The 72089-nt window shown below is 44.8% G+C and overlaps 3 protein-coding genes across 4 annotated transcripts; 1 reads left to right on the forward strand and 2 right to left on the reverse strand.

Annotated features, from left to right (window-relative positions):
* The first annotated feature begins 9680 nt into the window (after positions 1 to 9680).
* On the forward strand, positions 9681 to 41286 carry grik5 (glutamate receptor, ionotropic, kainate 5). The gene is given in 20 exon segments (XM_080005710.1): positions 9681 to 9807; positions 10619 to 10783; positions 12584 to 12681; positions 13611 to 13776; positions 18654 to 18832; positions 20931 to 20984; positions 21723 to 21881; positions 22647 to 22799; positions 25496 to 25600; positions 28837 to 28944; positions 30746 to 30949; positions 32405 to 32518; positions 33235 to 33344; positions 33556 to 33729; positions 34430 to 34553; positions 34559 to 34594; positions 36121 to 36346; positions 37077 to 37205; positions 38410 to 38531; positions 40146 to 41286. Coding segments are annotated over 20 exon segments (3171 nt in total). The 5' UTR covers positions 9681 to 9695; the 3' UTR covers positions 40779 to 41286.
* A 4158-nt stretch (positions 41287 to 45444) lies between these two features.
* Positions 45445 to 52980, reverse strand: LOC307233825 (nectin-3-like protein). 2 transcript variants are annotated; one of them, XM_080005258.1, is made up of 6 exons: positions 52932 to 52980; positions 49532 to 49873; positions 48401 to 48500; positions 48094 to 48128; positions 47954 to 48009; positions 45445 to 47183 (listed from the first exon to the last, which is right to left on the reverse strand). In XM_080005258.1, exons 1-6 carry the CDS (start codon positions 52975 to 52977, stop codon positions 47037 to 47039), a joined length of 726 nt encoding a protein of 241 aa, XP_079861384.1. In that variant the 5' UTR covers positions 52978 to 52980; the 3' UTR covers positions 45445 to 47036. The 2 variants fall into 2 exon arrangements, with proteins under 2 accessions (XP_079861384.1, XP_079861385.1); XM_080005259.1 differs by lacking the exon at positions 47954 to 48009.
* Positions 52981 to 55902: 2922 nt separating this feature from the next.
* Positions 55903 to 58001, reverse strand: LOC307233445 (cell adhesion molecule CEACAM6-like; the record flags this gene model as incomplete). The annotated part of the gene is made up of 5 exons (XM_080004778.1): positions 55903 to 55982; positions 56136 to 56384; positions 56501 to 56776; positions 56913 to 57233; positions 57833 to 58001. 5 exons carry the CDS (start codon positions 57999 to 58001, stop codon positions 55903 to 55905), a joined length of 1095 nt encoding a protein of 364 aa, XP_079860904.1.
* Between the last annotated feature and the right edge of the window lie 14088 nt (positions 58002 to 72089).

Raw genomic sequence — 72089 nt, forward strand, 5'->3', positions numbered from 1 at the left:
ACACATACAGTATATCCCCCCCTCGCTTCCTGCTCCTCCTGTCTCCCTCCCCTTCTCTCCCCCTCTCTCTCTCTCTCTCTCTCTCTCTCCCTCTCTCTCTCCCAGTCACCCTCTATAACCCTCATTATTGTGATGACCAATTTTATTTACTCGTGGAAGACATCATTACCCAACATTTTGGGCGGACAGGCAACATGTCCGGACAAACCGAGAAATCATTTTAAAACAATAAATATTTCTCTATGAAATGCGGAGCAATGTCCCGGGGTTAGGAATAAAAAAGTAATAATTAAAGCAGTTGCATGCGTAATTTGATGTGAATAATACCTATTACAACCAGCCTGTCGAAGCTCAGCGAAGCTCATAACAATTCAGATTATATAAATTATCTTTGGGCAATCTAAAAAAAGCCATAACAATCATTACATAATAAGGAGTTTAATCTCAGTCTAATCTAATCGAGAAATCGGCAACGATATTAAAACTGGAAACATCAGCCGACAGGACTCAGCTCTGTATGTTCTTTCTCCCTGCGCTGGCAATGCAAGAGTTCAGTCCAACCAAAATCTCAGCATTCAAGATTGTTTATTGGTTACGCGCAACCATACAAGTGCAGGGCAGTGAAAGGTTATTTAAAAAGTTAAAAAATGCACTCTGCCACCTCTGGTTTGCGGGTTAGAGTGAGGAGGTAACGAAGGAGGAATCACAAGACGTTGGCCCGAGGCCGGCGCTGGATCCACGTCCCTTGTTGCCGTCAAACTGAACCACAATGAAAAAGAAATGCCGCAGGGTTTCTCATTTTATGATCCCGGCATTTCTCTGACCTTTATCTTAAATGAATGACACTATTTTGGACTGTTTCAATAAAACATTTCTCCATCGATTGAGAATAATCAATCATGTAACCCAACCATAAGGACAGCGTAGTTGCCCTCTGACTCACATTCGGCGTTAATGGGAAAACATAAAAACATATGGTGCCGACGATAACTTTTTACTGTGGATAGTTTGGATTTAGCATGACAATTTGACATTTTTCCATGATTATGGTTTAGGTTCTTATTTCACGTGCGCAATTTAGCGCAAATTAAACAAAAAAATTAAGATAAAATTGTCCAAATTTTACACCTCCAGCTTAATTATGAGTCCGACGCGGCGCTGACGTATGGGAGGTTGTTGTCGCCCATTGACTCATATGCGGCATTACTCAACAAACGTCACTTAATTTCCTGACACCGTTCCAGCTCTCTTTACGCAGGCGTGATTGACGCATCCAGCCATACGTGTGAAAAATAATTCGCGACAAACAGTAGCAACAACAAAAAACAGCCGCTGTCACACAAAGCGATGTGAACTTTAAGAAGCTGATTGTTTGCATAAATGAGACATCATTTTTTGAAGGGTCTGAAGAAGAGTCTTTTGTGTGGTAAATTCCATCGATAATTAACACAGTGTTCTAACGGCAGATGCTGTCAATTATCGACATAATAGCTGATGGGGTGGGATATTGACGTGAGAAATCATATGTTTAAAAAGTTATATTATTATTTTAGGAACAAAACTATTTTCGCCCAATCAAGTCCTTTTCATGGATCTGGTGTTTTAAAATGAGTAAATGGAGCAAAACATCTGATGGAGAAGCATCATGTAAAAAAAAAATCAGAAATTCTCAGGTCATGTTAATTAATGGCGGACTATTAATTACTATTTATTCAGGTCCCACCTTGTGTTTTATGTTAATATTTTTATCAAAATGTTGCTTTACGTATTTATTTATTTACTTTTTTTGCTTATTTATTCACATCTTTCACTCATTTAAATCACGTGTTTATTTATTCAATTTTGACATTACCGTCACAGTCAAATTCCTTGCATGTGTGAGGTCACTTGATCCACATTCTTTATTTATCCTAATCATAGCAGTGTTCTTCATGAGAAGAAGGATGTTGTCCCTGCAGCCCATGCTTGCAGAGGTTTGAGCTTTGGAGAGAGAGAGATAGAGAGAGAGAGAGAGAGAGAGAGAGAGAGAGTTGGGTTTTGAAATCATTTTATGGAGAAAGAGAGGGGGAGAGAGTGTGTGAGCGAGAGAGAGTTGAGTTTTAAAAACCTTTTATAGAGGGAGGGGGGTAAAAAGAGAGAGAGAGAGAGAGAGAGAGAGAGAGAGAGAGGGAGAGAGAGAGGTGAAAGTCAGAGGGAACAGTCTGAAAACAAACCAAACTGCAGCAAATGAACACAGATGACAGAGAAACCCGGAGTGTGGAGAGCAGCTCGCTCACTCCTTCTTCTCTCTCTTCTGTTGTTTGTCTCGCTGCATGCCTCCATCCGTCTCCTTTTCTCTCTCTCTCTCTCTCTCTCTCTCTCTCTCTCTCTCTCTCACTCTCGCCCCCTCTTTTTCCTGTCAGTCGCTCCCCATTAGGCCAAATAGTGTGACGACTTGTCTTCGGCCGAGTTGACCAATTTTAGATTTAGTGGTGGGTGACAGAATTATACAACCTTTTGAGTGGACACGCAATGTAACCTAGTCATACGCACGCACGCACGGACGCACGTACACACACACACACACACACACACACACACACACACACGCTGTTTGTAGACCTGTCCCTTGGCACGTAGAATAAAAACATTTCTCTCGGTTTTTTCTCTTGAAAAGGTGCGCCAAGCAAACATATGCATTTAAACACACAAACACACACACACACACACACACACACACACACACACGCACACACCGACCCCCCCCCCCCCCCCCGCCCCTCTGCACACATATGCACAAACACACACACACACCCCTCGCCCCCCTGCACACATACAGTACACACAAACACACACACACACACAACCAGGGGGCTCTGACTCCCCAGCCTCTCGTTTACCTGTTCAATCGCTTGCTCCCTATCTGACTCCCTCACACAACACGCCACTCCCTCCTCCTCCTCCTCCTCCTCCTCATCCTCCACTCTGTTGCCACGGCAGCAAACCTGACAATGGGAGAGACACAAAAAGAAAGAGCGTGCGAGAGGGGGAGAGAGAGCTTTAGAGAGAGAGAAAGGGAAAGAGAGGGATCAAATGCCATCTGAGTCATTTAGTCCACAACCTGTGGTGTGTGTGTGTGTGTGTGTGTGTGTGTGTGTGTGTGTGTGTGTGTGTGTGTGTGTGTGTGTGTGTGTGTGTGCGTGTGTGCATTTGTGCGTGTGTCTGTGCGTGTGTGTGTGTGGGGGGGGGGGGGGTGTTGAAGTGGGAGTGCTATGTGGAGTTGTTTTATCAGTTCATCAGAGCCACAGCAGAGCTGTAGCAAACACAGGAGCTTCGTCCGTCTTGCCGCATATAGCGAGGGTGATGTCAGTGCCGTTTTCTGTTCTTTGTCTTTTCAAGGCCACATTCACATGCACTGTACATTCCTGTTTCAAAAATTTTGAGCGATTGTATACTGTATTCCAACAAACAGCTGCCATTGGATTCATGTTGACAGAAACCGAAAGAAATCCCGTCATTTCAAGGTTGAACCTGCATCCCTGCATCGGTCCTGGTGTTATCGTTCCGTCGGGGAGCGGCATGAGGACCGCTTTGTCCAGGGAGTGAGAATTCACATGCAATGTGAAGTGAAGTTCGCCTGACAGCTACCGCTGACTTTGAATTTGGATCCCGTGCGTTCCCCCTCGACTTTCTCTCCCTCTCTCTGTACCTCTGTGTAATGATATCACTCCTGCGTTTCAAAGGCTTTGTCACGGAATGCAAATGTTAGCTCTCCAAACAGGCCAGGGGGCAAATGAGTTCAAGGAGAAGCCTCCTAATTGTGATTAAACTGCTCTGCTTACATAAGCTGCTCGGCCGCAACAAGTGGGACCGGCGTCGGCAGCCGGTGACACCCAACGCAACGTCTTTCTTAACCAGGGCACCCGGCGGCCCGCACGCGCTGAGCTTTACCCCGCTGCACCCAGTGCACACACACGATGCATGCAGGCATGCACTGATGCAACCATGCCGCTGGCACGCAACCGCAGACAACGCGCGGATGAGGGTCCCTCAACATAGGCACGCACACACACACGCAGACCCACGCACACACATACGCACACACATACACACACACACGCACGCACACACACACACACACACACACACACACACACACACACACACACACACACACACACACACACATACAATGACAAAGATATGAACCGAAGGCTTGTCTGCACATGCAAGTGAATGCTCGTGGGAGCACACACACACACACACACACACAAATGGCGGAAAGTAGTCTAAGAAGAACCTCTGTGTGTGTCTGTGCGTGTATGGGTGTGTGTGTGTTTCTGTGCGGGTATGTGTGAGTGTGTGTGTGTGGGTGTGTGTGTGTGTGTGTGTGTGTTTGTGCGCATGCTTGGGTGGCTCCCCAAGCAGCTGATGCTTTTGACTGAGAGCGTTTTTTTAGACTATGAAAACTTGTGTCCATGAACAGACTGAAAGGTACAGAACTTTGGGGTTAAAGCGAGAGAGTAGAGGAAACAGACATCAAGGGGCGGACGGGCAGAAAAACTGTGACTGGAGAAGAGTCAGGGGAGCAGAGCCGAGTGTATATGTGTAAATACAGAGGAGGGAGAGAGAGAGGTGGGAGAGAGGGAGGGGGGGTGAGGCCAGCAAGGTAGAAAATGAGAGATCAGAGCGTCTGTCTTCCAGCTCAGGGAGGAACCGACCGAGAACCAGAGCAGACGCCGCGGGAGCAATGGCTTCGGAGCCATAGAGGAAAAGCACGGGTTTGGAATTAGGCGGTATCGTTTACTTCTCAGTGCTGCAGATATATTTTTATTCAAGGTTTTATTTCCCATCTGGCAAAAATAATTCAACCCTTTACTGCACATTTTTATGTACAAAAGTCCCAACTTCTGCCGTTACGTAGCAACCTGTTGAAACAGTGGAATGAAAATGTATGAATACATCTACAGTATTTCACTCAAAATGTCAGGTCGCGCGTAATCCAAAGTCAAACATGCTCAAAGAATAAATATTGCACTGCGTGTGAAGGGCGAACGCAGCAACTGAATGCCAAGTGAGTGAGCTGCAAGAAATGAAAACGGAAGAGTTTGGTGTTGAGACGAGGAGGAGAAGAGAGATGGAGAGGAAGAAGGAGCTCATCTGTGATCTGGCACGCGGTGGAAGGTGCTGAGTCAGGACAAGCGACAAAAACCCCACGCACATACGCGCGCACACACACACACACGCGCGCTACAAAGAAATTAAAATGATTTAAAAAGATCCCACTGTAAATTTCTGCTCCTAACTGTATTTCTTGCGAACATATCACTTTTATAAACACACACACACACACACACACACACACACACACACACACACACACACACACAAACACACACACACACTGGCATGGATTCCCACACGTGCATATGAAAGCGTCCTTGCTGTGTCAGGAAGTTATTTTGGGGGGGGGGGGGGGGTTGTTGGTGGCTGGGGGCGGGGTGGTCGACGAGCGATCTGAATATCCCCCGACCGCATTCATTTCCCCCGTCAGCAGCAGCCCCCGTCAGCACCGACAGGCGCACCTTGGCCAACAATGGCGATTAAGTGTGAGCGGAATGAGCAGGAAGGCGGCGTGACGCCCGCGGTGGCTATGCCGCCGCAGCCGTCTTAGATCCGCAGTCATCGAAGCCGTTCCACTTGCAAATTCAATTACGGGAATGATTCATCCCTCCATTATGACAACTGTCACATTTTCGTGTGTCTCACAATGAGACAAAAAAGGGGAAAAACAAATGATTTGCAAGGTGCCCCCCATCCCCCCATCCCCCCAACCGTCCATACGACTGCATCTCTCCAGCCCGGTGCTGTTTTATCTCTCCTCTTCTCTCCCTCCCTCCAATCTCTCATCCTCCTTCCCTCACTTACACTCTCCTCTGCTCTCCATCTCTGCCAGGGGGTGTGGGGGCGAGAAGATAGCGGTTCCTCGTTTTCTCCTCACCCCCACTCACTCCCCGCACACCCCTCCACCCCCAACCCACACACACACACACACACACACACACACAGACACACACACACACACACTCCCCCGTTCCCTCGAGATAATTAAGATCTTTGATTTTACGCTTTTCCCTTTCCTAATAGGCACTGCAGACGCTGCGAGCATCACGCCAACTCTCCTGCACACACAAACACACACACACACACACGCACACAAACAGCAGTGACACACACACACACACACATTGGCTCAGGTGCATGCAAATGTGCTTATAAACCAGAATGAATGTATGCACCAAACAGGTACCACTGAATCTTTTAACTGTACAGCAGCACTCGTGTCTGCCTGTATCTCTGTGTTTTATATATAATCTCTTGCATTCTATCTCTTTCGCACGCGCACGCGCACACAGACACACACACACACACACACACAAAAGAGTGAGTGTCGCGAGGATATTTATGCATTTTACTTTTAGTGGGTTCCATGGTGGTGCCAGCATGCAGTCAGACTTAAAGCAGCCTGCAGAATGAAGGAGCGCAAGGGCTACAAGAACCCCCCTCCACACACACACACACACACACACACACACACACACACACACACACACACACACACACACACACACACACACACACACACACACACGCACACAAACACACACACACACCAGCTCCCTGCAGACTGGCACCCGGCTGGTTCATCGACTCAGCCATGTAGTACAGCAAGAGAACACATACGGCGTCCAGACACACAGCTCTCTGAATTAAACACTGCAACAGTCTCTCTCTCTCTCTCTCTCTCTCTCTATCTCTCTCTCTGCCTCTCTCTGCCTCCCCCCCCTGTCTCCCTTTCCATTGCTCTAATTGTCTTACAACAACTTTTTATCCTTCCACCTGTCATATTCCACCTCTCTCCCTTTCTCCCTCTCTCCCTCGCTCTCCCTATTTGTCTCATTTCCCCATTCTCTCTCGACCCCCCTTCTGTTGTATTCTCTCATTCTCCCTCTCTCTCTCTGTCCCTCTCTGTTTTCCTCTGTCTGTCGCGCTCTCTATCTTTTTTTTTTGCCGAGCGACACTTTCCAATCTCCTCTCTCTATATTCAATTTTGGAATTTTATTTCCTCATTGTCCCCAGCCAGTCCTCTGCTGCCTTTTCCTCTATTACAGTTTTTCACCCCTGCACCCCTCCACCCTTCTTTACACCCCCAACCCTCCCTTCTCCCTCTCTCCCTCTCTCTCTCTCCTCAGACCCAGAGACAGATAGAGGTAGATGCGGTAATCTTCTTCCTCCACCCTGTCAATAGCTCTCAATAACAATGAAATGGAAGCGGCTCCATCCAATCACTGATGAAGCCATGGCCCCGGTCACCGTCTTATTGGTTATTATGGCGATCTGCTCGCTGGTAATAGCCAATCACAGGGCTTGTGTGGAATGCAGAGCTCCCGTGACAGGCTCCCCATTGTTTTGATTGACTACACCTGAGGGCCCGACACTTCAGCTGGCCTCGATCAATATACCATCACACTCACATAGGCCACCACATGCCCACACATACACATACAGGTGAACTGTAAGATGAGAGGGAGATGGTGGCAATGGTAGGGCGACAGAATGCAGCAGCAGGAGCCAGGGACTCAGTGCAGGATTCAGCACAATGGAGCAAACAGTGTCTGTGTGTGATGCTGCGGTGATATCATTATGAGAATAAAATAATCAGCCCTGGCATAATCACCTCTGTTCTGGCTGCAACGTGGCTAATGACAGGGAAACTGTGCCCTGGCCAGCATGGTGCATGCTATTAGAATTTCAGAAGCACACACACACACACACACACACACACACACACACACACACACACACACACACACATATATGTTTTGTGTTATGACACACAGAATGCCTCTTTTCTCATGGCTCTGAAGTGACAGTAATGAGGGCGTTTCGGACGGTTTTCTCCGCGCTCTTTGTATCGCCAACAGCAACACACACACACACACACACACACACACACACACACACGGATCTGTGCAAATTGGTGTGCAAACTTTGATGATGATAAATAACAGAATGATGAACCAAAACAAAAGAACAGATGAAGAAAGGCAAGAGTGGAGATGGGAAGTGTCTGAAGTGTCCTTGAGCAAGACACTTGACCTCTAATGGCTGGTGATGGCTGCGTCCATCCGGGTGGGAATAATTATAAGTCGTTTTGGAGGAAAGTGTCTGCCAAATGATGACGTTAAAAAACAGATGGAAAGAAGTGACAGGAATGGGAGAAAAGGGAGATTCTGGATCACAGGAAACATTTGGTGGGCAAAAGCTTTTGAGTTCTCTGATGTTTAAAACGTTTAAACCCTGACAGGATGTGTCGGCTGCGGGTTACTGGAGGGATGAACGAGAAATTGACATTAAAAAAAACAACAACACGAAGGCTCAAACCTCAAAGATGAAGACAAACACATAATCCATTACTCGGTTCTACTCCCCACCCTTTTTCAAGGTCAAAGGTCATCTCCACTGCCCTAACTCTCCCGGTTCAGGGCCATTGGGTGGGGACCATTCTAAGGTCAACCGTCTGAACCGCCTCCGTCGGGAGTCTCCGTGATCACATAACTTCCCCGTCTCTCCCCCCGTCTGCCTCACGCACCCTCCCTCCACCCCTCCACCATCATCACCCTCCCTCTTTTCCTCCTTTCATCGCGCCATCCTCCTACACTGCCTTGTCACACTGACAGCGAGGGGTGTCACTCTTCGTTGGGTCGGGGGAAGGGGTGAGGGTGCTTAGCCTCACTAGAGCCAAGCTGAGCTCTCTGCTGGCATGCTTTTGTGTGTGTGTGCGTGCGTGCGTGCGTGCCTGTGTGTCTGTATGGATCGTACATGTGAGCCTATGGTACAAAAGCATATATATATATATGTGTGTGTGACTGGTAGTGTGTGTCTGTCGTGCTGTGATGGTGTCTTCAAGCTGCCTCCGGAGAACTCTCGGAGTCCTGGAGTCTTGTCACTTCTAAACGCTGGCGTTCCACAGCGGAGATGCTTTTGTTTGTTATTCTACAGACTGTATGCATGTACGAGGTGGGGGGTGGGGCTCCAAGATGTGACAGTGAACATCTTCACAGCTAGGTATGAAAGTGGCTTTTTTAAATTTACTGAATTTGCATGTGTGTGTGTGTGTGTGTGTGGGTTTGTGTGTGTGTGTGTGTGTGTGTGTGGGTGAGAGAGAGAATGTTGAGAGCGCTGTGAAAGGCTGCCAAGGTATGTTAGTGTTCGCTGAGTTTGAAGTCCTTGTAAGTGCATTTTACTGCTTAAACGCAGGTGTTTTCTTACACCAAATGACAGTACAATGTAAAAGTGAAAGGAATAAATTGCTACATAAGAAAAGGTCGACAATTATTTGCTTTTAAATGTACTTAAAAGTAAAAGTACTTGTCCAAATCCAGTGCCCTGATGTAACAGAGCCTATAATATATCATAATTTACATTACAATTTTTTTTTACAAAGAAGTTGTATAGGTGGAGTCGTAGTAATTTATTAATTTAGGATATGGACCTAATGAACCATTGATGAGCAATCCTAAATCGGCACAGATTTCGATGTCTATAAATATACCTATGTACATTGATTGTACACTAACTGCAGTGTGTCCTCCGATACTATAGGTGGCGGTACAGGTAGCCAGCAGACCGTTCTCCATGAGGAGCAGTAGAAGATGCCGGCTCTGCCAGCGCTGCTGCTGTCGATACACTTCCTCTCCTTCCTGCTAGCCACCATGGCTCCACGCTCCCTCAGCCAGGCCCCCCTGCTCTCCGCCGTCCGAATGGGTGAGTGCCACCCCCTCATATATATGTATTTGTATTTACAGTTATAGTAACTGGCGCTGCACCTCACTTCCATCCCAATCCCAACTATCTCCGCCCGGACCTCAGCCCTACGATTCTCTGTTTGTCAGCAGCTCCAGACTTACTTCCCTGTTACTCCATCATCCCAGACGCACACTCTCACCCACACATGTGCTGAGTGTGGCTAACGTCACTGAGAAATGGCCCGACGCTCCTCACCCCTTGGCCTGCCGCCGCCTCCCTCCTCGCCTGCTCTTCCCCGTCCCTCCTCTCATTTCTTACCCTGATCGAAAACTGTTCCGCCATTTTGGTCCTTCTCATCACTTTCCACTTGATGATCCTCCTTGATCTCGATCTCCAACTCCATCTCCACCTTTATCTTGATGTCAATCGCTACATCTGTCTATCCCCGTCCCGACCGCGATCTTCACCGCAATCTCTATCTCCATCTCTACGTCTACCTCTACCTCGATCTCTAGCTCTGTTTCAATCTCTGTCCTTATCCCTATTTCTACCTTAATCTCCATCTCTACCCCTACGTCTGTCTCTCTCCATCTCCATGTCAGTGTCTACTTCTACCTCTACCTCTACCTCGATCCCTATCTCAATATCAATCTCTACCTCTATCTCTACATGTATCTCGATTTCTACCTCTACCTTGATCTCTATCTGTATTGCTATCTCTACCTCTACCTCTATCTCTATCTCGATCTCTACCTCTATATCTTCCTCTACCTCTACCTCCATCTCTAACTCTTCCTACACCCCTCTCTATCCGTCTCTGCACGTGTAGCGGCGATCCTGGATGACCAGTCAGTGTGTGGGCGTGGGGAGAGGCTGGCTCTGGCCCTGGCCAGGGAGAACATCAACAGTGTGATGGAGGGGCCGTCCAGAGCTCGTGTGGAGGTGGACATCTACGAGCTGCAGAAAGACTCTCAGTACGACACCACCGACACCAGTGAGTGCGGCCGGCAGATACTGTGACGGACGGGTAGACGATAAAACAGGAGTATAGTCCTCCATGCAAGCAGAAAGCAATGCAGACAAGGAGGAAACAATGTCTAATTCGCGCAGAACAGTAATGGGCATATAATAATAACAATGTACAATACCTATGTACTTGAGTGCGCCTGAGTGCACTACTAGCAATTGTGTGAAAATAAATACTCTTTAGCCCGTGTCCAAATAACAGAAAAGAGCCAAATAACAGTAAAGATCAAATTGCCCTCATGTCTGATGTAGCGCTACATAATACTCTGGTGACACGCAGAGGTGGAAGTGAACGCTGGCAGTGGACGGCAACAAAACAAAGCCTGGTGAAGACAGCCACGGAGGAGACAGTAGCTCCCTGCTCCCGTCTTACAAGGGCACTGACCCTGCCACAAGCTACTGGCAAATGTCCGTATGTGCATGAGAATCATTGTGCACATACTGTATGTGCATGCTTGGGTTGTGAGTGTGTGTCAGTGTGTGTCCTTGACCGGTGGACAAGAGACAGGCTTGTTCGCCAGCAGGGATTTTCCGGTCCCCCGGATCAGAGAGCTCATCATCTTACAACTCTGGCTGCCCAAGTCATGTCGGCGTGCAACCACACACACACACACACACACACACACACACACACACACACACACACACACACACACACACACACACACACACACACACACACACACACACACACACACAGAATTTACTCAAGTTATCAGCCTTTTTTTTAAATGTAAGGGTATATCCTATGCGTTTGGCCGCTAACCAAAACATTTTAATAACCGATAAGATGGCGCCCCTTTGAAGCATCTGGAAAATCTCTGAATTCCCCTCAGGGTTTAGTCTCTTTCCTGTGAAGACGCCTTGATTGATAATTAATGAATGAACAAGAATAAAATTTCAAGGTCAGAATTTAAAAAAAGAAAAAAAGGGAGAGGACATAATAGCCAACTGAGGGACAAGCGACGGCTATGGAAAGACAGGTGAATAAATGCAGGAAAGATCCGGAGTTGCTCTAAAATTAACAAGATGATGTGCAGTGGATATTTAGATGTAGAATGCAGATATTTGTATGTGCAAAATAGATATTATAAAGGTACAATTAAAATATGCAGATAAATATTCTGATAATATGTCACATTTGTTGATGCTGAAGTGTAGAATGTAAAACAGCACTTCTACACCACAGCATTTGGCAGTGAGCTGTGGGTCCAAGCCAATGGCAGATGGCAGAATTTTAACACATCCTCTGACTGTGATTGGCAGCTCAACATGTTCGGACATCGGGGTTATTGATCGCTGACACACATTTACCTACTGATTCCGTGTACCAAATTGGAGGCCAGTTTGGCATTTTGGACCCAGCTACAGTACAGACTCACCCCATAAAATAGTGCTAATAGTTCTTAACAGAACTTAATTTACAAGCCTGTTGCGCTGCCTTTCCCCCCCTGGGATCCTTTAATGAAATAGAGACAAACATGTAATTTAACACCTGGATCCAGGGTTAATAGTTGTGTCTGCATGTGGTTGTGAATATTATAGTTGCTGTTATTGTTTGTGGCATAGCTGAGATATCCCTGAATTGACCCCGTACGCGCTTACAACGGAAACTATTATGACGTTAATGTTGTTTTTTTTAAGGCTGGTGTTATGCTTCCGGAGATGTACTGCACATGTGATCAATAACAAAATAATGTAATGATATGAATTCTCTCACCGACTCTGAACATTTGGTATTCATGTTTCCTGTATTTGCTTTTCCCAGTGTGTCAGATTCTCCCCAAAGGCGTGGTCTCCGTGATAGGCCCCGCCTCCAGCCCGGCCTCCGGCTCCACCGTCAGTCATATTTGTGGGGAAAAGGAGGTGAGTGAGTGAGGATATGCACGTGCATGTGCACATGCGAGCATTCCTGGACATGGTGTGTATTCATGCACTCCACCCCCCACCACCCCCATCACCACCACCACCACCAAAAGCCCATGTTCAGTGCATCCTGCGTGTTCCCAGTCTCTTCTTGTGTAATGACCTGTCATGCATCTCCTCCATCTGTTTTTCAGCTTTCTTCCCGTGGCCTTTTATCTCCACACTCTCATTGTTCTCTGCTCCTCGCATCTCTCCTTTCACACCCACCACCACCACCACCACCACCACCACCACCACCATCACCACCACCACCACCACCACTCTCTTCTCCTTGAATGGATCTTTCATATTTACCATTCTTGTCATGTGTGTTTGTGAGGTGGTTAATAATACTCATTTGCTTTCTATCTCTTCTTCTGAATCATTTCCCCACCTTTCTTTCTACTCCTTTTTTTCTTCATAATTTCCTGCCATAACCTTCCTCTTGTCTCCTCTACTACTCCCACTACTCCTCTTCTTCTCCTTCCTCCCCTCCCCTCCCCTACCCTCCCCTCCCCTCTCCTCTCCTCTCCTCTCCTCTCCTTTTCTCCACTCCTCACCTCTCCTCCTCCTCTCCACTTCCCCCCTTCCCTCCCTTCTCCTCCTCCCCTCTCCTCCCCTCTCCTCCCCTCTCCTTCCCTCTCTTATCCCCTCCTTCCCCCCTCCTTCTCCCATCTCCTCTCCTTTTCTCCCATCCTCTTGTCCTCCTCCCCCCCTCCCCTCTTCCCTCCCCTTGTTTCCTTTCATTGCCTCATCTTTCCTCTTCTCCTCTCCTCTCCATCACCTTGGCTCTCTTCTTCCTCTTCACCTCTACTTCTCCCCTCCTTCTCCTCTCCTCTCCTCTCCTCTCTTCACCTCTCCTCTCCTCCTCCCTCCTCTCCTCCCCTCAGATCCCTCATGTGAAGATAGGTCCAGAGGAGACTCCTCGCTTGCCGTACTTGCGCTTTGCCTCGGTGACTCTGTATCCCAGCAACGAGGACCTGAGTCTGGCCATCGGCGCCATCCTGCGCTCCTTCAGCTACCCCTCCGCCAGCCTCGTGTGCGCCAAGGCCGAGTGTAAGTTATTACAAGAACATATAATATATTGAAAAGACATTATGACACGGCTCTGTGGAACCTCGACTCTGATTTGTCACTAAGGCCAATCACGGTCAGTTATTTCTGAATAAAGACGCCTCCGCCTTCTTTCACGTCCCTTGTATCACTCCACACTGGTACACTGCCTACATGCCAGTGTACCAGCGGTCACTCTACATTGAAAACTACATTTAAAGACTTATGCGGGTGTGCCCAATTTCACATGAATAAATATGCAGGACATACTAATATGCAGGACATACTAAAACAAAATAAAAAAAATTAAATAAATAAGATAAAATAAAACTAGGTATTCTAGTGATAACATTTCAAATCAATATTTTGTGTCAGTGGATCGTTTTATTTCGTGAGTAGCCGTGTAATAAGTGGGATATTGTGCGGCTCGCCGGACGGACACACCCCTGTGCATCTTGCACCCGCTCCGGCGCCGCTCCCTTCCCTGGTTCTCTGTAGTTTAAAACATGTTAAAACATACGTGTGTGTGTGTGTGTGTGTGTGTGTGTGTGTGTGTGTGTGTGTGTGTGTGTGTGTGTGTGTGTGCGTGCGCGTGTGCGTGTGTGTGCACAAATCTCTCTGTGGGAGTGTTGTCCGATTCACACATCTCCCTGCGGATGTGACTGTTTTGCACCGCGAGACGCTCGCTCTAACAGCCGGGTCTCGGAGTTCACCCGACCGCTGTGTTCACAACATGGCCGCCACCACCACCGCCACCGCCACCTACCTTATTTATTACTCACAGTTCTGCCCTGGCTCTCCACCGACTTCTGATTCACACGGCTAATAATTCAAGCCAGGAGGAGTAAATACTCAAGTTGGAAAAACTCTCTCCAACGTGCCAGCCAACTACTTAAGGGTACACTCGCCTTAATTTGCCAGGCACTCAGAGAGCTTTGAAAGTCACAGGTGCTTCTCTGCTCTGACTTGGCTGTTGCCTGCTATGTTGAAAGGTTTGTTATATGTGCTGGAATATTAATCCGTGCCCGGGTGAGAGTTCCAGCACATGAAATGGACAGTGGGAATGTGCGAGCGGCTCCTCGGAGGGAGACATTGTAATTAGCCATTCCGTGCCGTTAAGCAAATTCAACAAACAGGACGTGAGGGAGAAGAAAAGGAAGGACGCTCTCAGTCGTCAATCCCTTTGTACATTTCTCATTCGTTTGTGTGACAAATGACGATGTCGTGCAAAAATTTCACCGCGGATACGGAAACACGAGATGTGGAAACAGTGCCGTTTGTTCACCAGTGTGTGTGAATGTGGGCATCTATCTATCTGTCTGTATGCCTGCCTGTCTGCCCATCAGCCTGTCCGTCCATCCGTCCCTTTTGTGGAAGGGGTATACTGTATTCATATAAACCGGCATCTGTATGCATTTATCGATGAGATGATCCAGGCGCTTGCAGTACACGAGCCCCCTGCGGTTCTGCAGGACGGCTGCAGGACGCACCTGCTCCCAAGTCCGTTTGTCTCATTGAACAGGGGGGCTTTGTGACAAGATCACACATTTTACACTTTTTTGATCATCAAATGAATCGGTAGATTAGAGACAGAGTCCATTTTCTTTCCTCCTCTCGCTCTTTCTCTCTCTCTCTCTCCTCTCTTGCCCTCTCTCTCTCTCCCCTGTCGCCCCCCCCCCCCCCCCCACAAAAAAAAAGAAAATGTAGTCATCCTTACTAGTGGGGAGATGGAAGAGTTGCGTGTAATTTTGGTTGGCTTGAAGGTGATCTCTACAAGGTTATCGCACTCACAGACTCTGACCCACTTGGCTGTGCTATCTATCGCCATGGAGCTAGTTGCCATGGCTGCAGAAGAGGTTCTAACTGCCACTCAACAGGCATGTTGCACACACTTAACAACCGTGTGGGTGTGTGGGGCAGCGTGTGTGTGTGTGTGCGTGCGTGTGTGTGTGTGTGTGTGTATGTGTGTGTGTGTGTGTGTGTGTGTGTGTGTGTGTGGAATGGGCATTGCAGGTATTCTTGGTGTTCCGTGTGTGTATGTGTGTGTATGTGTGTGCATGCGCTCCGATGGAGATTCATTCGCGCTCGTGGGCATGTGTTTTTAAACGTGTGGGTGGTGGAGTGTGTGTCACGGTATGTGTTTGAGTGCAGGTATGCGCGGCGTTCCGTGTGTGTGTGTGTGCGTGCGCGTGTGTGTGTGTGTGTGTGCGTGTGTGCGTGTGTGTGCGTTGGCAGGCTTTGATCCCGCTGCAGACATTGAACATCCGATAATTCATATAAATATATATTTTCTTTTTTCATGGACATTCATATAATTAATACAAATATCGACTGATATAATTCATCACAGTCTTTCTGACCAAAATCCTCAATGTCAATCGATTTGAGGACATTTTGTGAAGGACTATTTCATGAGATATTTACACGCAAGAGAACCATTTGCAATGTGGAAATTATGACCAAGCGGCGAGAAGTGTTGCCATTAGAACATCTGGCTCAGAAAATAACATTAAAGTCAACGTTGCGACCACCAGACGATATCTGGTCTCATATAATAACGATTCATTGGTATGACCAGCACACCCGCTTTATTTGTGCCGTTTACTGCAGGAGACATTCTCTCATTATGTTTTTGTTTCCATTCCTGAGGAGACGGGCGACTTTGAGGCAGGATTTAATGGCGTTCGTTCCCACGGTTTCCCCTCTTCGCCCCCTTTTTCAGAGTCGGAGTCCGACATTTCCTCTGGACAGGAACGGGTCACCCAGACGTATAAAGAGTCTAATTCCATTATGCTGTTTCCATGAGATGAACGAGGTAAAGGATGAAGGGGTGTGGTTATGGGGTGGGGCAAGGAATAGAGGCAGACTGAGACGGAGAGAGAGGGAGAGAGAGAGAGAGAGAGAGAGAGAGAGAGTGAGAGAGGGAGGTAGAGAGACAGGTAACTAGAGCATGGAGGTAGGGTGTGAGCGTGGCAGGGCGAGAATGTGAGAGAATGGAAAAACAGAAAGAGAGGGAGAGCGAGGGACCGAGCGTCGGGGAGTGAGGAAGCTGTAAAGCACATTGATTTTTACCCCCTCCTTCCTCAAACTAATTAAAGTTTTGGCCTGGTTCAGTGATTACCCCACTGCTTACGGAGCTGTTCTCCTGCTGAGGGGCCGCTCCCCCTGCCGCCACCCCCAGATGCCTGCACAACCACTTATTTACATGGCTAGGGGTGTTTTACCATAGAATTACAATTAGAGAGTCACGGAACGGGCTCGCCATTAAAAGCTCACCCCCCTCAGTGCCTCACATGAGGCTTGGCTGTCATTGGTTATACCCTTTTGTACGAGGATTTAAAGCTTCTATCCCTCTATCTATCTATCTATCTATCTATCTATCTATCTATCTATCTATCTATCTATCTATCTATCTATCTATCTATCTATCTATCTATCTATCTATCTATCTATCTATCTATCTATCTATTTATCTATCTATCTATCTGTCTATCTATCTGTCTATTTACGTATGTAGCCATCTACTGTATCTATCTATCTATCTATCTGTCCGTCTGTCTGTCCGTCTGTCTGTCTGTCTGTCTGTCTGTCTGTCTAGCACAGCATGTAAGGGGAGATGACAATTTCAACACGGAAGATCGAAGCATTTCTAAACATTTCATGTTTTGTTGTTGCACAACATTAAAACACAGACATGAGATCACAACAAACTGACACCCGCATGGGGCATCATCATCACACCAATAATCAAAATAAATAAGTAAGGGTTTGATTGTGTCCAGTTTAGGATTTGGGTTTGTCAAAAGTGAGCCTTCAACACACTTAAACCCCTTTCCCATTGCACCAAAAACCCGGTAGCACCCGCTCACGTCCGGAATTTGTCATCAGTGGGAAAGGAAAAACCCGGGTCTCAGTCCCGGGTCGACCCGCTAATTTTCACCCCTTTACCTGCCCGATGCAACGCGTGTTGGAGTTCCGGACGCTGCCGCTTTAATAGACAGAAATATCCTGTATCATTCCATCATTTCATATCCCATTTATAATCCAAAATCAAGATCAGAAGTAATTGACATGGTCGCGCATGGGGGACCATGAAATGTTTTGAGTGTGGTGATGGCACCGTGGAGGAGCACAGCCAAGAACTCCCATGCTCCCTGCCGGGCTCCGGGCCACTCCAGCCCCGCCCCAAGCCGATCCCCGCTCCCCGCTGCCAAAGGAGCGGTGCGCGGGTGGGGGTATCCATGCTGCCCGTGCTCCATGCTGCTTCTTCTGTAGTGTTGTTGCGATTCTTTTGAACGGCTCAAAATACTTTTTTTTCCCCCAAGTTTTACAGTTTTATGTCATTGTTTGTTTAAGTTGCTGTCTCCTCTGCTGTTTTACTCCCAATCACACTAGAACCAGGACACGCCCCTTTTCCGATGTTTAATGACATTGGACGTGACACACCAGAAAAAATCGGCATTTCTCCTGGCAATGGGAAAGGTGTCAATCGCCTAAAATTTGCGGATTTAAACCCGCTACTTTTGGTGTGGAATCGGTATTAGAATTAATGACTGCAATGAATCAGCTGCTTCCAGCTGAGGGCAGTGTTGAGGCAGCCATTTCAAAATATTTCAAAACATTTCAAACCGTTTCAAAACAATTGTTTTGAATGTCTCGAACGTTCCAAAGTTTCAAATTTGCCATTCCTACATGTGAGCATAGCACGCTAGTGGACATCTCCATTTACGTTCAACATCCCTGGGAACTAAAGATAACATTCATTACATCCGGCTCGCCCGCTGTCGTAAATCCCACAGCGAATGAATTGGAAAGGTTTTGACACGTTGACATTTCGGGAGTGGGCGTGGTCATTTGTCCTGTGGCTCCGCCCCCCTCAGGCCTCCTGCGACTGGAGGAGCTGGTCCACCGCTTCCTCATCTCCAGGGAGACGCTGTCCATCCGGATGCTGGACGACGACATGGACCCCACGCCGCTGCTCAAAGAGATCCGGGACGACAAGGTGGCCACTATCATCATCGATGCCAACGCCTCTGTCTCCTACCTCATCCTCAAAAAGGTACCATGTCAGGGCACTTCCCCAGATAGGATAAGAGAGATCACACTTCATTCCAAAACCCCATAAAATAAAATACGATTAAAAAAAAAAAAAAAAAAGATAAAAATGTAATGAAAAAAAACAAACATTATTAGTACATTATCATACATTATATAAATAAATAAAATAATGTCCAGAGTGGTCTTTTTAATGTTCTATCTATCTACCCTCGGAGGGGGACATTGTGAATAGCCATTCCGTGCAATTAAGCAAATTCAACAAACAGGACGTAAGGGAGAAGAAAAGGAAGGACTCCCTCAGTCATCAATCCCTTTGTACATTTCTCATGTGTTTGTGTGAAAAAGGATGATGTCGTGCAAAAAATTCACTGCGGATACGGAAACACGAGATGTGAAAACGGTGCGGTTTGTTAACCAGTATGTGTGAATGTGTGCATCTGTCTGTCTGTCTGTCTGTCTGTCTGTCTGTCTGTCTGTCTGTCTGTCTGTCTGTCTGTCTGTCTGTCTGTCTGTCTGTCTGTCTGTCTGTCTGTCTGTCTGTCTGTCTGTCTGTCTGTCTGTCTGTCTGTCTGTCTATCTATCTATCTATCTATCTATCTATCTATCTATCTATCTATCTATCTATCTATCTATCTATCTATCTATCTATCTATCTATCTATCTATCTATCTATCTATCTATCTATCTGTCTGTCTGTCTGTCTGTCTGTCTGTCTGTCTGTCTGTCTGTCTGTCTGTCTGTCTGTCTGTCTGTCTGTCTGTCTGTCTGTCTGTCTGTCTGTCTGTCTGTCTGTCTGTCTGTCTGTCTGTCTGTCTGTCTGTCTGTCTGTCTGTCTACGGTATGTATTTGTCTGTCTGTCTGTCTGTCTTTCTGTCTATCTTTCTATCGACAGTATCTACTGTATATATCTATTTCTGTCTGTCTAGTATAAAGTATAGTATTATATAACATAGTATAATAATACGATAAGGGCATGTTCCCTGAAAGGTGCCTACGCGTACAGTACGGAATGAAACCGCATGGAGCTATTATTCACACTCTTTGATGGCGAGAACGTTCCCTCGTCCTCTTTGCATAATCTAATATTCAGGTTATCGTCATCCAGGGCCGGGCTGAGCTCATATATTGTCCATAAAACATAATGACGGCTCTGTTTTTTTAACCGCGGCTACAGATTGATGATTTGTCTTTTCTTCGTCACGTCCGTTTCTTTACTATTCACACTGCCCACGGGCTCAAAGAAGGGGTCGACCGACGGCCGACGCTACTCCGCCCCAAAATAAACCTTCCCGCGCTCGAACACCCCCGTGTTCTTTTTTTTTTTTTTTTGGGGCCCGATTGGGATGCGGTGCAGATGTTACCTGCGGTCCGATACAAAAAGCAGATGAGGGAGCTGATTCATGTTTCCACGCCCGCGGCCCCGATGGCCCGAGCACTGAGTCAGAGCCGGACAGCGAACGGGATGTGTTGGGATTGGAGAGGCTGCTCGCCCACAGCGCAATGTCCCAGCGCGAGACTGATGATGTACAACTGTGATTAACATGTGCTGTCGCTCTCTCTCTCGTTCTCTCTCTCTCTCTCTCTCCTTCACCCTTCTCCTCCCATTGCACCATCTCTCTCGCTCCTTCTTTGTCCCCACGACCGACCGACCCCCTTTTGCATTTTCCCTTCATTCCTCATTCCCTCTCTCGTGTTCTCAAACCTCTTTCTTTTCCTTCGTCTTTGTTTCCTTCTTTTTTCTATTCTATCCTTCCTTTTTTTTAAACGTGTCTCCTCACTTACCCTTTCAGTGCGAAGAAAAACCTCAATAAGCTAGAGAACCTTGTGAATAAATTGTCCCAGCCGCGAATTGTGTGTAGATAAGATTATTAATTTATTTGATTTTACTATTTAAATTTTTTTTTTCTTAGTAAGAAGTTCATTCTGGAGATATTATTTAGGGAAATCTTCCCAATGCGAGATGATCTCTCCCCATGGGATGATTATTTTGCAATTTTACCGTTCTATTTTATTCTCTAATTTTGCTTTTTTTTTTAACAGATTTTGCGGTGTCACTCTTCATTTCTTCCTTTTGCTCTCTCTATTTTCTTCCCCTTCAGGCGTCGGAGTTGGGGATGACATCAGCGTTTTACAAGTACATCCTCACCACCATGGTAAGAATTCCGCACCTCCGTCCCTGCGCTCTGTTTTTTTTGCCACTTTGAAAGTCCCGGCGTGTCGCCGCCTTTGCAAAGCAGGCACCGTGTTATAGTGGTCAACGGCCGGAACGGCGCACAGGAGAGAGAGAGGGGGACTAAGGAGATTGGGGAAGGAGGTAAAGAGGTGGAGGAAGGAGGGAGAAAACGAAGGAGTGGGAGCGAGAGGGACTGAAGGTGTTGACAGAAAGTGAACCAAGCGAATGGAAATGGGTCTGAGGTGAAGGGCGACAGCGGACGCCACGTGCCCTTTTTCTCCCCGCCCCTCCCCTCTTCCCTTTTCCCGTCCTCCCCTTCCGTCTTTCTTCTCTCCCTCCCCCGTTTAGATGAATGTGTCACCCCGTACTGTCGGCCCCGTCGGCGTCTACCTGCTTCGGGCTCCCGCTCGAGACGGCAGCGCCGCTCGCCTGTGAACTCCTACTGGAGTCAATCCCATCAACCTCTCGCCATCTCTCTCTCTCTCTCTCTCTCTCTCTCTCTCTCTCTCTTTCTCTATCATCGCACCATCTTCTATCCGTCCGCTCTGTCTGCGTCTATCTTTTCATCCCACTATCTCAGATCAGACATTGCTGCTCGCGCCGCCCTCCCACTCCTCTTCACATGCGTTTTTTTTCTTTTGTGCAGAGAAGAACCCCTCTCAATCCCTCTGTCCCACTCCCTCTCTCTCTGCCTCTCTCTCTCTCTCTCCCGTTCCAGGACTTCCCCCTGCTGAGGTTGGACGACATAGTGGACGAGCAGTCCAACATAGTGGGCTTCTCCATGTTCAACACCACCCATCCATTCTACCTGGAGTTCATCCGGAGCCTCAACCTCTCCTGGAGGGAGGGCTGTGACCTCACGTACCCGGGCCCCGCTGTAAGTCGAGGACCCCCGGCCCCCACGCTTAACGCACGTGCACGAGCAAATTTGGACCGGAGCGTTTCATCACACAGACACATCTGACAAACACACAGGAACAAGCAGACTGTGTGTTCCGATAAGCAGAGTGCACACACACACTCACACAAATCAAGCTCTAGATACACTTTGGTTTGAGCTTTGTCTATGTGTTTGAATGATCACACCAGTGTCTAAGTGGGTTTTGGCCTGTTTCCATCGAGCAGAATCCATTTATATTACCCCTGACTGTTTTCCTGATCACGGCTCACGTGTTTAACTTTTAAAATTCTCTATTTAGAGGTTTTGGAAAATTATACCCTGTTTTTTGTAATTTTGCTGTATTTTGTAATCGTTAATTCCACATTGAAGCCTTTCCGCTTTCGCCTTTTCGGAAGGAAATGAAGTCAATTTTAAAAAAATCAAAAAATGTGAGCGTTTGTTGGGAAAAAGGTTGTGGGGTAGAATGTGTGCGTTGGTAGTAAACTAGAAACTAGGACGAGTTTACTAGTACTACTAAATAGTACTAATAAAGGGGCTAAGACTCAATCTACTCCTACAGACGGAGTAGAGGAAGCTCAACTGTCTTTTGGATCCATATCTGACGCACTTTTCCCCTCCCTTTATATTTATTTTTCGGGCATCCCCCCCCGTCTCCCCCATTTTCCTCGTACCCATGTTTTTTATATTTTTCCTTTGTCATTCCTTCCTCCTCCTCCTCCTCCCTCTCCTCCTCCTCCACAGCTCTCATCTGCGCTGATGTTTGACGCGGTGCACGTGGTGGTGGGGGCCGTCAGGGAGCTGAACCGCAGCCAGGAGATTGGAGTGAAGCCGCTGAGCTGCACCTCGCCCCAGATCTGGCAACACGGGACCAGCCTCATGAACTACCTGCGTATGGTGAGCCACTGCAGACGGCGCCGATCAATGCAGTCCGTCCTTGATTTGCATAAAGACATACAGCAATATGGAAATGCCAACATGCATGCATACACGGATCAGTAAGCACGGTGAACATACCTATCTGCACACACATATAGATGCATACACAGATTGTACATACATATTACCCCAAGTTTTGTTATTCAAATCATATGTAATAACATTTTATGACATAGACTACGCTAGGGAAATGTCCGCTTCATACAGTATGTAAATAGAGGCTTATAATAGTAGAGGCAATGAGATTCATTATTCATATACAGTATATATGTGTGTATATATATATATATACACACACACACACAGAAACACACACACACACACACACACACACACACACAAACAGATCAGCCACAGCACTCAAACCACCGCTAATAACCACTAATATTGTGCAGGTCTCCCTCCACAAGGACTCCACAAGACCTCTGAAGGTGTCCTTTGGTATCTGGCACCAAGACGTTAGCAGCAGATCCTTTAAGTCCAGTAAGTTGCAATGTGGGGCCCCCGTGGATCACACTTGTTGTTCCAGCACATGCTCTATTGGATCAGACCCTAACCCCGGCCATCCACATGATTTAGTAGAAAACGTGATTCATCAGACCAAGCCACCTTCTTCCATCGAAAGCATCTACAATGTGCAGGTGAGCGTCAGAACTGGATCATGGAGCAATGGAAGAAGGTGGCCTGGTCTGATGAATCACGTTTTCTTTTACATCATATGGATGGTCGGGGTTAGGGTCCGATCCGATGGAGCATCTGTTGGATGTGCTGGAACAACAATACCGATCCATAGGGACCCCACCTCGCAACTTACAGGACTTTAAGGATCTGCTGCTAACGTCTTGGTGCCAGATACCACAGGACACCTTCAGAGGTCTTGTGGAGTCCATGCCTCGATGGGTCAGAGCTGTTTTGGCGGGACAAAAGTGACCTATACAATATTAGTGGCTATTGGTGATGGTTTAAATGTTTTGGCTGATCCGTATGATATATATATATATATATATATATATATATATATATATATATATATATATATATATATATATATACACACAATAGACAGTGATGTTTATATTATATTACATTTTAGAAATGCTCCTTGAAAACGAAAAAAAATTGTGCTTAAAAATGTCCTTGAAAGTCCTTGAATTTTATTTTGTAATGCCAGAATGAACCCTGTATACCACACACACTCACAGACACACACACATACACACACAGACACACACACACACACACACACACACACACACACACACACACACACACACACACACACACACACACACTATGGAAATGCATTACTGCACCGGCTTGCTGCTACGCATACATATTCTTAAATTTTTATTCATACATATACTGTTGACAATAATAACTATAAATGCACTGATACATAGACACACGCTGACAAACAGACACTCACGTTTGCATAAAAAAATACATCGAAATAGTCCTCATGGGAGAAGGTACTTTACTCTGTCATGACTGAATATCATCGAATACTTATACATTGATACAATAACATACTCTATATTTGCATGTCCTCGTTCGGGTGCCCTCCATATCCTTATTGCAAACACCATATGCTCTGTACACATAGCGTATGTGTGCCACATATGTAGCGCGCTGTACGTCACATGCTCGGTGCGCTGCCATCGCCGTTAAGCCGTGCCACGTTGCTGTGAGTAAACGTTACTCTCCCTCCTGCCGCATGTGGGAGTAGCCTCTCGTCGCCTCGTGTCATCCTCCTTGTCATCTCTCATTTTCCGGCTGTGTGTCTCCTCCGACGGCAACCGTTCGACGGGGATGCCTGCCGCTCCACCCCTCCGCCCCCCTCCACCACCTCCTCCACCCCTCCATCCCTCATTGTCTGCCCCCCACCGGCCTGACATCTGTCTGCGTTAGCCGGCCTCGCGGCATCTCCTGCATCCACGCCGCTCGTCTCGGCTCCAGTCGACTCTGCCGGCACCTGGTGTTTGATGCGGAGCTGTGAGTCCCACTTTATTGAGGGGCTGTTTACCGCCTTGCGTGCTCCCTGTCTCCTTCTCCTTAGCCCCTGAGGTGGATGGCACCTTATTGAACCATCCCGAGACGCTCGAAACTCCTGCTTACTGTTTACTTTTTATTTGTATTTTATTTATTATCTCTTTTCGTTATCTCTTTCTCCCTTTTCTCTCTCTTTGTGCCTATTTTGCTTTCTCCCTCATCACTGCTGATGTTGTTTTTTTTTCATTTGAGAACAAGATGGAAAGTATAATAACCAACTTCACACCCAGGGAGGGGAATGAAAAGAATTTGTCTCCGTCTCTCGGTTCTTCCCTATTTTTTTTTTTTTCTAATATCTCTGTACTTTTCCGTCCTTGTTTCTCTTCTCTCACCCCTCCTCCCCTGCCTGCTCTTCACTCCCCTATCCTTCCTATCGCCCTACTCCTCTTTCTCTTCTTATTTATAAGTCCAACATGTTTGTTTTTTTTATCTTCACATTATCTCCCTTTATCTATATCTAATCCACCCTTGACTTTATCTCCAGTATCTCTCGGTAAATCTCTTCCAGACTTAACTTGTTGAAAGTGGCTATACACCGTTGAAATAAATTGAACATGACTTGATTTGACTCCTGTTCCCTGATATCTCTCTCTCTCTCATACCAGGTTGAGTATGATGGCCTGACAGGCCGGGTGGAGTTCAACAGTAAAGGCCAAAGGACTAACTACACCCTGAGGATCCTGGAGAAGCACCGAGGAGGACACAAAGAGGTCAGGAGGCTCCTTTCGTCCTGTGGCACTTCACTATTCCCTTGCAGACAAAAGGGAAATAAGTTCCTGGCCACCTGATCCAGGCCTGATCTCAGATCGCCCGAGGTGTTTAACACCGAGGTCGGCATCATCGCGGGCTCCCTCCTCCGTCCTGCTGATGGCGACCACATTTTAGATTTGATTTTCTGTTTTTCATACACCTTGTGTATTGTGTGTCTGCACCAGCCAGACACACAATACACAGTAAAGCCGGGAAACACACAAAAAAAAAACTCCACCAAAGCTCAAACCGGAAGGAGATTGAAACCGCCCATTCGTGACACTCCATTTTAGTGATGACTCCACCAATTCCAAGGACTTTGGTGGTTGGCCCTAAACAAAAACCAATTGAGGCCCCACGACGAAGTCTATGATTACCTAAATCACACACTCCACTCACAGCTGAGTGGAGGAAGTAATTTCTCTGCAGTTATCAATTATTAATGAGGTAATTTTTGGTCTTTGGTGTGAAATGGGCATGTTCAGCTTTTGATGCAGGAAACCAAGGAATCAAATCAAGGACGATCAACTATGTAACTAATACTCTCAAATAGAGAGTATTAGTTACAGTAACATCTAAACCCGAATACATTTTTGAATGCATAAGCAACAAACTTGAACCGTTAAGAAAAATTATGTATTTAATTTATAGCAAAAAAAACAAAACCCTACAATACAGGGTGGATGGTCCTGCTCCAAACGTCAAATGATAATTCCGTTTTCTTTTCTTTATTAATTATTTTCTGATCAACCCGAAAACCGCAGTGATTGGCATCGGAATCTTTTCAATTGATCCGGTATCGAGGGGATAAGCTTCAGCCAACCGCCGATGGGCCAATCGCTCTCTCTGAAAAATCTTCACTCAAAGGGCTCTTTTTTTTTTTTTTTTTTTTGGCACTAAGGGGCTCAGACCATTATGAGAACTGTCTGAAGACTCCTTTCATTATTACCGAGAGCTCCAACTAATTGAGCGTGATTGCTCCATTGTACTAGGCGTCGCGGCTCCGTGCGCGGCCATCGACTGAAGCTGTTCTCTCAATACTGGATCCATTTTTAGAGGATTCTGTAATAATGCCACTCACTGAGATTGACTTCCAGTGACGGGGGGGGGGGGGGAACTGGAGCTTTCCTTTAACACACAGGCTACAAGCATTATTGATAGCGACAGAGCGCTACAAGAATACCATTTGTGCCGTATTTTACGTTCATCCCTTTAGAAGACGCTTTGGTCCCAAGCCACTTACATGTGAGGCGAGAAACAATCAAAGCAAACGTCGACAATAGGAGCAACCTCAAATTGAAGTGCCTGAGCATCGGTTTCCAAATTCAACCCGATTTCAAGTGCAAGACAGCTGTAGAGTGGTTTTTCGATGTGTAATATGATAAGTACTCATATGTTGTTAGTGCAATTATGTCAATACAACAACTTCAAACTCATTGAGTCAACATCAACAAGAACAGTAATAGTTAGTCATAGCCTGAGAGCGGATCAGGTCTTCAGGTGTTTTTTGAAGGTTGTGAATGAGCTGGGTGTAGCTCCTAACACCATATGTGCACCACGCATGAGGAAGCGTCTGGATTGAGAACTCGCTCCCAGCGGCGGAGGCACCACCAGCCGCCGCTCATTTGCAGACCTCAGAGCAGCGGGTCCGACCAAGCGGTTGTGTTATTTGGGTTTGTTGTTGATACGTATGTAGCCATGTGCTTGCACCCTCAGTCTGTAGATAACATGCGCGTGCAGCTTCTGCTGGCCGGTTCTGTGATGTGGAATTTCCCTGGGGAAGCACTGTAGACACGGCAGGCTTCCTAACGCGCATGAAAAACACCCTCAGTTTACCTTTATTCGCGGCCCTTCTATCGTCTGCTCGTGTCCCCCCCCCTCCTCTGTGTGGCCTCGGGTCAGAATTGAATTTTCGGGGCCTTTGTTTCTCATCCTTGAAAGAGTCCTCTTTCCCAATTTCAGGTTGAGCATTTAGTCGACCAGGTTGGCCTGAATCATAAAAAAGGAACAACATTTCATCCTAGCTCGATATTTAGGATCCCAGTAGCACACTCATTCACATTTACTTAGCAGTTATAATACTGCACACTATTTATGATTATTAATTTATTTTATTTATTTATTTTGTTAACATCTTTATTAATCCCTCTGGGGGAAATTAGGCAACCCATCCTACACCTAGGAGCAGTGGGTAGCCATGGTACATCTCCAGCTCTTTGTCAGTGCCTTGGTCAGAGGCTCCGGCAGGAATATCGAGCCCCGCAATCCCGTCTTTTGATGGTGGGAGGAAACCAGAGCACCCGGCAGAAACCCACACAATCCTCGCAGTGGTGGTGTAGTGTAACAATCAACAGGACTTTTCTCACAGCGGACCGTAGCGCAAGAGGAAGGTGCAGTGCATGAGCAATGCACACTGCGCTACACCTGTGTTTTCGAAATCAGGGTTTAATGAAGCGCGAGCGCACACATTACCGCAGATCTGGATTAAGGCGATCCCGTCGCGGTTCATTAGTTCGGCAAAACACTTATTTTCCATCTGCCTTTAAAATACTGTTGCAGGGTACAGCGTGAGCCGGCTTTCCAACGTGTTTACAGTAAACGCCGCCGCATAACAAAACCCCAAACCTGCTGTAGTGGGAGAGTTTTGGCGCCTTATTGGCTAGAATTTACATCTAAACTCTGAATGTCAGCTCACCTCTCTGCAGCGGCAGCGCCTACAGGCAAGAGGAATACAGCCATCTTAAATGTCATGTGAGGGCGGGAGATGTGGCGCAGAAAAATACGTGTTTTTGTCTGTAGTGTCGTTAGCTCTTATCTGACCTATTGGCAGATGCATTGTGGTTTTTTTTTCCAAAGAGCCAAGCTTCTATGTAAATTGCTGTGCATTTAAGTAGCAGCTTTCTCTTAACCTCCGTATGCTACCACAGGTGAATGTCTCCAGTGGGGACAATGAAATAATGAGCAAATACAGTGTGTGATTGTATGAATACTAAAACAACGCGCAGTACCGTTAAGCACACAAAGGCACTCTCGGTAATGGCTCGATAGATTGAATCTACTTACTGTGCCTGCTTAATTGCAATGGATGGTGTGTGCTACAGTATGAGAGTCACAAGGAGGATAGAGCGTAATGGTGCATTATTTTTCCCCGCAATAGCCATTGATTTTTATCCCACCTGCTTCCTTCCGTTGTCAGATCGGGATCTGGTTCTCCAACAACACCCTGGCGATGAACTCCACCAGTCTGGACATCAATGTTTCGGAGACTCTGGCGAACAAGACCCTCGTCGTCACCACCATACTGGTGAGTTCACACTTCCCTCTCTCGACTGCCGCCGCTGATTTCGCTGTCACTGTGTCCCCCGTGGAAACTGATGGAACGCGGGGGGAAATGTCTCATCGTGATGACTTTATTATCTCCGGGAAGAGGGCACTTTAACATCTCCTCGTCCTATGGTTTAATGTGGAAGCCGCGATGTTTTGATCTCCGCTGAAGTCGCAGTGACCGTGTGGTGACAAGCGCCTCGGCCAAAGCGACAAATGTCCAATCATCATTCCCATATATGAAATTTATGGCTGAATGGTGTCCTACAAAAGTAATCAGCTTCTTATCACATTCTCCATGAGCCCAACAAAATTTCTTATATATTCTGAATAATCAACGTCTCCTGCAGTGCCTGCTTGTTATTTCTATCTCCCTTGCCGTACATTTCCGATTGGGTATCAACTAGGGGTGTCACAACTCCGATTCAATATCGAAAATCGACGGAAATTGAGAGTTTGATTTTGAACTTCAAGTTTACAAGCAGGTTCGCGATTCTCCCTGTGAGGCGACTGTGGGAGCACTCCAGCAGCTTCCCTCATTAGTAAGTCGTATCCAGGCCAATCTGTGCCCAATAATCAGGGAGTGCGACAGGCGGGAACTAACCTAGCCTTCACCTTGTGCTTTTTTTCCTTCTCACTAATTTTCACCCGGATCATTGCATACGCTGTATATTCCCATGCACACAACTAATTTTCACATTCCTCCACCACTAGCCCCAGGTGAGACCAGGCTTTGTTGGATCATTGTCTGTGAACAGACGGAGTCCAGCAAAGCCCGATGTCTACCCTTCTGTAGCTTCCATAAAATAGAAAGAGTCCGAGGCCTCCTCGGTGTCTCGGTATCTCCGTTTCTCGGTGTCTCGATGTCTCTCTCTCTCTCTCTCCGAGGTCCCGTTTGTGCGTCTTGGAACTCCCGCTCATCCCGCCGTGTGTGTAAGAAACACACATTAAGAAAACCGCTCGCCCCAAGTCAAGCCAGTCGGCGCCGCTGGGGGCGCTGTTTTCCCTGACTCGGAGCAGGTGTGCCCCGGCGGCGTTTGCAGACTGCGCCTTAACCGCGCCCCTCTGCCACATGCGTTCTAATAATTTAAAGAAAAAGTGTGCACCAATACAATAAAATTGAGTATATTTTATAATGTGTCCACTTGATTTGTCCACTTGAGAGTGCAGAACAGAGTACTGGCAGCTTGTGAGAAGTGCCGGTACGCACCAGCACGCGCTTCACAAGAGTAGTTAATGTTATGGATATGATTTGGATTGCGATATCAAAGATAAGATAATAATGTTAAACGGAAAATGTTGCCGTGATATGATGAATAGAATTAGGAAATAAGTCCGATTAGAGAAGAAAGTACAGACTGGACACGGATGCAATGGACGGAGAAGAGATACGGACTTGCAGCAGTGTTGAAAAGTTTGTCTCTTTTCAGTGAGCCGGATGATCCGGCTTACTGAAAAGAGACGGCTCTCATGGCTCCCAAGCATTTCTTTTGTCTATGAAATTGTATGAAATATTTTGTTTACATTTATTCCACTACAAAAAGAATAACATTATTTATTATTTGTTGAATAATGTGACCGGACTCAAAGTTACTTATTGGGAAACAAGTGTGTTTTTCTTTACAAATCAAGAGTCAAGACAAAAATTGAAAGTCAAATCAAATCATGGATTTGGAGAATCGTGCCAGCCCTAGTATCAACGATCGTAGGAGTCACCAACATATTTGTGTTCTTGAAGAAGATCTGTGGAGTTCAACCGTCCCTCATGTCTGCTCCTCCAGGAGAACCCGTACGTGATGCGTAAAGGCAACTACCAGGAGTACCAGGGCAACGACCAGTACGAGGGCTTCTGCGTGGACATGCTGCGGGAGCTGGCCGACATCTTGAAGTTCTCCTTCAGGATCAAGCTGGTGGACGACGGGCTGTACGGGGCGCCCGAGCCCAATGGATCCTGGACCGGGATGGTGGGAGAGCTGATCAACAGGGTGCGTGTGTGTTGACTCACACACGCACACATTGACAGACACACACACACACACACACTCACACGCGTGCACATGCACACACGCGCGCGGGCGCACACACGCACATGCACACACACGCACACACACACACACACACACACACACACACACACACACACACACACACACACACACACACACACACACAATTAAAGATACTGAAATGCACATTATGCAAAAACAGCTCAAGTTGCTCACACCAGCGTCCTCGCAGAAAAACCCCTAAGGCACAACCCCTAAGCTCACACACATTCACACACAGGTACTGTACACACTACACAAAACTCACACACAACACCGCACGTACAACCCCAGACGGACCACCTTACACACACACACACACACACACACACACACACAGACACACACTACAGTGCAACACAGCCCCAAACCCCAACTCTGCTGGAACTTCCAATGTCTCAAACTGCCCTCAGCAGGGAATTAAGACTCTTATCTAGGGCAATACAGTACCTGACTTGATGATTCCCAAAGAGAGAGAGAGAGAGAGAGAGAGAGAGAGAGAGAGAGAGAGAGAGAGAGAGAGAGAGAGAGAGAGAGAGAGAGAGAGAGAGAGAGAGAGAGAGAGAGAGAGAGAGAGAGAGAGAGAGAGAGAGAGAGAGAGAGAGTGAGTGAGTCGGGGGCCCATTCCCTACAATTGTCAGTGCCGACTTGCCCCCCCTCCAGCCTTTTCTCCATTCTGTTCTGTTCCCAACCCCCGGCCTCCCCACTCCGGTCCCAGTGTGCCCGTCGCGGATAGTCTGGTGGTGGAGGACAAATGAGAGCCTCTCTCTGCTTAATAACCATACGGTAGACTTCAATTACCAGGCTCTGGTCCCCGTGTGGGGTCTGCCGCACTGGTGCCCCCCCTCCACCCCCGACTCCCCCGCTCCCTTCCGCTGCCCTCCCATTTGCCTGATCACTCAGCTCTAATTAGTAGCCCATGTTCCTCAATTAGCTTTTAATGGAAGAGAGTGAAGGCAACCAGAGGGACCGGTAACCTGCAAGCCCTCACACAGGTGCAGAGCAAATGCACCTCGCACTTTGGTGCAAATAGCCATGCTGGTAGCCTTATACTGTATCTGTGTGTGTGTGTGTGTGTGTGTGTGTGTGTGTGTGTGTGTGTGCGTGTGTGTGTCTGTGTGCGCGCGCTGCGCACATGCGTGTGCGCGTGTGGGTGCGTGGTGAGGGTTGTGTTACAGATACATGTTGTTTTTCATTTTTATTTCCTTTCTTGGCAAATGGGGAACATGATTCATTTTTGTCATTGCCTGGATAAACATTGTACCAAGCGTAGCTGTCATCGCAACGTCGAGCGCTTTTCTATTTCTGTAGCACTCTCTAACCCCACTTCTCTTTCCTCTCTCTCTCTCTCTCTCTCTCTCCCTCTCTCGTTCTCTCTCTCTGTCCAACCCACAGAAAGCGGACCTGGCCGTGGCCGGCTTCACCATCACGTCGGAGAGGGAGAAAGTCATCGACTTTTCCAAGCCGTTCATGACCCTGGGCATCAGCATATTGTACAGAGTTCACCTGGTGAGCGTGTCAATCCCCGGGTCAAAGGTCGCCTGGTCACCAGCTGACACCGAATCTGGAGTCTAGATATGGGATGTATCGGATTTCACCGCTGTTGTTTGAGCTGTACTTAAAGAAGGCTGCAGGGCCACCGCAGATTAGATAGCTCTCACCGGGGCAATGTTGGATAGATGGAGTTCATAAGGAATTAGGTCGGATTACGTTCCTTCTTGGATATCTCTCCCTGCAGTGCTTGGACTATGTAACGGTAGTTGGTATCGATGGGGTTAATTCTCTATGTGTCCATACTGCACCATATAGGTATGATTTAACGTACTGGATACAGAGATAGATATATAGAGAGAGAGAGAGAGAGAGAGAGCGCGAGAGCTGCGACCGGGGAACAGCGGCAGCTTCACATTGCTAATGAGCTTTTGGGCCCCAGCCAGCGAGGCTTCGGGAGACGCATTGTGGAGCGGGACGTTTATGGATCACGGCGTAAGCGAATCAAAGCCACCGCAGTCCTCCAGTGCAGGCGGACGTCCAGTGGCGCCCCCCCTCCCCCCTCCCACCCCTCCACCCAACCACTCTGACAGGGGAGACGCTCCTCTAATCTGCCTGCCTGTCACTGTTTCTGCTTCTCTATCTCTTTATCTCATTTCTATCGCTCTCTCTCTCTCTCTCTCTCTCTCTTTCTCCCTTCTCTCTCTCTCTCTCTCTCTCTCTCTTGTCTGCAGGGGAGGAAACCGGGCTACTTCTCATTCCTCGATCCCTTCTCCCCTGCTGTGTGGCTCTTCATGCTGCTGGCTTACCTGGCTGTCAGCTGCATCCTCTTCCTGGCTGCAAGGTCAATACATTACATCACACCTGTCGTCAGCCTCCGCAACACACATACGTTATGTAGCAGATAGCGCGTTTTCCATCTTTTCCCTCTTTCCGCCGCACGGTTTAGATAAATCATATGATTTAATGCTGGCAGAGCACATAATTCTCTCGTGCAGGCTGAAAACCGCACGGGCTGTACTGTACCGTATCCCCGTTTCTCCCCCGAATCGTAGGCTGAGTCCCTACGAGTGGTACAACCCCCACCCGTGTTTGCGGGAGCGCAGGGACATGCTGGAGAACCAGTACACGCTGGGGAACAGCCTGTGGTTTCCAGTGGGTGGCTTCATGCAGCAGGGATCAGAGATCATGCCGCGCGCCCTCTCCACCCGATGTGTCAGCGGGGTGTGGTAAGTCAGAGGCCGTCGCTGCGTCTGTGCACGAGCGTTAGGATGCGCTTGCGCTTTCATAACGTTGGACGTGTTGTGCTTGTTGTATCTTTTTTTTTTTCACAGTAGTTGGTTTGACACCTTGCTTCAAAAACAATTGCAACCCTTGCTTTCTGGACCTGTGTACACCTCAACCCAGTATCAAAAACACATTGAGTTTAGAGTTTAAGCGGTTTTATTATCCTATTTGTCTAATTTAGAAGCTTTATTGGGATAATTATTTTAACAGTTTATTATATATAGTTTCCTACAGCATGTTAAGCAGCCAAAAAGTCTGTATGAACATAATAATAGCAGGATATACAGTAGTGCCAGGAATTCAATTAATAAAACATAAGGAAAGAATAAATGTATGAGGTAGGGCAACGTTAAAAAGAGCATCCCAGACGGGAGGGTAATTAGATATGATTTTGGGTTATTGCAGATGGGTTTTTCCACTATAATCGTTATTTTCACATTTGCCATTCATTATTTCTGAAACAACAATATTTTTGCCTTTATCCATCAAATTAACATCCCTAGCAACAATGGACAAAGCGATATAGCAATACTGGGATGAAGACCATCAGTATAAGAATCCAAACTGAAAAAAAAAAAGAATTGTCCGAGAGGAAAAACTAATTGGATACACTTTCCCCTGACTTGTCCTTCTTCCTGCCAGGTGGGCGTTCACGCTGATCATCATCTCCTCGTACACGGCGAACCTGGCGGCGTTCCTCACCGTCCAGAGGATGGAGGTCCCCATCGAGTCCCCGGACGACCTGGCGGACCAGACCAACATCGAGTATGAACCATCCACGGAGGAAGCACCATGACCTTCTTTATGGTACCAACTGTGTGTGTGTGTGTGTGTGTGTGTGTGTGTGTGTGTGTGTGTGTGTGTGTGTGTGTGTGTGTGTGTGTGTGTGTGTGTGTGTGTGTTTACATTGTGTATGGAACTAACATTAGAGTGCTCACAGTTAATATTGAATCACCTGATAAGCGATAATTTGAGCGGGCCGCGATCATTTTGTATCTGAGTAGTCTCAAAGTCCACCCAAACCTTGATGTTTCAATGTCCATAGATATAGCTTCTGCACTACGGACACATGTATTATTACACTCGTATGAACTTATACTAATTGTTAATCCCGATAATTTCTTTATAACTAATATTATGATCCAGGTCTTTGCGACGGTGCTCAGGGCGCCTCCTTCTTGTCATATTTGCTGCGATGCCTCCAAACTCCTCCGCGGTTGTTCTCTTTGGCTGTTTGCGTTTGTGTTAAGTGGCTGACTACCTGTGTTTGCTGATGAGAGCGCTGAAGGCATCTGGGTTGTGTGTGTTAGTGTGTGTTTGCGTGTGTTTGCTCGGGCAAAAGTATATTGTATAACAAATATGTTTTTTTTCATTACGTGTGTGTGTGTGTGTGTGTGTGTGTGTGTGTGCATGCATGGTTGTAGAGCTGTGAGCTCGCCGAGGAGTGGGTGTGTACTTCTGTGTGTGTGTATGTCTGTGTGTCTGTGTGTGTCTGTGTGTGTGTGTGTGTGTGTGTGTGTATTTTTGTATTCCTTTGGTGTCTGCATGAGGAGGATATGAAAAACTCTGTGGTCTCTGTTTGCTTACACGAGCCTCTCTTGATGTCACAGCACATTACCTTTCTCCATACCTAATCGGCACGCACACACACACACGCACGCACGCACACACACACACATACACGCACGCACACACGCACGCACGCACGCGTGCACACACACACACACGCGCACACACACACACACACACAAACACACACACATTTCAGTGCACCGCCCCACCTTCTTATTTCCTTTTTCGTTCGCACACAGCTCAAATAGATAGATAGAACATGTAATTGGACACTTAGTCACTTTATCCTGTTTTTGAGCGTGTCAACATTTTTTGGCAAGGCCCCGCACCGCCTCCCGCGTTCACATTTATTTGGATTTTCCCGCCCGTCTCCACGAAAGACACGGGCGCATCGGTTGCATTATGAGCGAGTAATTCCTTTTTACTTGCCACCCTCTCTTTGCATCTGCTTACCTCGTTTTTCGTCCTATATTTATGTTCCTTCTACTTCTGCTCGTGCCCTTTCGCCTTCTCCCCTTCCAGACTTATCTCACCTGTGTAAATAAATTAGATAAAAAGCTTGGATATCTGTAAAACCTTGTTTCCCCGCCTTATCTCTCTCCGTTTAATCTGAACCTTTTCAAACACACACACACACACACGCACGCACGCATGCACATACACACACACACACACACACACACACACACACACACACAGATTTGTCCGCTGCAATCTTAAGAAAAAGCAACCTGTTCCATTAAATTTTTTTAATTTCCCAGAACTCCCGCTACCAGACGTACCAGCGCATGTGGAACTACATGCACTCCAAGCAGCCCATCGTGTTCGTCAAGAGCACGGAGGAGGGCATCGCTCGCGTGCTCAACTCCAAGTACGCCTTCCTGATGGAGAGCACCATGAACGAGTACCACCGTGGCCTCAACTGCAACCTCACCCAGATCGGAGGCCTGCTGGACACCAAGGGCTACGGCATCGGCATGCCGCTGGGTGAGGAGCGGGAGCAGGAGGAAGGGAGGACCGGAGGACCGGAGGGGTGGCGTGGGAGCCGGTGGTCCAGATGTTTGGGAAGGAACGGGGGATTTCATGCTGGGGGGACATTAACGGCCATCAGCTGGACCTTAGACGAGGGGGAGGTCAAGGTCGTGAGGGAAAGCGGCTCTGGGGAAACAGGGATTGGAGAGCTTCGAGACAGGCGGGCGAGGGTGTAGATAAACAGACGCTCGAGTTGGGGATGTGAGCGGTGAAAGAGTAGTACGTAGACAGGATATTACAGTGAGAGAACGAGATGGAGAGATGGATAGAAGGGGTCTGACAGCACAATAGCCTCTGTGTCACTTCTGGTGGAAATTGTCTTTAATTTCCTTTAATATTCTCCCGTCACCTCGCTCCACATTTCATTTTGCTTCTCTTACTGTACTGTACTCTCTCGCCGGGCTGACCGCTCCGTATAGAACTGCCTCTGGTTGTGATCGCGCTCTTTATCTCTCCCTAATCCCCTCTTTATTCTCGCGACCGAGAGCGCCTCGGCGCCATCTCGGAGACAATCCCTGATTCCATCACCCTCCTCTTCCCTGTCTCCCCTCTCGTCCTTTGTCTTCCCGTCTCCCTCGTTCTTGTCTGCCCGACCTCGCCCCCTTCATCTCTGGCCTCTCTCTCTCTCTCTCTCTCTCTCTCTCTCTCCCTCTCTTAATTCCTTTGGTTTGTTTTCGTCCTCCAGGCTCTCCGTTCAGGGACGAGATCACGCTGGCCATCCTCCAGCTGCAGGAGAACAACAGGCTGGAGATCCTGAAGAGGAGGTGGTGGGAAGGAGGCCAGTGTCCCAAGGAGGAGGACCACCGGGCCAAGGGTCAGTCCACCGCCGTCCTTCCCCTTCTCCTCCTCTCCCTCTCTCCCCCACCCCCCAGTCTTCTCACTCCTGCTAACAGTCCTCCTAATGGCTAATGCCGAAACCTAATGTCCTTGTGAGGGGTGCTTAGCGCAATCTACTGTCCTAAATGTTGGCTGTTTGTCTCAGGTGGCGCTTAATGGGGATTTTATTGGACAGCAATGGTGTGTGTGTGCGTGTGCGTGTGAGAGTGTGTGCGCTCGAGTGTCTGTGTTACCGTGTAATGTGCGTGTCCATGTTTGTCTCTGTGTTTGAATAAATGGTAACAGCAACATGGTATCATGGATCGGTGTCAATCCTCCTCCGTATGCAAATGCATATCCAATTCGGCATTCATGTTTTTAACACATTTGTGTCTCTGAATTGCAAAATATGAAGCATTTTTGTAAAAAAATATCGATGCCTGCGTTACAATGGAATGTTTTTTTTTTTCGTAGATATCATAAATACATCACTTTTTCTACACGGCATTTTCATAACTAGACAAATTACATGTATCAATGGCCGATATTTGACTTTGAACAAAATATTGATACCCGCAATATGACTTTTTTTTTTTTTTGCTAAATTTATTTACATCAACTAAAATAAATTATTTGAGTTTGACATGAAATCCCCTTTTTTTCAGGGGCGAAAATAACAATTTCACAACAATTTCACAACAATTTCACAACAATTTCGCAACGTCACATATCCATCTGGTTTCCATGGCGGTTTTCACAATGTCCATGTGTTTTCACCGTCAGAAACTCAAAAGATTACTTCGAAACAAAGTTTTAGTATAATATAATAATGACATTATATCACTACATAAGAACTCATGATATACTGTATACTCTTCGTGGTATACAGTTTACACTATATGTTTTTAATTTAAAAAAGGTGTGTGTGACAGTATGTATGTGTTGGTTCGTCTTTAACGTTTGTAAAAAGGGTTTGTCAGTATTGAAAACATGCTTGCTTACCGTTTCAATGCTGTTTGTTGCTGATTTTCGGATCATAGTGGATGATAGTGTCTATCTTTTCAGCATGCGAATCGTTTTTCAACTACATCCTGTTCTCTTCTATTGATATGCTAACATCCCAAGTAGACAATAAAGGTATAACAAGTCTGCAGAAGGAAAAAAAGTCAAATTCCACTCTCTTCTCCTCGCTGCCCTCCCAGGTCTTGGCATGGAGAATATCGGTGGTATCTTTGTGGTGCTTATATGCGGCCTCATCATCGCCGTGTTCGTGGCCATCATGGAGTTTGTGTGGTCCACACGCCGCTCGGCCGAGACTGACGAGGTACGACCCCATAGCTGCCCTCGCCGACCCCGCAGACACACCCCAGTAGGTTTCCATGGCAACCCGCCAACCCTTCCGCTGGTGTTGTGGTGTCTGTGTGCGCGTGCATGCGCGCGTGCGTGTGTGCGTGCGTGCATCCGTATGTGTGTGTGTGTGCGTGCGTGCGAGTGTGCGTGTGTGTGTGCGTGCGTGCGTGTGTGTGTGCGTGCGTGCGTGCGTGCATGTGCGTGTGCATGTGCGTGTGTGTGTGTACTTTTGCTGTTGGGGGGTTCCATGTGTTATGTGCATGTGTACTAAAAAAGAATGCTTGAGCGTGTTGCACTGTTCTGCTTTCCTGTCCCCGAAACGAGACCCTCGGTCAAAAGTTGACAAATACAGATTGTGCATTTGGTCGCATGCCGTGCCTGTACTTGGGTGGTTGTGCTCACCTCACATTTGTATAGTGGTCGTGAGCTAAACTGGACATGTGTGTAGAAGCAATATTGAGATATGCCAATATTTGCTTGCAAATTAAGAAGTAGTGTGTTCTTTCTTTCCCCCTGGCATTAAATGTCATGATGTATCTTCTTTTACATGCCTCACATGTACGCTGGTATTCTTCGTTTCCATTCTTGGATTACTTCTCACACATCGCACTGTGCATTTCCCGCTCCCTGTCTTTCTTTCTTTCTTTCTTCCTTTCTTTCTCTCTCTCTTTCTTTCTCTCTCTCTTCCTTTCTTTTTCTTTCTTTCTTTCTTTCTTTCTTTCATTCTTTCTTCCTTTCTTTCTTTCTCTCTCTCTCTTTCTTTCCTTCTTTCTTTCTCTCTTTTTTTTCCAAACACACACTTCCTGTCATTTGCCCATCAGTGTCTGCTCTCTGACAATGAGTACTGTTTCTGTTTGTGTGAGTGAGCACATGGTTTTTATTATCATTTAGATGAGACTGTTCTCTGTATCGTGGATGCTTTGTTGCATTTTGTTTGCCATGTCTGGAAGTCAGTCATGCTGTCGGAATGTGAAGAGAATTCTTACTTTATCTGTGTGCGTGCGCGCGTGCGTGAGTCCGTGTGTGTTGGTGTGTGTGTGTGTGTGTGTGTGTGTGTGTGTGTGTGTTTGCAAAGAGAATGGCGCACCGGTGCTGTTGAAGTGTGAATGTGTTTGTCGACGCACCTCAGTTTGCAGGCTTGCCTTTCTGTTCGTTGTGCATATTGCCATTACGGAGTACCCATTTTTGAAACATTTTGGTGTCCTGTGTTTGGATTGTAATAACTCTCTCTGCTCCTTGGATATTCTCCCATCTCTATCCAACTCCGCACAACCCCCCCCCCCCCACCCACGACATTTTAACTTATTTTTTTGATCCCATTCCCCAATTTGTTCCGCCTCTGTGCCCCCCCCTCACTCTTCCCCCTTTACCACCTTCCCGTGTCCGTCCCGCGTCCGACACCTTCTTTGTCTTTGCTTTTCTTTCTATCTTCCTCATTGTTCCTCTTCTGCTCCCCCTGTCTCTACTTTGCCTCCCCGCTGTTTTTTCTGCCTACTTTGCTTCTGTGCCACCTTTCCTTCCTTGGAATCTTCCCCTGCTCCTCTCCTTTCCTCCCCTTCTCCCTGGCTCCTCCCCCTTTCTCCCTCAGGTGTCTGTCTGTCAGGAGATGCTCACCGAGTTCCGAAACGCTGTGTCCTGTAAGAAGAGCTCGCGCTCCCGACGCCGTCGGCCCCTCGGCAGCTCGGCGGCCCTGCGCCACCCGACGCGCATCGCTCTGGGGGCCCCGCGGCCTCTGCGCCTGGTCCGCGAGATGCGCCTCAGCAACGGCAAGCTCTACAGCGGAGCCGGGCCCCTGACTGGCGGGGCCGGGCCGGGCGGAGGAGCAGAAGCATTAGGAGCCGCGGACCTGGGCCCTGGTCCCCAGCGGATCCTCGACGACCCCCTAGGGGCCAACACTACCCCTCCTCCCCCGGCCCCCACCCCCGTGATGCTGCCCCCCCGCGGCTGCACGCACGTGAGAATCTGCCAGGAGTGCCGGCGGATCCAGAACCTGAGGGCGGGACCCGGCCTGGGCTCAACCACCACGAGGATACCGCCCTCATCGGCGCCGCTTCCCCGGCTACCTCCACCCCCGCCCCCCTCATCCTCCAACACGGACAGTGAGGGCGGTGGAGGGCAGAGTCCCAGGCGGCTCCGCCACAGTCCCTCGCCTCACACCCCGCGGCCCACACCGCCTCCACAGAGCAGCAATACCACAGACCGGCTGGGGGACCAGGACTGAGACCGGAGACTGTGGGAGAAGTGCGGGGGGCTCTCGGGAACGCGACCGATGGTGGAGCTAAGGAACAATCTGGGCTGCCCGGACAAACAGCACTCCACTCCATAAGTGGGATTAATGGAAAGGAAAAGCGAAGGACATGGGGGAGGGAGAGCAAAAAAGCTGAACATAGGGAGGCCACTCAATGGAAAATGAGGCGACCTTTAAAAGCAGAATAGAGAAGTGGAGCCGCGTCCCCTTTCTCCGCGGAGCATGAGGACGAGCATGAACGCTCTTGCCCTTCGCCGACTGCCACCATACTGTAAAAAGGTTACCGGTTAAGTTGTACTTTTAAGGTGGCTTCCACAGTATCTGCCTGCCATCCACACAGAAAATCCGGTTCAATCGGGACAGAACTGAATGAGATATATCACTGTGGTAAAGCATATCAACAACCTGCTGGAGCTTTTCGAATCAATCGGCCGCTCTGTTCTCTCATTCCCTCCTCCTCCTCCTCCTCCTCCTCCTCTTCCTCCTCCTCCTCCTCTCACCCTTGTATTTGAGGAGCCCGGCTTAGCTCCACGGCTCCTCGTCGCTCTCGACGGACCGGCCTACGAGGATGTGCTCTGCCTGTGTGTCATCTAAACAAACCAGACTTTCAAATTGACAGAGAATTATTTCCCGTTGCTTATTTTTTTTTTTCTTTTTTTGTTTGTTTTGTTTTGTTTTGTTGTCTATATTGTTTTGTTACCATTGTTTTAAGTGGGAATTACAGAGAAAAGAATAAATAAAAAATAAAGACTATTTGTGGGTTATAACATCCTAAGGAAACATGACCAAGCCTAATTGTGTGGAAGTTTTGTGTCCCTCCCTGCATCCCGTAGAGGATTTTTTTTTTAGATTTCTCAAGTTTGCAGACACACACCCACGCACACACACGCACACACACACACACACACACACACACACATACAGAACGGGTCAATCAGAGGCAGAATAAACTGATCGGAGGTGCCGCTCCGGTCTATATTTAGAGAGCGAAACCAGCGTGTGTCCAGGTTTGACTTTGCGCTGACTGAAAGTTGGCCGGTAATCATCCAATTGTGAGAGGGAGTGTGTACCCGGTGATCTACCCCGTTCAAGCAGTGTGTGATAATCCGACAGCGACAAAGAGGGGGAGAGAGAGAGAGAGAGAGAGAGAGAGAGGGAGAGAGAGAGGGAGCACGAGGCTTTGAAATGTGAAATTAATGTTCCTCGTTATCCAGGGCAACACTTGCCAAGGCTTTACCTCCCCCCACCCCTCCTTCCCTACCTCTGTTCACACGGCATAAAGGAGAGAAAGAGACAGGTTAGGGGAAAGCTAGAGACAGAATGACAAATCCCTAATTGAACTACTTCCATTATTAGATCCGTCCTGATCTGGTAAATCTGGGCATCTTTTTTCGACGCCTTGTTCTCCTGCCAACAGACTATAGCTTGACTGTAGCTTCTCCTCCTCCTTCTTGTTTTTTTTTTTCTTTTCTCCCTAGCAGGGAGACGGCTCTGGCGGAGCGCAACAGAGGCAGCTGCCAGAGCCACAGTCTCACCACAGCCGATCCAGTCGATGCTGCGTTGCAGAGCGTCTTCTGATCGTCTAATTACTCCCCTCAGTGACAGGGTGGGCGGGAACGTCGTGAGACAAAATAAATCGAATTGCTGGATAAATACAGTACGGGTTGCTTTTATTTTAATTTTTTTTAACGCGGACAGAGAATTGCAGACTAATCTCGCGGAGGCCATTTTTGGCCGTGTTTTCGAGATTATATGATATGAAATGGTCATAGGCAATTTCCCCCGAACATTCCTGGCTCTTTTTATTAGCTTGTGGTCCAAGCTGTAGAAATGTTTGTGATAGTCTCATTAATATTTGCTCCTATGATCATGAGATTCCTAGATGTTTACACACACACACACACACACGCTTACATGATACTGTGAAATGGTACTTTTTTTGCAGTAGGGTTGCGACAGTGTTGTGGTGGATAATCATGTTGAACCGAAACCATGAGAAACATGTTTTTTTCTAAAAGATTAATATCTGCAGAGGAAGGCGTGGGCTTTAATGTCCCTTCCTCTCTGTTGTTAAGTGTTTACTCCGGCCTCATGTCTGGAATGGAGCCATTAGCCTCGCGCGCGCGCGCACACACACACACACACACGCACGCACGCACACACACACACACACACATACACACACACACACGCAGACACACACACGTGCACACACATACAATATACAGATAAGGGGTGGGTGGGTATTATTTATTATTATCATGAGTATTATTATAGTTTTCGTATTATTATTAAGTTATTAGAATATATGACACTAAATTTTAATTATTATTCTGATGAGAGAGAGAGAGAGAGAGAGAGCGAGAGAGAGATATTCTCTGGTGTATTTGTGAGGGGGTTTGGGCAGTTAGACTACAGTTACACCCCCCCTCCTCCCCCATCTCGATACACATCACTTTTGGAATTTAAAACGAAAAACTAGCATTTCCATATTGCATGGCGTCTGTGACAGTGATAGTTCACCCACTGCACCACATGCTTGGAGAAACACCTTGCTACAGGCGATTCTTTGTCTTTTTTTTTTTCGAATATAAATAGACGCAGCACACAAACAGTTTGAAGCAAGAGTCCTCGCTGCGCCTCCGCAAAGTCACATCCCCATTCGGAAGGAAGATCTTCCGGCACTAATTGTCGGCAAAATCCCAGAGGTCTTGATGAAACAAGTGAAGCAAAACATCTACCACATTATGTCCCCCAACCATCAGGTTTATCTCGCTCAACATCGTAGGGTCAGACATCGTAGGGAGAGGACGCAGGAGAGGATGGGTTGAAAAAATAAAAATAAAAATGACTGCGGCCCAAACCAGCACAAATCCTGTTTTGTAAACTTCAGGACACGAACGCCCGTAAATCCGGGTGTGATATTTTATTATTTTGAAATGACAATAAGGTTCTAATGTGGCTATAACCAGAGCAAAAAATAAATAAAAAATTAAAACACAGGGAAACAAACAGGAATAATAACAATAGGAAAAATGAACTATTAAATTACGATTCCAATGTGGTTTTTCCTCTTCTCCATTTACTAGAAAAATTGCTTCCCTCTAAAATAAATATCCCTACAACAGAGGAAAGTTAGACCAGACGAGTTAGTTCAGGGCCAAATCCACCAAACAAGGTAGCGCAACCAAACCCAAGCAGGACTCCACACAGTCCGTCAGCGTCAACAAACAGCTGTTTCCTCAAAATAAAATCTCTGTCATTTGTTTGTTTTGCTTCCTGTTTTGTGCGGTGGGACGGACGCAGGAGACAAAAACTCTCAGCGCCGGCCGTGAGGTCGTCGGGTGGTGTCGGCGTTCCGAGAAGTTGATGTTGGGATTTATTTTTCCCTCCGCAAAGACGCCGGATGCGGATGTCGCCGCCAACTTTAGGTTCCGGCACACTACAGCGCGGACAAAGTATTGTGGTGGAAATTTTACCACTTTGCGCGTCGAAATTTGTATTATTGTACCCAGGGGTGAGACAAATCAAATGAAGAATTGATTCCACACCAACTCGAGCCTTAGTCGAAGTATTATTTAATGTGTTTGCAAGCGCAGGGAAAACAAACTCTCTCGCTCGAAGTCGCTGCGAGGTTCTCCAACAATACGTCGGGGTCGACAGCTTTTAAGAGGGTCTTGTGTACAAAGGCGGCGACGGCGATGAATCCGGTGACGCTTTCCAGGTGTGGTTTGACTCGATCCGTGATGGATCAGGTCAAAGCTTCCTGTGGCGCTTGGCGAGGAAGGCTCTGCCAGCTTTATCAAGGGGTCAAGAGGTGTGATCCTCGCAGGATGCACTTGAGTTCGGGAGCTCGGTTCGGCTCAGCTCAGCGCGGAGTGGACATTTTGTTTCCCGACAACATCCAGGTTTGCACACGGTTACAGGTTGCACAGAGCTGAAAGATGCGATGCATGCACTGTCCAATACACACAGAGAGTTTTTATTGATGATAGCCACGTCGCTGGCCATTCCAAGGCCATACCATATACTCTTAGTAGTGCAGTTGTCTGCTTGGTGCTCAGTGTTTTTGACTGGGATTGACCCTCCTATGGAAGAGAAGCACAGTGAATAAGTGTGGTGAAGTCGTGAGTCATTGGTGTTCAAAGGCAAAAGTGTCTTGATTTTGTCAAGTCATCAAACTTGTGCCTGGACTACCAGTCATGTGACTCCATGTGACTTCACGCCTCTGATTCGTCGGGGAACTGTTGCTGAAGTAGGGAGTAGTTTGCTCTGTGGGCTGTGGGGCATGTACACACACACACACACACACACACACACACACACACACACACACACACACACACACACACACACACACACACACAACGGTCTATTTGTCAGCTTCTCGCTCTACATTATACACATCTTACCTTAAAAAGTTATTCTCGGGAGTACACTGGCACTTTTGCATAGCGAGACACACCCATGCTTGACCCGCCACTGACCACCACTCGAGATGAAACTTGTGATTCCTTGATGGACTGCGTGGCACACATACAGAGAGTTGAAAATTGCAAATTGGGACTCTTGAAATGAAAACAAAGCGTGGTTTGGTGAAAAATCTATTTATTTCCTACTATTTCTCCAAACTGGTCCAACTCCTCTACAACATGGCTTATCTTCGCCCATAAAACATGAGCTGTTCTTACCAAGAGTTTGTTACAATATCATCGCTAGCTGTCCTTAAGTGCAATGCTTCCAAAAACTGCATTTGTTTAAAAAACGGGAGCAAGTTTTCCAAAACACTTGCAACTTAAGAAAACACATGAAAATAGACAAAACACAAGCAAATTATGAAAAACACAACCACATTAACAAAGGTATTGTCTTTTCTTCTTTCTGTTCAAATATTTTGGGTGCCCAAACTGAACTGAATCACTCCCTGAAACGATCAGCACCACCACACATTCACGGGGCCGGTAAAAGTTGTTTTCCCTGGAACCCCGCATTTAAATGATTTTAATAAAAACTGTGGATTGAGATGGAAGTTGTTTTTTCTATTTATAAATAGCATGGAGGAAGCAGATGGAGTATTTGGACACGGTGGTAGTTGCGGCTCCAGGTTGTTACTTGTAAAACTTCTTATATAGAATTACAGACACTAAATAATTTTGTTTAATATATTTTATTGCAGATAATTCTGTGCATCCGGTGTGGCTCACTTCTGTGATCATGTGGCTCACTTCTGTTATGTGGTTTTGCAGTTTTGTTTTCTCTTAATGTGGTTGTGAGTTTTGTTAATGCAGTTGTGTTTTCTGTAAATGCAGTTGGGTTTTCTGTTAATGCGGTTGTGTTTTCTGTTAATGGGGTTGTGTTTTCTATTAATGCAGTTGTGTTTTCTGTTAATGTGGTTGTGTTTTCTGTTAATGGGGTTGTGTTTTCTATTAATGCGGTTGTGTTTTCTGTTAATGTGGTTGTGTTTTCTGTTAATGGGGTTGTGTTTTCTATTAATGCGGTTGTGTTTTCTGTTAATGTGGTTGTGTTTTCTCTTAATGCGGTTGTGTTTTCTGTTAATGTGGTTGTGTTTTCTGTTAATGGGGTTGTGTTTTCTGTTAATGCCATTATGTTTTCTGTTAATGTGGTTGTGTTTTCTCTTAATGCGGTTGTGTTTTCTGTTAATGCGGTTGTGTTCTCTGTTAATGTGGTTGTGTTTTCTGTTAATGGGGTTGTGTTTTCTGTTAATGCCATTATGTTTTCTGTTAATGTGGTTGTGTTTTCTGTTAATGCGTTTGTGTTTTCTGTTAATGTGGTTGTGTTTTCTGTTGATGCAGTTGTGTTTTTCTGTTAATGTGGCTGTGTTTTGTCTATTTGCATGTGTTTTCTTAAGTTGCAGTGCATTGAGCCCTAGGGGCCACATACTGTACATACTGGCCAAAATAGATACATGTTATGCTGACTGGTGGGCTTTGTCCTTATAGTTGAACTAAACACGCAATCATAAATACATCGATTTTTTTTTCCCCAACTTTCGGACTTTTCTGACATTTTCCTAAATATTTAGAGGCCTGGAGAACACATTCCACCAGTTTTCTTGTGTGGTCGTGGAAACCCCGATTGATCTCATCTCTATGTTAATTTCCTCACGTCTAATGTGCCATGGACTTATTTTTGTTAATTGCAGTCACTGAGTCACCGTCTATGGATCAAGGGGAAGAAACCCCCTTGTCACCATGGCAACATATCGTCCTCCTATTTTGGGCATCCATGCCCTAGTGCTACCTGGGCATACGTGACATCAGCATCAGCATCGGCATGTTCAGAGTGTTGGACTTTGGCTGGAAACACGTTGTCTCCACTACCGCTCGCCCTGAACCTCACATCGGAGTAGACCAGATCCTGTGGAGAGCGAGACGTAGAGGGAGAGAGAATTTTGCTTTATTTCCGTGTTGGACATACATATTCAAGCTTTCAATCTGTGCAGATGGAGATGAAAGCGTTCCCCACTCACAGCTTTTTTACGTCCACAACTGCATAAGCGCTTTTTATTCTTACATTATTTTTCTAAACTCCATTTAAAAGAATATACTTCTATTTTTTAAGTAAAAATATTACGTTAAAGCTGCAATCCATAAGATCGTCTGTGTTGATCGGTAATTTTCTTTTCTCTATTTTTCCTCTCTTCTGATCCATCAATTTGTTTTTGTTTTTTTCCTGGTCACAAGAGGTGATGGGGATATTAATCCCCAATAATATTCATCCATATTGACAGTTTACTGTCAATATGGATGAACAGTTTTCAACTTGTGGCAGACCCGGCCACCAACAATAGAAATTGTGAATTGTGCAATTGTGCTATTTATGCATAACATGCATAAATAGCACCAGCTGAAAAAAGTCTGATTTTTTTCAACAAAATAACCTTAGGGGCTACTGCTTTAAACAATTGTTTACTGATGTAATCCAAAGGTTGCTGGTTCGATCCCCAGCTCCTCCTGCTAGTGTGCTGTAGTGTCCTTGAGCAAGACACTTAACGTCTAATTGCTCCTGATGGAGTGGTGTCTATCGCTGTACGAATAATTGTAAGTCGCTTTGGACGAAAGCGACTGCTAAATGATGATGTAAAATAAAGCTGTCCATCAGTTCTTATACATGAAGAATGCTTTAACCTCTTCTGTTATAAGGCCAGATGTCCCAACTGTTTTCACCACTGGCCTACTTTCATCTGGAAAGAAAAATGCGTTAGTAAGAAATTGTATTAATAAGGTCTTTCCAATCAATTTTTAAAACATCTTTGTACGTCACTCACCAATGTGGGCACTGTGTTTATCCAACAAGTTTCTCCTAAAGGCAGAAATAAATAGAAATAAGTCTTAGCTCAAATTCTGTCACTGTTTTCAGACTAAAAGGCTAAAATCTCATTTTCAGCTGAATATCTAGGATGCAAACAATAACTCTCACATTGTTTTTAAATGGCTCATATTAATTACATGCATTACACACACCACATGTGCACACGCGGGCGGGCACACACACACACACACACACACACACACACACACACACACACACACACACACACACACACACACACACACATACACACACACACACACTTCTTTCTGGTGATGAGGAGGTACGCTGTGGCGGCCATGATGCCCAATAGCAGGACGACAGCGCTCACTATGCCAGCGACCACGCCCATGGACACTTGAGCTGTGGAGAGACACACAAAGAGGATCATTTGGGGGAAAGCAAAATGTGTGTGTACACTGAAGATGAATTACAGGCGATCGGTCTTACTGACTGACTAGCATTGGATGCTAAAAACAGAATAATTGTATTTAGATGGTTTGATTAAGGTGTGAGAATCCATCATGGTGGCATCAGCCGGTGCATCATTTTACCACAAATTACCCAGTGACACAGGACAGAAACTCACAGAAAAAGAGTCGGAGTTGATGGGAATTTCTCACGATAAGCGTAAAATCGATGGTGAGATAAAAATAAAACGCAAATTGAAAACCTCACCACTATCTACCCGTGCATCAAGAATGAAATGTCACATTTGTGTCACTGTTACTTTCACGTAAACAGATTTGAGATTGGCCCATGTGCTATAGCTATTGTTCTGTGTGGTTTGTTTGGTTATGTGTTTCACTTGTGGTGGTTGCCCCCTCTTGAAGAGAAGAGAAAAGGATGATTAGTTGATTATTGGTTGGTTGGGGGTGGGCAGCCCAGAAATTCAATAAATAAATATGAAAATTAGGGCTTGGCAAAAATAAATATTTTTTTCTATACTATCATTGCATTTATCATGCTCCAATGGCATATGGTGATTTTGTGAGAGTATTGCATATTCATGATTTAAGGTCTGAAATATGTATAAAAGAATATATATTTATATATACATACATATATATATACATACACTGTACATATATATATATACTGTGTATATATATATATATATATATATATATATATATATGTATAAATTAGCTAAATATTAACTAAAACTGAACATAACATTAACTAAAACTGAAAAAGCTGAATTTAGCCTGATACTTTTTAGCCTGATACTTTCATTTACCATACAGTTCAATGGAAAGAATGAACCAACTGATTCAGGAGTTTTAATGTATATACTGTATGCACAAGAGTCGTATAATATTACCCCCCCATGCTTATTAAAAATTCACTATTAGAGCAAAACCTATTGACTTAGAGACAAGATGTGTTTTTACCTTGAACAATGAGTTCAGTTCTTCCAAGGTGTTGCCCAGTGGGGAACACGGCCACGCTGCACTTGTACACGCCTCCATCAGACATCGAGACATTTCTGATGTTGAGGGAGAAATCCACTTCAGAAGTTTGACTAAACTTCAATCTCTGACTCAGGAGACTGTCATGAACATGAACTCCATATTCCGGGTGATAAATAAGAAGTTTTTGTGGCCCTAGATTCCACTGGACCTGAACAATGGAAACGTTTTTTCCCCCCGAGATGAATTTGCATGGCAGAGTGACAGCCTTTCCCAGAAAACCAAACACTTTAGGCAACACCATGACTTGTTGTGCATCCAGGACTGCCAAAACAAAGAAATAGGAGTGTTAGTAACAGGAAAAAGGTAAACACGTAACAATGGCAGACCATTAAAAGACAACATTCTTTCCATTATTGGCCAAATAATGTGGTCATTTATAGTAGTCTCAGGGTAGACTACAGTACTTAGGTGAAGATGTTTAAGCTTTTATCCAATTTTTATTTTGATATCAGATATTCAATTCTATCAGTTAAATTTACTACATCAGAAAATATATTGAACTCATTAAAAATGTAAATGTTGCTATTTTAAATTCAGTTTTAAGCAGTTGCATTTCTTTCACAGCACTAGCTAAAATAGTTCAGTTAACATGAGTTAGTTAAAACTAGTTGAAACTAAATTTCTGGAATCAAGAATGGAATTTCTGATGCCACAAGCATTTTTTTTTTTAACTGTAATTGTAATAATAACAATAATAAAAATAAATATAACTGCAGGCAGCAATACACAGGGTCCAGTTTAGTCGTGTCGGGTGCGTTTTACAGTTTCCCTTAGTGACAGGTGGCCGTTTGGTGCCGTGTCCGGCACGTCATTTATTTGTTGAGTTTTTTCCTTGGATTACATTTTCACTAAGTTACGTTTCCATGAGATACGAAAAACGTCTACGGCATTTCTGTCTGTAATTGCCATTGCACGTTTTCAGACGCCCTGCTGGATCTTGAACGCATCACTCAGTCGCACATTTTAGTGTTTTCTAGGGACGCGCTGACGACATTTTAAGGATTCGTTTTTTATTATTTTTTTCATTAATCCGGCAAAGTTATGTGGACCACCGATTTAAAATACAAATCAAACAGATTTACTGATATCTACCAGGTAGAGGAGCTATCTGAAAATACAGGTGAATCGATAGTTTGGGAACTTCTAAAGACGACAAAGTGAACGAGTCCCCTCCGCAAACTGGACACGGTCCAACCGGACATTCTCAATCGGAATCTGTACATTTACAGTAAATAATATGATGACGATATGAGAAAAGCGTCTTGATGAAAGCGTCTTATTGTCAATCCATTGTCGTTCATTTTAGAAGACACGTGTGACGTGTCAGTTAACCACACCAACTGAATATTTCGGATCAGAGTTGTTTGGTTTGTCACTAATATCCGTATTAGTGGAGATCAATAGTTCCAGTTAGTTTTAGCCTTGTTGGACATATTTCGGCGTCAGATGTACTGGTTCGTCTGTGTAATATGGCTCAAGATTTATGTCTATCTATCTATCTATCTATCTATCTATCTATCTATCTATCTATCTATCTATCTATCTATCAGTGACAGTATTTGACACTTGGTGTCATGTGGGGCAATAATGACGTATTTACAGAAGCTTACGAAGGGAATTTATGTCATTTTAGTTGGTGACACCTTTTCGTGGAATTTAATTTCTGATAGGTTACATTTCCGTGAAATCCGAAAAACGTTGATGTCTTTTTGTGAGTAATTGCAATTTCACAGGTTCTAGTTTTCCAACGCGTTCCGAGTACATGTACGCATCATTCATTCCCACAGACAGGGGGACTCGACGTGGTGAAGAGTTTCTGTGGATTCATGTTTTTTTTTTTTTGTTGTTTTTTGGTTTTTTTTTTTCACAAATCCGGCAAAGTAAGGAGGACCACAACGCTGCATCTAATATGGGGTTATATCAGAATACTATGTCTTCTACAAAAAGAGATCAATTATGAATCGAACAGCCCCGCAGATATCAACCAGGTAAGTTCTGAAGCACAATCTGCACATTTTTAGCACATTAGATGATGATGATGTCACAAAGCGTCTTATTCTAAAACCCATCGCCTTTTTGAACGTTGGAGTGTCGGTGAAGCGCGAACGTTCGTCTCCTTTGGGTCAAATTTAGTCGGTTTTTCACTCATTTCTGCTTCGAATGTGGATCGATTTGGATCCAACTGGTACCACGAGATGTTTTGCGACGTCCTGGTTCTAAGGAGACCTCAACCATGTCCGTAGCTCCTACAGTTGTTGTGTTCCAGACAGTTTTAGCCCAAAAACTTCAGAGGAAAAGAATAAAATCCAAACGATAACAATAAACCCTGCGGGCTGGACCCCAAATAATAATAAAAATAATAATAATATTAATTATTATTATTATTATTATTATTATTATTATTATTATTATTATTATTATTATTTAGGGCTGCCCCATGAATGTCGACATTTGGAATCGTCAGTCGGAAACCCATCAGTCAACTGAGATTCTTCGAGTCAGCAGTCGTTTTGTTTTGTTTTTCCAGTCAGTGTCCATTACAATAACAGGGTGAAACAGATAGAATCTTTCAAAATGCACAGAGATACTATTTCAATGGGGAATTATAGATAAGGGGAATCATAAATATATTTTTTATATGTATGAACCGTCCGCACCCTGACACAGACGTGAACATAGCTCTCCATGCGCCCCAATTGCCGTTCCTCTAAATAAAACAACTAAAAACAGTGTGGGGACAGGGCACGAGGGAACGGGGCTCGACTCGTGAACCCTTCCAGATCATTTCCTGCACATAACGCATGGATGGAGAGGGGGTGATCGAGGCGAGAATCAAGGAGGATGTGTCCCCAATATGCACAGTTTCGTTCCATACAGTTCCATACGCACTTGTTTCGTTCCATAAGCAGATGTAAAATAAAATAACCTACATCTAAAATGAAAACACACTGTTCTGGAGCCCCCCTCGGGATGGCCCACTAGGCAGCTGCTTATCTCGCCTATAGAAAGAGTGAATATTTTTTTTAAATTATTATTATTATTATTATTCTTATTAATAATAATAATAATAATAATAATAAAAATAATAATAATAATAATAATAATAATAATAATAATCGAGTACTGTATTTACGATATATAAACAACTTTAGTCATATTGACTTAAATGGAGTGAATATACAGTATGTTAAATATAAGTAGTATAAGTAGTATAGTTTAAGTATATGAATATTGGACCACCCATCTTAGAAAAACCAACTAAACAAAACTAAAAAAAACGACAACAATAAAAACAAAACCATTTTAAAGGTTCTCTTACCTGTTGGGTAAGTATAGACCATCCATAATATGACAGGCAGGTACATTGTCGTCCAGAAGAAAATAGCTTCAACAGTCATTGCAACTTTGTCAAAGACAAAAAAAGGGAGGAGGAACTAAGCATGTTTGTCAAGAATACCTCTGCTGCTGGTGTCTGCACTACAGACGCCCAGACGCTCGGTTCAGAACGCACAACAACACATGAACAGAGCATCTGGGGGATTAAGATTATGACAGAAGTAAAAAAAACAAAAAACATATTGATTCATTCATATTCTTGATCAAACCAAACTATTTGTTAGAATGATTCAAAAAATTTTGTACGAAGGCAGTAATATCTAGGTTAAGACGTAAACCGAGGTTTCTTTGCATTTCTGTCGATTGTTTTGCCATAAGAAATATAAAATAAATTACAATAAATTTGTTTCAGTTGGAAGCGTAATGCGTCTGATGCGTAACGTTGCTGAAACAACCAATACAACACTGCCCCCATGTGGTCATGTACGGTAATGTACCCTCTTACCGCGTGCCAGCGGTTCCCAAACTGGGGTTTGCGGCCGAGGTATTGTTCTTTTTTTTTTGCCATATATTTTCACGACATAGAAATACTTTGCTTTTTTTTTGCACTTATTTTCAGAAAGGTCTCACATAAATAATGTATTCGTTAACCTAATTTTTCACTCCACACAAATTACATGCCAGTTTTATTATAGACAGAAAGGGTAGTGTGTGTGTGTGTGTGTGTGTGTGTGTGTGTGTGTGTGTGCGTGTGTGTGTGTGTGTGTGTGTGTGTGTCTGTGTGTGTGTGTGCGCGATGAAGGGGGGGTGTTGTTTTTTTATGAACGAACAAATCTGAGCTTGGTCGCTGGATCAGACACAGATCACTACAGAAAGTTGCTTCCTGCGTTGGAACACGCCTTCATCGTGGTCGTCTCGATTCCTGAACCGAGAGAGCGGCGAATGCAGGGAAACGGGTGCGACTGTTTGTTCACCAGGTTATTTCCCAATCACTTGAACCCCGTCGCTTGAACCCCGGTGTTCGGCGTTTAAATGGAAGGTGAACGATTTTGCCCCTAATTTGTTGACCCATTTCTGCAGGGTTCACCCACATAACTGTGTTGTTCACTCTGAATACCCCGGGCGGTTGGAAAAACGCTCGCTTCTCAGGTGGATGGTCAGTCCCTCCGCTACGTCCCGGTGGGTTTTTCTAACCCTAAACCCTCACCCTAAACCCTAAACCCTAACCCTAAACCCTAAACCCTAACCCTAACCCTAACCCTAACCCGGGTGTGGGGGCACGGTTGTTTTGTTGTGAAACTACGTTGATGTGTGACTCAGCAGCGGGGGGCCTTTGTGTGAGTGCGTCAAAGAGAAAAGTTAAAGAGTGGTTGTAAATATTAATTCAGTTTGTGTCATGCTGTACGTGTGACGACTCCCGTCCCCGTCTTCGGTTCTGTTGACCTCTGCTCTCTCGTTTTGCTTGTCTTACTCACCCCCTGCGCTGCTGACCTACTGGTTTATCACTTCCCACAATGCCTTGTTGTGTGGGGTCGGATTTGCAGAAGCTGTTAAGTGGTGTGTTCCCACCCTCGCTCACTTCCTTGTGTCTCTAACGGTTCAGTTGCAAATGTCCCCGGGGCCCCTGAAGACAACCGCATCCCGTGTTAAGAGGTTCTGAAAAATGTCCAAATCTTGGTCAGAAATGGTGCAATTCTGCAGCAATTACTTTTTTTTTTTTTTTTTTTGCCCAACAACACTGGTTTGAACGCGGGTGGTGCGGCACAAGGGAACGCAACCCGGTAATATTACGGTTGATATCGGTTGATATGGTTGGTTATTATGTTGTATAAAAATTATCACATAAATGAACACACATTAGAAATGACAAGCCAACAAGTTTTACCGTACTTCATAACCACCGATGCATTTTGAACATATCGGCTTCCTCTGTACTTGTTAGACGGAGGTCATGGCAGGGAGTGTTAGTCTAACTAAATAAGAACAACTGAAGTGAATCTAAATACGATAAGATATCGGCGGTGGAATAAGGTTTTCCCCCCCAAAAAGGTGAACAAGAAGCAGATGCATTTTTCAAACTACCAAGTCATGATCAGCCATAGCAACCTTGGCAAATACCCCTAAATTAGCAAACACAAAAAAAAACACAAATGAAAAAGGCTGATCTTTTTCCTCCCTCGCTTCTAGAACGCTGCTCATTTCATCCTTTTACTCAAGAATGATAATTTACCGGATCTCTCCACAGGAAGTCAACTATGCCCCAGTCCTCACACACTGTAGAATTCCAAAGTTGTGTAGGTGGTCGGATGACGGAAATCCCCCATGCAATTATTATATTTTAATATTTCAATTCAGTTTCTGAAGAATAACATAAAATAAATAACTCGATCGATTGTTTTGTCACAGGTGAAGGCTGATTTTTAATTTTGAATGTATTTTGAAACCACACTTGCCTTTCCAAGATCCCACACACGCGTATTTATTCGCACACAAACTGGACTGGTCATTCACAATGCAATGTGACAGAAATGTCACTAATACACCACTGACGAATCAACATAAACAGCGAATAACGATGAGGTGGCACGCCCGGACGTGAGCTTTGCATTGACATAACCGAAGTCCATTTAACCCGTTATTGGGAATTTTTGTAAAGTAAGCTTTATTTGTGAGTGGAAAAACAAACAATCGTTTCGTCTAAAAAGAAAAAAAAACAGTTTCTGATTCGAACTTTGTCCATTCGATTTTTTTACACCAGTTTCCTTTGTCACCGAAAAGGCCTCTGGCGCGGAAGAATCTGTGGAGATAATGAGAAAAGTATTATTATTATTATTATTATTATTATTATAATTATTATTATTTCAACCCTGGGAACCACGACAAAAATTAAATGGATGAATAACAGCTGATTAAGCTCACCAGCCTCATCTGTTGTTCCCCTCCTGGTCCGGCGTCTACCCCTGCAACCATTCTCCCACACTCAGAGAACTGATCACCAGCAGCGCCAATGACCAGTAGGGGGCAGCACAGGCGGCTTCACAAAGCAAAGAACAGACGCCATAGAATTCAGGGAAGAGGTAAAGTGTGGAAAATAGAACTAAGCATCTGAAGTTGAACCACATTTATCGTACTACTATTTATACAATATATATCATCATATTTTAAGGCATACAGTAGGTGACCTCACCTCGTAGATGCATCAGCGTGGAGTTTTCCACCCTGGTCACCTTGTTCCAGGCGGTGCAGGAGTAATTCCCCGCGCGCGCCTCATCCATCCTCTCGATGACAAACATGGAGTTATTAACGTGCGTCTCGTTGCCGTTGAACGTCCAGCTGAAGGCCGCCGGCGGCACCGAGGCCGCGAGGCACGCCAGGGTCACCCTCTGGCCGAGCGGAGCGCTTTGCGGCCCCGTTATCGACACGTTGTGCGGTCCGTCTGCGCGGGGGGAAGGCGTGCCCGGTTGCCGTTAGGTTTTGGAAGCATTTGGTCACGGCACACAAAAACCTTTTTGTTCCCTGATTCGGGTCGGATGCTAAGTTGTCGGTACTCACAGTTGACGGTGAGGTCGTACACTGCGGTCATGGTGCTGACCGGGTTGCTTAACCGACACCCGTAGGTGCCGTGGTCGCTGCTGTGGACGGGGCTTATGTAGACCGTTCTGTTGCCCATAGAGAGGGTCACCGTGTGGGTGGGGCGCAGCGGCTGGCCGTCCTTCGTCCACTCTCTGGTGCTGATGGAGCCAGAAGCATCACATGTTATGTTGGTGGAGCTTTTATCTTCAATAAGGACGAGTGTGGGGCTGGTGATGGAGGCTCCAGTTATCAGGGCTGCAAGGCGAGAGGTACGGTGTATAGCTCCAGTGATAACAAAGCCGGTGGTGTATTGATTGCACGTCGAGGGGGAATAACGTGACACAGGATATCAGCATGAACTGATGAAACGCTGCTACCGTGACGGACTGACCGTAGACGTCGAGCGTGGTGGAGCCCTGGATCTGCAGCCCTCCGTCCGGGATGACGCTGACCGTGTAGACGCCGTCGTCGACCAGCACCAGGTTCCTGAGCTCCAGGGCCCCCGTGCTGCGGTCCAGCGTGATCCGGTTGGTGTGGCCCGGCTCGGTCACGTTGGTGCTGGTGGAGGTGATGATGTTCACGCCCTTGAAGCTCCAGCTGATGCTCAGGAAAGGCTTCGTCGGCGGCCTCAGCGTGGTGCTGAACTTCACCTTACCCCCCACGGCCCCACTCAGACGCCCTGTCGGCAGTATGCCGTCGCCCAAACAGAGGCCTGGCGCCAGCCGCAGCAACACCATAACCACAACAAATGCGTATTAATACTTTCAATTTTTCTGTAATTATCGTTTTGATTTTGGTTCACTGTTTTTATTTTCTCTGTCTTTTATTTTTAATCTATACCAAGCGCTTGGAATCGTATTGCATCTCATGCAGGAATTGTGCAATAGAAAGGCATTTGATTTGAAAACATTGAACATATTGATCATAGTATGAGCAGGATTGAATCCTGAAGAACACTCCTGATGGATATTTCATTCCACCTGGCGTAATTACTCAGCAGCTGTAGATAGATATACTGCAATAGCAAATAGCAAATTATATATTACAATTCACAATTTTAAATAACTCGTATAAAAAATTATATGTTTCATACCTGATAAAACAAGTGCCACAACTGCTCTGAGGATCTTGTCGTCCATGGTGACCAAATGAGAAACAACACTTTTAGTCTACAGCAGTATAGTAATATAGTCAATTTTTTTTTTTTTTAGGAGACCCTGGATCTCGGCTGCTCTTATATCGCCCTAAGCCCCGGGCGGAGGTGAAGGTCCAGCCCCCTTCCCGGCGCTGAGGAACCCGAGCGTTGTTTACCATGCTGCTGTGTACATACCCCGAGACGCCTGCGGCCCGGGTTACGGGAGGACTCATTGTTCTGCAGGACGGAGGCACCATGGCGGCTCGAACCTATAGAAGCGCAGGTTCCCATCCTTTTTAGCCGTAACTCGTAGCCAAAGATCTCTAAATACAACTCTATGACCATGCCTTTAAAACAAGCCATCGGACAGAGTTTCAGTTTTTGACATTGTCCAAATAGCCACATCGATGCATTCTCCGAATAATTCAGCTTTATACAAAAGTATATACTGTATATATATATATATATATATATATATATATATATATATATATATATATATATGTATATATATATATATATATATATCTTTGGTTTTGGGGGGCTGTTCAATTGCTCAATATCTGAGAGCTTGTTGGCCAATGTCCCCAGATCCTTTCAGGATGACGTACGACTTGAACAGCCATTGAAGGGCGGAATGACACGCGTTTTTTAGATCAGCATTTGATGGTGGGTTTACGTTCTATTTACTGTAGTCTTCATGTATGCTTAATGCATGCGGCTCTAAAGTTTCCTATAAACTTTATTAGCTCTTAAGTGCGGGAGCGCTGAGGGCTCTGTTTGAAGAGGAGCAGCCGTCCGTGGCATTCCAGGACGACCGGGGAGGATCAAAGCGGCGCTGCGGCCTCCATCTCCAGCCATGCTCTTTCCAATCTTTACAGAGAATTTGAGTCTTGGAAACGAAGCCAATCTATGATTATAAATCGAATCCGTCTATAAAAACGAGGAATGACAGAAGATTTGTTTCACTCAGAATGGCAATATTGCTATTTATTATCTATTTATTTTTAATTTATATTTATTCTTGCTATTTAGATTCAAGATTGGAGAGGTTTATTTGTCACATACATATACATGCTTTCATACATATATGCAGTGAAATGTCTTTGCAACGCACCCGGAGACTATGCACAATAGTTTCTAATTTTATTTGTTATTTTATTTTTATTCATATTATTCTATTCAGTAACAGGCTTACATTTTATATTTAATATTTGCTATTTCAACACTATTTGGGCTCCAGATAATAAAAATATGGACTTATATACAGTATATAAACTGGACATATATACACAGCTTTGTTTTATATGTATATATATACTGTGTGTGTATATATATATATATAGCTTTGTTTTATTTGTATATATACTCAATTTCACTTGATTTATGTTAATAGCTAAATTGAATTAAGAGTGTATATAGAATAGGTGCAGGAGAAAATAAGTGTTCCTCATTAATTTCCTTTATTTTCCAGAACAATTCTCAGAAAATGTAGTGGTTATTTCTTGTGTTCCTTATCGATTGTTTCCTAAATGTTTGAGATATAAGATGATCACTCATTCAATCAATCGGTGAATCTCTTCTCTGAACCAAAGCGATACTGCCGGTGTCGTCTGTGTCAACACTTCCAGGACTCCAGGCCTCCTGCACCAAACAGGGAACGGGGTGGTTCAGAAGCCTCGGACCCTGAAGAACAATGAACCCTTGTGAGCGACGGACATGAAATGGTTTCTTCGTCTTCCTCTCTCTCAATCGCTCGCCCCCCCCCCCCCTCCCTGGAATGTGAGCGCGTGACACCGGGGGGCCGTCCGACTGTTTAAGCTTCTTTTATTATTCAATCATTGCTTCATTCTCTCCCCGGCGTGGCGTCTGCGGCTCAAACCTGTTGATGCAACACGTGCAGCACATGTCAGCCTGCGAGCTCTGTGCACATGAAAAATCATCTTAAATGATGGGTTTGGGCCAATTCAGGGACTCAAACATTGCAACATCTATATATATATATATATATATATATATAAAATGAATAATATCTCTGAAGTGAATATTGAGGTTCTGTTGACTGTCGGAATTAAAATTTGTTTGTAATTTGAAATGTACATTATACACATTGCTGCGAAAACTGCAGCTTTTCAGTACAGAGTCGAGATCCAGACGGATCAGCTGATCGATCGTTTTATTTCCGACATTTAGGAAATAATGCATCAGAACCACAGGAAAATATACGTCTGTCATTTCCATTTCCATCAATATGTCTGAAAAGGAACAGGAAGGACTCAATATTGATTTTCCCCTACCCGTATTCTACATATACTCTTAATATAATTTAGCTATTAAACATACACACATACGGTATAAATACTTAAGTCCATATCTGATCATCTGGATCCCAAGTAATTTAAAATGTTTCATTTTGTTTTGTACAGAAAAAGTGAAACAGAGATTCTAGCATCGCACGTTTTCTTATAATTGAAAAGTTACTTGTACAGTTTAACGTCGTAAACTGATTTATATTTCAACTTTGTTTGGGTTTATCCAAACTATTCCACAGATTCACCAATCGGAACACCCCTACTCTCGTGAGCGGTGCGTATACGGTGCATTGTATGTCCAAGTTGAGTTTGCCCCTTAATTCACTCACCTGTCTCGCTGCGAAAGTAAAGACGAGGGAAAGAAACCTCGCCCCGAGCGTCGGATTCAGCTTAAGGGGTTTGACGAGAGCCGTGACCGCTTGAGTTGCTATTTAATGGGATTTATTGTGGAAAGGTTCAACACGCGGTGATCAAATACGCCAGAGGCCACACGCGTGATCCCTGTCAGCGATTACACAAATATAACACCTTTAATCAGCTTAATTGTACAAAAATAAAATCTCAAAGATGAGAAATCAAAAACAGAGTGAAAAGGCTCACTCTATACCCACACATAACCTGTCACCTTGCTGTGAGTCTGTTTTGAAGAAATTCAACTGAATATGTTCGAGGTAATTGACTGGATGTCCACGAAGACGGCGCCCGGGGATTTGAGGTGAATTGAATCGAGAAGTTTTGCATCCATCCATCTTGAAAATTGAGCTGTTTCCGTTGCCATGGGTTTTGTGCTGGCCGCCCTTCGACGCGCAGGCCTTCCGCAGCTACTCACTCCTACGGAAAAAAAGGTGGTTAGATAACAGACGGTAGGTGGGTTCGATATCCATGATTGTTTTTTTTTATTTTTATTTCAACACAAAATGTACCATATAGATCGCCTCACGTCTGCTTGAGGGATGTTGAATTCTATATTTATGTCTAAAGGTGAAAACAGATATTAGATAAGATACACACCCCCACACACACACAAACACATACACAAACACACACGCACACGCACACACACACACACACACACACACACACACACACACACACACACACACACACTCACTCGGCAGACAAGGCTCGGCTCCTTTATCTTTATAGACATACCTCATTCTCCTTATAATGGAAAACACAACGGCACCAATCACAGCGGCCCCCGATACAGAGCACCCGACGCTCACAGCGACGGTCCTTCCGACGGCTGCTGAGCAGTCATCCGCTGGACGACCACATGAAGCAAACAAATAAACAAAACATTTATTTCGACGGCTCTGTGGAATACTCAATTCTGATTGGTCAATAGCTGCCCATCAGTTATTTCTGAATTATGGCCGCTGATCTGTTAATAATGGCCGTTGTCTCGGGCAACAGTGACTTCGCCTGGTTTTTGCGTCCCTCGCATTACTATGGAAGGCGCACAGGCAAGCGGCGCCGTCCCGTGGCCCTTTATAGAAACTACAACAGAAGAGTTGAAGAGATGAACGCGGATTGTGTGCAATTTCACATCGATAATAGTAATGGCTTCGATTTTTGTCACATTCTTGTTTTTGAAGAGTGAATAGTTTGAAATCATGAAATCATTTAAAAAATATATTCTGTCTCAATGTATTATTTTACACACCCTTCAGATTGATCACTCCGTCGGTGGTAATGAGCGGCTGGCTGTATATTGTCCCTCACATAACAACCACATTACTCAATCTGTATTTGGGTGCTCGTGCAAACTGGATCTTTCTGTGTATTAGACTCCAACGATTTTACCCGATTTGACCGAAAGCGCGTGATGGACTGTTTGGGTGAGGCCCGTGGCTTGGTTCCTGGCGGTACAGGTGTAGGTCCCGGCGTCGGAGCCGAGGCTGGACGCCAGGACGTGCACGGCCCCGAGCGTGTCCGTCGGGGCGCCGTTGAAAAGCCAGGCGAACGAGGGAGGCGGTGCGGACGTGGCAGAGCAGTACAGCAGCGTGACTCCGCCCGTCACCGCTGAGCTTGGCCCCACGATGGCAACTTGCTCCGGTCCATCTGTGTAAGATAAGTAAATAAATAAATAAAAGTCAAACGTTGGACTCATTGGAGAATGTTACGATAATGTTTAGGGAAAAAAAAGTTTATTATCCCCATTGAGGTAAATTGTTCTTTTTAGCTTTACACAGTGCAATCGTCAGTGAAAAGACGATTAAGGTGCGGAATCAGTATTAAATGACGTATTGATAAGAAAGGGTGAGGAAAATCCCCTCCAACTAAGAAATATAGTCCACAACAACGGCTGTTATGCAGAAATAGCGGCTATTGACCAATCAGAAGCGAGTATTCAACAGAGCTGTGTACTGTGCACCTCAGGGTGTTTTGCAATCATCCTCAAAGTCGATGAAAAGGAAAAGACTGTGTCAAGCACCTTTATTTCTCAGAATTCTATGTCCGCTATTTGGTTTTGGAGAGAGGGAAGACGTCATTGAATTTCACTTTGATACGGTGGTACTCACAACTAATTTCGAGCGCAAGAGTATGGCTGGTGCCATTTCCGACAGGATTGGACACTTTGCACATGTACGGCCCCCGGTCGTAGCGGGTCACGTTGACTATGGTGAGGGCGGAGCCTCCATCTCCAAACTGGACCCTGTCGCTCGCCGCCACCTCAGAGCTGCTGTTCATCCAGAGGAACGACAGCGTGGAGCCCGAGGAGGAGCACGACAGACGCACCGAGCTGCTTGACTCCACCAGGACGGAGCTGCCGGACGATATGTTGACGACAGATGGTGGCGCTGTAGATAGATAGACAGATAGACACAGACAGATAGATAGATAGATAGATAGATAGATAGATAGATAGATAGATAGATAGATAGATAGATAGATAGATAGATGGATGGATAGATAGATAGATAGATAGATAGATAGATAGATAGATAGATAGATCAACTATAATATAATAAATTATATATTTTTTTCACATATACAATAAATTCAACTTAGCAATAAACCAGAAAAATAAATAAATTAACAGGTAAATAAACAAAAAGGAAAACAAGAAACCACCAGAAGAAAATATGAAGAAACACGAAAACATGGCAATAAAGAATTAAAAAAAAAAAAAAAGTATTTATATATATATATATATATATATATATATATATATATATATATATATATATATCATAATAAAATGATAAGAATAAAACAATTGGCAATACACAATAAATGTAATGATAAACAATACAAATAAAACTAATTTACAAAAAGAACAAGAACAATAAAATAACCCAAAATTCTTTCTTTGGCAATAAACAGTAACCCTAAAAAATCTACCACCAAGAGAAACCTCCACCCACCGTACACGTCCAGACGGGTGCTCGCGTTGAGCTGCAGGCCCGCGAGCGTGGTGATGTCCACGGTGTAAAGCCCAGAGTCACTGAGGCTCAGGCCCCGGAGCTCCAGGGCTCCGGTGCTGGTGTTCAAGCTGATCCTTCTTTCGTACGCGGGGAACACGAAGCCCACGCCGCCGCTGTACAAAACAATGTTCCCCAGGTCGAAAAGCCAAGCCAGCGTCCTGAACGGAGACCCAGATGAGTTCAGGTCTGAAAAGTCGAGGTGGGGGATCTGGAAGACCGCGCTGCCCTCGGTGGTTCCCACGAGGCGGCTCCCGGCAGGCGGCTGGGCCCCCCCGCAAATGAGACACCCTGGGATGGAAATAAAAACAATACATAGCAATCCTCTTTTATCATGTCATATGAGTGACTTTCTATGCTCGTGTGTCAGGGCCTGGTCTCAGTCTCACAGTCCATCATCCATGACACAAATGGTCTGTGCCACTTTCTATACTTCATTGAAATGGTCGCTTTCCCTTAAATATTTTCCTCCTTCATTTGCCTTTTTCTCAGCTGGGAGTGCAACTATTTATCTGTCGGCTGATATCGATTAGATTCCTAAACTTGGATTTCTAAATCCTATCCCTTGGTTTTACTCCATCAGCGGATTTGGTAGTTCATTTGTGGGAATCAGACTAGAATGATTGACATAGTATAAATTCATTGTTCTCCAATAGAGATAGATCGTGCTTATGCTTGTCAAAAAAGTAAAACAAGTCATCTCAATTGGATGTCCGACACGTTTGGTGAAGACTCTTTTTTCAGATTTGATATCAGCATCATTTGACCCCTAATAACAATATATTTTATTTAATGGATAACAATACCATTGAATTATTAAAGGGTTGAACCTCTGTTGTGCCTTTTTTTTTTTTGTTTGTTTGTAATTTTTTAGTTGCCAAAAAGTAACTCTCGAACATAAAAAATGGCCTTTTAGTTTCATGGGAGCGATCTTAATACTTAACTTGCTTGCTTTAAGATCTCAAGGTCTTTTCCAGACACATATACCAGTGAATCAATATTTGGCGTTTTATTTGAATTATAAATAACAATTCTGAAACTCGTTTTGGCCTCTAATAGATTTGATGCGCACTATAGACAAAACACACAATTATTTGCTTCGATGAATCCTGCAGATAATAATGGGCTTATAATAATATAAATGTTCAAATCTTACCTAACAATGCTGCTAAAATGAGAGACAGCAGTCTGGAACCCTCCATGTTTTCCCTGTAAGCTGCAGCTCAGGTCCACATACATTGACATGCACTAGTTTTAGCGTCAGTGATAAGAAACAGACAAAGTTCAACGGGTTTTGACCCCAGAGGCATCATAAAGCTATTATAGACTCACAAATGCGCGAGAGAAAAAAAAATAAAAAATCAAGATCTTCACGACCCCATGTATCATCGTTTAGAAAAAGGTGTTAGAGGATTAAAAGATAATAATACAAATCAAATGTATTCTTAATTTCCTGATCTTGACATCAGAGCAGAATTTGCTTAGACTCAGTGATTTGGGGTTGTGGTTCTGATTCGACGCGATAATAGCTGTTGTCTTATCAAAGCTGTGGTACATGAAGGAAGCTGATAATTCTCCAGATAACTGCTCGTCAAACGAGATCTAACCTCCAACCTGTCGATGCTTGAAAACAGAAAAATCGCAAAGACAGAAAAATCACCAACCACGGCCCAAAGAATAATAACCAATATGACATGCTGGTTTAACATGCTGTGCTGTGAAACCATTGAAAATTAAGTCATTTTTTAAATACCCTGCATCACATGAGTTGAAATATTTGCCCCTATACATTTAAATATACAACATCTTTTTCTCTGAAAAATATGTTTCTTTAGGTGCTGGGAAATGGAAAATAAAACTCAGGTTGTAGCCGCCTCTGGGCCAGATCCATCCCCACAATGGCAGATCATATCGGCTCTGTAAATAAAAAAATATGTAGTAATATTGGATGAATGTACCTTTTTGATAAATAACAGTGTTTTAATTGCATGGTTACAGTACCTGAGTTTGTGAAGTTGGACATCTGGACTCACTTACAGTATGTATTCATGTGCGGGACGTTCAGAAACCTGATTAAAAAAATATTGTATATATATATACACACACACACAGGCACACACACACACACACACACACACACAGCACCGAAAGACATTAAACCCATTTCTATATCAATTCTATATAGTGTGTGAATGTCTTGCCCGTGTCAATATGTGCAGGACATTTTGGTAGGATATGTTTTTTACTGCTATTGTAGAAAAGACAATAAATCATATATAATAAATATATGTTATTGTTGTAACGTATCCTCTTATATAGACATATACGGTATGTACTCATACATTAGACACTGTACTTCCCAAGGAAGTCACTCCTCGTGCATTCCGTAAAATCAAGTATTCCTCTTAATTAATTCCATCACAGTATAATTACTTTAACGCACCTTGAATGAAATAGATGGAATTTGACTTTCTTTGCTGTTGTCATTTATGATTTCTTCAATTCCTGAGGAAAGAAAATACAGTGGTTAGTTAGATGTGATGTTCAAGTGTTAAGTTGTATTAGTATTTCAGATTGTTTTTATTTTTATTATTATGACATTATTGTTGTGTTCTATTTGACATTATTTGTTCACCGGGTTACTTTTTTGGTTAAAACCTTTTACATGTGACTTATCATGGTTGTTGACTCTTATCAAAGCTGTGGTACATGAAGAAAGCTGATAATTCTCCAGATAACTGCTCGTCAAACGAGATCTAATCTCCAACCTGTTGATGCTTGAAAACAGAAAATCGCAAAAACATAAGAATCCCGAACCACGGCCCAAAGAATAATAACCAATATGACATGTTCTTTTTTACATGCTTAGCATAAGCGTGCTTTGAAACCATTGAACATTCAGGCATTTTTTTTTATACCCTGCATCACATTAGTTGAAATATTTGCCCCTATACATTACTGTACATTATTGTTATGTTTTAATGTGACATTTATATTTAATCCGGTTAAAATGATTTTTAATACCTTTAACATGTGGCTTGTCATGGTTGTTGACTCAATAAATATGACCAGATACATTTAGCTACAGTAACTCATCAACAGTACCTCAGTATTTTTTATATTTAAAACATTTACAAGCAATAGTTCTATTAGATATTTTTTTATGAAAATACACTTCGAAGTTAAGATAACTGAGGCTGCAGAGATGACTTGTCCCCCCCATGGGGGGACGTGCACGCCATGTTGGAGGTGGGGCCGATATCACAAGGCATCATAGGGAATGTGAAAGCTTCATTGTTTGAGTCTGCTCAGTTCAGACTCACTCTTTCAGGCCCATCTGGAATGCAATACATACAGCACATTACTTACCATGGAAGAATTTATATTTTAAAAAATGTGCGCTGTAGAGAATACCCCACTGAATCAAATATTTCATTCATATATGCAATACATACAGCACATTATTTACCATTGAAGAATTTATATTTAAAAAAATGGTCAAATAAATTTTATTTCCAATGTGTGCTGTAGAGAATACCCCACTGAATAAAATATTCCATTCATACCTGACATTAACATGTCTGAGTCAAGAGCAGATAACAATAGCTGAAAGAGATTTTGTTCATATTGGTAGTACTGTACTCATAGTTTTTTTCTTTAATAATTATTTCATAATTCAAAGTAGTCTCTGCCCACCATCCTGTATGTAATAATTAATCTGGCCCCAAACAGGAGATCGGTTCCCCACCCCTGCTGTAGATGTAGAGCAGGGCTTTCATTTATTGGTCCACGCTGTAAAAGAAAAAGACTGACTGTAATATCATAGCAGCCATGCCACTCAGAGCAATATATTATGAAATCCCATAATTAAATTCATAGTAGGGGTGCTGTTTATTTCTGTGTGAAACGTGGCCCTGTGAACCCTGTACTGTGTACAGGGCTATAAGAATTCACTTTAAAAGCTCAGCTCATAATGGAGTGAGCGATGGGCAGTGTAATCGCACCACCTAGTGGTGGAAAGGGGAACGAGCACGGAAGAAAACATCCACAAATCTAGTACTGGGACTCATACCAGGAAATGTCACTCAGATTAGGATTAAGATTGTCAACGCAATCTGTTTTACCATGCTCCTGGAAGGTATGATGGTTTTAACGGTTTAGCTGAAATGTAATCAGCCCCCCCCCCGACAAATAATAAACAAATAAAGCCTGAGTTTGTTACCTACGGTTTACAGCCATGTTTGTATCTGGCTTGATGCGAGCGGAGGGGGGTTGCTGACCATGCAAGAAAATTTTCCGCTGTCTGTTTTTTAAGACAGAAGTAAAAGCCGCTGCCGCGTAGAGCCACATGGTTGTCAGAGGTCAGCGGCAGGCCATTCTTCGTCCACCTTCTGGACGTCACAGTCACTGGCATCACATGTAAGCTTGAGAGTGGAGCCTTCCACTGAATGGAGGGTTGATGCTCTGACGGAGGCATCGGGTATGACCTCTGACGGTGAAAGAAAAAACACAAGAACTGCCGCAATAACTCTGTCCTGTGGACGACCTGCGGGATGACAAGAGCACAGCTTTTTGTTATAAGGAACCGCCACCAATCCCCCTCTTTAGAGAACGACCTTACCCTGTTTGGGTCTACAAACAACTAATCACTACTCCAAGAGGGGGAGAATCACCAACAGTGAGACAAACAAACGTAGAACCACACAACAACATGTACATGCAACATACAAGTTTTCCATCGAGAGCCCAGTGGGACGTGGCTGGAGGCCAAGACACCGTGGAGCAGGACAACCAGACGTTTGAGCCCTCAGTGCAGTATTCTTTCAGAGGGAGAATTGTCCAACTTTTCTTTTCTGGGCCAACGGCAACGAGGTGAATGAGCGGGTGAATATGACAGTAGTCGTGTCAGTATGTCAGTGGTTTTGGACAGACACTACATTTTAATAAGTTAGGTAAAAAGTGGCTGGAGACGATGTTTTCTGAACAGCTAAACCTTTTTTGTAAACATTTTGTAAAGCTTCATTGTATACTTTGGATTCTGTAGTTATTTTGAATCATCAGGTTCATTTTTCATTCATTTTACATATCTTTCTTATTTTGTGTATTTCTCCTATTGTTATTCTTTTCACTATTTTGTCTGTCTATCTGTCAGACTGTCTCTCTACCTTTTGTACGAGGATTTAAAGCTTCTATCTATCTATCTATCTATCTATCTATCTATCTATCTATCTATCTGTCTATCTGTCTATATGTCTGTCTGTCTGTCTGTCTGTCTGTCTGTCTGTCTGTCTGTCTGTCTGTCTGTCTGTCTGTCTGTCTATCTATCTATCTGTCTGTCTGTCTGTCTGTCTGTCTATCTATCTATCTATCTGTCTGTCTGTCTGTCTGTCTGTCTATCTATCTATCTATCTATCTATCTATCTATCTGTCTGTCTGTCTGTCTGTCTGTCTGTCTGTCTGTCTGTCTGTCTGTCTGTCTATCTATCTATCTATCTATCTATCTGCCTCCTTCACCCACAAAATTCTGAAAAATGAGACATACAGTCAGCGCTGCCATATCAAGCACAGGGACTGTGCTTTGGTCCAATTAACCATAAAAAACATAAAAACCATAACAATAAAAAAAACCTTAAATCCTCCTGCTGCTCCCTTGATATTCTGCCAGCAGGCTACTTCGAAAATATTTCAAATCGCATGGCCTCAGATCTTCTACAAATTGTCAACCTGTCTCTTCCCTCGGGTTTCTTCCCACGGGCCCTGAAAACAGACAGTCATTAATCTACTCTTAAAAAAGAACAGTCTCGACACCACACTGATGAACAATTATAGTCCTATATCAAACCTACTTTTTATAATTAAAATCATTGAAGAAGCCGTTTTTCAACAGCCGAACAATTTCTTGGCAACTGTTTTTGTTGTCTTCCAGCCAGGATTTCGACCGCACCACGGCACTGAGACTGCTCTTGTTAAGTTTCTTACTGACATCCATCTAAACACAGACGGTGGCAGAATGTCAGTCTTAGTGTTACTGGATCTCAGCCCTGCCTTTGACACGGTTGACCACAACATATTACATGACGAGACAAGATCACTGGAAAACTGGGTGGGACTTTCTGGCACAGTACTGAACTGGTTGAAATCCTCCTTAAAGGACAGCGACTACTTTGCGTCTGTAGGCATTTACACATCTGAGCGGGCAAAAATGACATGAGGGGTTCCCCAAGGCTCCATTCTGGGGCCTCTTCTGTTAAACATCCGCATGCTCCCACTGGCTCAGATGATGGAAAACAACAAAATATGTTACCATTATTATGCAGACGCCTCACAAATTGACATAATCATATCACCAGGGCACTATGATCCAGTACAATCAACTGAGCAAGTGCATTGAACAAATCAATGATTGGATGTACCAGAATTTTCCCCACTGAAACAAAAACAAAACTGAAGTAAAATTTTTTGGAGCCAAGGAAGAACGACTAAACTGCAGCACTCGGATTCAATCGATAATGTTAAAAAGCACAAACCGAGCCAGAAATCCTGATGTAGTCATGGACTCGGACCTAAATTTCAGCAGCCACATTAAAGCAATAACAAAGTCAGCCCACTATCACCTCAAGAACATCTCAAGGATTAAAGGACTTATGTCTCGGCGGAATTTGGAAAAAACGTGTCCGTGCGTGCATCTTGCCGTGCGTCTGCTGCAACGCTCACCTCTTTAAAATCAAGGCTGAAGCTCATTTCTTACACTGCACTGTCACTTTTATGACTTGATTGCATGTATTCTATTTCTTAATGTGTTCTTCCTTCCTTCCTTTACCTTGATGCTTCCGATGTTTTACTGAAATCACTTTGAATTGCCTCATTGTTGGTATGTGAATACTAGTGGCTTCGTGTGCACTGTATTATAACGGCCTTGGCCTATTTGAAACAGATATCAGATAACTGAGAGATCTCCAGACCGGTTCTCCGGGGCTAGGAAATCGCCTAAACGAGAAAAACGCTATTCTGGGAATAGGCGAAACAATTGTTAACCGAGAGTAAAACGAGGTTTCTTTGATTCATTTCTTGCACTGCACTGTAACTTTTAAGCATTCATTGTATTCTGTTTTTTAACTTGATGCGTTCTATGTCCTTTTATAATTTTTGTGTTTCTTTGGCACTTTGTCTTAATGCCTTTGATGTTTTTTGTAAAGCACATTGAATTGCCTTGTTGTTGAAATGTGCTATACAAATAAACTTGCCTTGTCTATCTATCTATCTATCTATCTATCTATCTATCTATCTATCTATCTATCTATCTGTCTGTCTGTCTGTCTGTCTGTCTGTCTGTCTGTCTGTCTGTCGGTCTGTCTGTCTGTCTAGCTTTCTTTCTACCTAAATATGAAGAGGTATTTCCTGGGGACAGAAAAGTCCATAATAGGAATGACCCTTTTACCCTTACACAAAAATAAAAAAAAATAAAAAAATAAAGAATATATATATATATAATTTTATTGTATTATTATTATTATTTATTATTATATATTATTATTATTACATTATATTATTATATATTATATATTATTTATTTATTTATCTATTTATTTTTAATTAGATGACACTTAATCCCCTAGGGAAATGCCTACATGTTTACAGTGTTAGAGCAAAATAATTTGAAAGAGTGGGGTGCATGACAATTTTAAAGGGGACTTTTTATGCTTTTCCTTATTTTCTCTTATATACTGTATATAATGTTACATTGCCGGATGTTCATAATAGACGTGGCCAAGATGTCAAATAATGACGTAAACTACTGACAAAGTAATCGCTGTGTACAAAACGCCCAGGCTTCCGAGGGCTCTGAGCGTTGGTTGCCAACGGCTGTTTCTACTCTCTCCGCACCAGCTGACGTCGCTTCGTGCCGGATTTCTTGACATGGTCATCTGCTGCAGGCCCAGCACGCCCACGCCGCGTGGGGACGCGCCCATCCACCCGCTCAGTCCGACTCGGAAGTTGATTGACCGCCTCACAGGCTGTCCGCACATTTTATCCCGGAAATAATTGATCCTCCTCCTCCAAGGTGTACATTTGATCATCTGGACTGTCTGTGTCGGCAACGGAAAAACAATCTGAATCTGTTTCCTCATTCATGTCAACGTTATCAGCAGGACTCGGTAATCCTGCGCCGACGGAGCGGGAACAGGGCCCCGTCCCCAGGCGCGGCGCGCTGCCGGTGCGGGCACCCGGACTTCATTCCCTACGTTCCCACACTCAAAATGTTTCATGGTCCTGCACGCGGGGGGGGGGAGGAATAGGCCTAAACGTCATGGTCACAACAATTGTGTCACTGAAATATTTATCTTGTACCGACAGTTGTACCGACTTTTAGGGAGGGAGTCTTAAAGAGACAGGAGCTACATAACACGGCTCATTTCAGTCAGAGGCTGAACTGAGCAAAAGAAAAAGGACCAGTGTATTATAAGATAAATAATGTATTTTTATTTATTTTTCAAGTTGCTCTACTGGAGTCCCAGAATAAAAATATAGAGAGTGAAAATTAGCACAATAAGTCCTTTTCAGAAAATACGCGCGTCCCATCACGTTTGGGACGGTTTTTCTCCATCTTCTCTGGCGGGAATTCAAAAGTGAAGATAAGTGAAGATCTGTAAAATGAATGAAAAAAAAAAAAGTGAAGATAAGTGAAGTGCATT

The sequence above is a fragment of the Zeus faber genome (assembly GCF_960531495.2).
Source record: "Zeus faber genome assembly, chromosome: 8".
NCBI classification, from domain to species: Eukaryota; Metazoa; Chordata; class Actinopteri; order Zeiformes; family Zeidae; genus Zeus; species Zeus faber.

Excerpts from the sequence above, each read along its gene's own strand:
- LOC307233825 (XM_080005258.1), bottom strand. The coding sequence starts at position 52,977 with ATGTACCTGCCTGTCATATTATGGATGGTCTATACTTACCCAACAG. Across the intron at positions 49,874-52,931 it reads GGTCTATACTTACCCAACAG|TCCTGGATGCACAACAAGTC; the intron begins GTAAGAGAACCT and ends TTGTTTTGGCAG. Across the intron at positions 47,184-47,953 it reads CTGGCCTTATAACAGAAGAG|GATCTGGTCTACTCCGATGT; the intron begins GTTAAAGCATTC and ends CGCTCTCCACAG.